The sequence below is a fragment of the Loxodonta africana genome, chromosome 3, assembly GCF_030014295.1.
Source record: "Loxodonta africana isolate mLoxAfr1 chromosome 3, mLoxAfr1.hap2, whole genome shotgun sequence".
Lineage (NCBI taxonomy): Eukaryota > Metazoa > Chordata > Mammalia > Proboscidea > Elephantidae > Loxodonta > Loxodonta africana.
Window position 1 is genome coordinate 67,251,908 of NC_087344.1, and position 70,703 is coordinate 67,322,610.

General features: G+C 45.6%; 1 protein-coding gene across 1 annotated transcript; it reads left to right on the forward strand.

Moving 5' to 3' along the window:
* Window positions 1–30,570: 30,570 nt before the first annotated feature.
* TINAGL1 (tubulointerstitial nephritis antigen like 1) lies at window positions 30,571–41,563 on the forward strand. The gene is made up of 12 exons (XM_003415452.4): window positions 30,571–30,639; window positions 30,983–31,558; window positions 32,479–32,542; window positions 37,169–37,261; window positions 37,685–37,799; window positions 38,885–39,008; window positions 39,094–39,244; window positions 39,372–39,561; window positions 39,662–39,707; window positions 39,970–40,093; window positions 40,898–40,943; window positions 41,038–41,563. The coding sequence occupies exons 2-12, from the start codon at window positions 31,246–31,248 to the stop codon at window positions 41,176–41,178; spliced, it is 1,407 nt and encodes a 468-aa protein (XP_003415500.1). The 5' UTR covers window positions 30,571–30,639; window positions 30,983–31,245; the 3' UTR covers window positions 41,179–41,563.
* The last annotated feature ends 29,140 nt before the right edge of the window (window positions 41,564–70,703 follow it).

Below are 70,703 nucleotides of genomic sequence, written 5' to 3' on the forward strand. Positions count from 1 at the left end.
CAACTCATAGTGGCCCTATAGGACTGAGTAGAACTGCCCCATATGGCTTCCAAGGAGCACCCAGTGGATTTGAACTGCCAAACTTTTGGTTAGCAGCTATAGCTCTTAACCCCTACGCCACCAGGGTTTCCATTAAAAGAGAGAGCATGGCCAGAAGATGACATTTGAGGAGAGATCTGACAGAAAAGGTTAGGGAAAGACCCTCCAGGAAGAGGGAACAGCACCACAAGGGCCCTGTGGTGCTGAAACTTTTGGGTGGTTTCAGGAACAGGAAGGAGGCCAGTGTGTTGATGCCTCAACCCACACCTCTGCACATGGCCATCAACCTCTGCCCTCTGACCTCTGCATAGTCCATTCCTTCAGGGGAACCTTGCCATTGACCTCCCCTTCCATCAGTCCATGGCCTCCTCTCAGTCCCCACCTTACTTGCTGGGCTCCCTGCGTTTCACTCAGCTGACCACGCCCTCCTGGAAATGTTCTCATTGCCAAGGGTAGGAAGAAACTATAATTATTCTCCTGTGAAAATTAAAGCTTAATAATCAACATTGAAGCATTTCTGGTTTGAAGGAACCCATTGACGTTATGTCGAAAGCAACAGCAGGAAATGATGACACATGAAGTCAAAGGTCAAGGTCGAGATTTCCTGGCTCTAAGAGCATGTTGGAGAGAAGGGTCAAGATGTAACCAGCCTTGCCAGCAGCTATTGCCATGTGGTGTGTATTTGGGGGCCTGTCTGCTGCTAAGAGTAAGCCATTCTTGCAAATAAAATAGATATTTTTAAGTTTATGTATGTTGTGTGCTTTACTCAAATCCTGAGTGGCGTTCTAAGAAACAGCAAGTTTTGGAAGCAAAAGAAATCCCTAAATTGGCAATTTCGACAAGTTACACGAACAGAATCCAATTAATTTAGCTGGTGTTTTCCAGTGTTTGCATATTTGCTATAGGCTATAGTTCTTTGTAAAGCAAAATATTTTCGTCGTTTTAAAAAAAGGAAACTTGTATGAAGCAGCATGTACTCTAGAGTCCAACTTGAATATGTGTTTGGACACACTCTTAACAACTTTATTGACATCAATGCAAAGTGAAATAAAATTATCTATGTCTGGAATATTTACCATAAAAATAAAGATCGAGACTACTAGATAGAACAATTAATGTTTTGTTTTAAATTTTTATTTCAAGAATAACTTAAGTATTAAATATGTGTGATACTATTTCTCAATTTTTTAAATCATTTTTATTTGACATTTACTTCTTGGCTGCTAACCAAAGGTTGGCCGTTCGAATCCACCAGCTCCTTGGAAACCCTATGGAGCAGTTCTACTCTGTCCTAAAGGGTTGCTATGGGTCAGAGTCCACTCAACGGCAGTGGGTTTGGTTTTGAGATTTTTAGGCTACCTTCTTTAATGTTGTCTGTTATTAAATGTCTATATAAGGTAGAGGTCATTTTTACACATGATTGAAATGTATTATCATATTATATTGGTTCATAATAACAATAAACCATGCATTTGTTATTGTACAGTTGTTTGGTTGTGGGTTTTTTTTTTTTTTTAACAGAAAACCTCTAAAATTCTAGTATAACCCTCTCACAGAAATACGTTCACTGTTTACTATTATGGTCAATCATGATATTTTCAAAGCATGTAAATACAGACTATTCTCTGAATCCTGACTTCTCATACCTCAATTCCAAAGATTGTCATCTATTGGGAATTTGGAAACACTTTTTGAAGTCTTACTTCCATAAAAAAAAAATAACATCTCTCAAATCTGCATCCGTCCCATTCCCAAGGCCACTGCCCTAATTGTCAGACCTCTGTCATCTCTTTTTTGGACCTCTGAGTCAGCCTGCAGGCTCCTCAAACCCACCTTCCACTCTGCCCAGGGGGATCTTCCTAAATTGTGCAAAAAAAAAATCCTTCCTGGCTCTCTAACACCTTCACCGACATTTCTCAGAATACATCCTCGGACCGCTGCATCAAAAACTTCCGGGGGTTTCTTTCTTTCTTTTCTTTTTTAACAGCTTTATTGATATATAATTCACATACCACACGGGTCACCCATTTAAAGTATACAATTCAATGGTTTTTAGCATATTCAGCATATCTGCAAACATCACCGCAATCAATTTTAGGACATTTTCATCACCTCAGAGAGGATTGCTTTGGCTGTTCTGGGTTCCTTGCACTTTCGTCGGAATTTTAGAATCAGCTTATTGATTTCTACAGAAAAGTCAGCTGGGTTCCTGGTAGGGATTGGCTTGAATGTGTAGACCAGTTTGGGGACTACTGACATCTTAACAATGTTAAAATTTCCCATCCGTGGACACAGGATGTATTTCCATTTATTTAGAGCTTATTTAATTTCTCTCAAAAATATTTTGCCATTTTCAAAGTATGAGTTTTGCATTTCTTTTGTTAAATTTATTCCTAAGTATTTTATTCTTTTTGATGCTATTGGGAAGGGAATTGTTTTCTTAATTTCATTTTCAGATTATGGGGGACGTGGCTCTTAAAGGTGGAAATTTGAGGGGTGAATCAGAATCCCTGGGAGTTGAAGCCTGGGAACCTATGTAATTAACAATTCCTCTGGGAGATTTGTTTTTAAATGGCTAAGTACAACACAAATACAGAAAACTACATAAAACAAATGTACACATTAATGAACTATCATAAGGCAAACACCCCCCATAGCTTCCAACCCGGTCTGAAGGCAAAACTTTGCCACCCACTCCGGAAATCTCGGCATGTCCCCTCTCAATCAAAACCCCTTTCTACCCTCCACCCCCAAGAGCAATCATCACCCGGAATCGTGTGGTTTTGCTTTGTCCGTTTTGGTTTTAAAACTTCTTTCATCTTTGTGTCCTTTAAAAATCTTGCTTAATCTTTGTTGCCTTCTTTTTTTTTCTTCTTGTGAGTCACTGGTTAATCAAATCAGATCATTTGACCTATCGTTTCCAGTAACATTGCGATTGCGTCCCCATGGTATAGTTTAGCGTGTTCTTCTCTCCTCTGAATTTCTGGTTAATTGGTAGTCAGAGCGAGAGGTAGAATCAGATCCAGGTTTGATTTTTTCCCCTTTGGCAAGCCTAGGAGATGTGTACATCAGGGGCAGGCTCATGTTATTTTGTTCTCTCTCTCATCTTGTACATTTCCTGCCCCAGATCTGGAATCCATCCAGATTCCGTAGGTAAATACATAGGAATGGAATTGCTAATCCGTAAGGTAGGCAAATGTTTAACCTTCTAAGAAACTGCTGAACAGTTTTCAGAGGTGCCTGTACTGGCTTAGGCTTGTTTACAACTCATTTACGTCCCAGCAATGTATGACGGTTCCAGTCTCTCTGAATCCTTGCCAATATTTGGAATTGTTAATCTTTTTTTGTTTGCTTTTATTCATTCAGGAAACCCTGGTGGTGTAGTGGTTAAGTGCTGACCAAAAGGTCAGCAGTTTGAATCTACCAGGTGCTCCTTGGAAACTCTGTGGTGCAGTTCTACTCTGTCCTATAGGGTCACTATGAGTTGGAATCGACTCGATGGCAACGGGTTTGGGGTTTTTTTGGGTTTTTATTCATTCTAGTGGTAGGAAATTGTATTTTGTTGTGGTTTTAACTTGAAGGCCATTTGAAGTTTCCTAATATCTAATTTTGGGTTTTCTGGGTTAATATCTAATGATCATGAGCACCTTTTCATGTGCCCATTGGCCATTTGCATACCTTCTTTTGTGAAATGCCTGTCCAAGTCTTGTTTCAACGGTCAATTACCGTGTAACATACCATCACAAAAATTAGTGACTTCAGACAAAACCATTTATTTGCTCCCTATTTTGCAATCTGAACTGGCCTCATCCGGGGAGTTCTTTTGCTCTGCGCAATGTTGGCTACAGCCAAGTGGATGTTCAGCTGAGGCTGAAAATAAAAAAGGGCTTAGCACACGGGTCTGGTGCCTCAGCTGAGATGGCTAGAACAGTTGAAGGGTGACCAAGTGTCTCTCTCCTCATGTCTCTCATCAAGCTGGGCCAGTGAGACCACTTTACTTGGTGACTCAGGGTTCCAAGGGGAGAGCATTCAGAAAAGACCAAACCCAAAGTGCAAGAGCTTATCTGCTGGCATCATGCTAGCTATTTCCACAAGGGCCACAGTGAGTCACATGTTCCAAGCCCAGGAGTCACTTTGGGAGGGGACTATATGAAGTCATGAATAGCTTCACTGGAGCTACCAATGACACAGCCTACCAGAGATCTTTTCCTCATTTCTAACTGGATAGTTTGTCTTCTTTATAGTGTTGTAGTTTTTTATATACTCTGAATACAAGTCCTTTGTTTGATATAAATATCGTGAATATTTTTTCCATGGCTGTGGATTGCTAATTCATTAACTTAAAGGTGTCTCTTGAGGGCACATATTTGTAATTTTTTTCCCCCAGAGAAATTTTTATTTTATTACAAAAGACATTTTATATATCACACAAGTTTATGGAATCATTTCACTTATTTAGATTCTCTTTTCCCCACATAACTAAAAATTCCTCCTGGAAACAGTAAATTTTGTCATTTGCCACAGTTCCCCAGTGGGCAATTAGTTGTAAGGCCAGCTCAGAGTTTCAGTTTTTCCCTTTTCTTTTTAAATTTATTTATTGTGCTTTAAGGTGAAAGTTTACAAATCAAGTCAGTCTCTCATACAAAAAGCCATACACACCCCGCCATGTTCTCCCACTAATGAGACAGCACATTCCTCCTCTCCACCCTGTATTCCCCGTGTCCATTCAACCAGCTCCTATACCCTTCTTCCTTCTTATCTCGCCACCAGACAGGAGTTGCCCACATGGTCTCATGTGTCTACCTGAGCCATGAAGTTCACTCCTTACCAGCATCATTGTCTGTCTTAGAGTCCAGGCCAATCCCTGCCTGTAGAGTTGGTTTCGGGAATGGTTCCAATCTTGGGCTATCAAAGGGTCCAGGGACCATGTCCATCATGTCCCTCTGGTCTTAGTCAGACCATTATGCCTGGTCTTTTTATGAGAATTTAAGATCTGCATCCCACTACTCTCTTGCTTCGTCAGGGATTCTCTGTTGTGTTCCCTGTCCAGGCAATGATTGGTGGTAGCCGGGCACCATCTACTTCTTCAGGTCCCAGGCTGTTGGAGACTCTGGTTTATGTGGCTCTTTCTGTCTCTTGGGCTCATAATTACCTTGTGTCCTTGGTGTTCTTCATTCTTCTTTGCTCCAGGTAGGTTGAGACCAATTGACACATCTTAGATGGCCTCTTGCTAGGGTTTAAGACCCCAGACACCTCTCACCAAAATAGAATTCAGACCATTTTCTCATTACATTTTGTTATGCCAATTGACCTAGATGTCCCCTGAAACCATGGTCCCCAGACCCCCGTCCCTGCTACTCTGGCCTTCAAAGCTTTTGGTCATATTGAGGGAATTTCTTTGCTTTTGGTTTAGTCCAGTTGTACTGACTATCCCTGTGTTATGTGTTGTCCTTCCCTTCGCCTAAAAAAATTTTTGTCTACTATCTAGTTAGTGAATATCCCTCTCCCTCCCTCCCCACCCTTGTAACCATCAAAGAATTTTTTTTTCTGTGTTTAAACTTTATCTAGGGTTCTTATAATAGTGGTCTCATACAATATTTGTCCTTTCGCAATTGACTAATTTCACTCAGCATAATGCCTTCCAGGTTACTCCATGTTATGAAATGTTTCACAGATTCATCTTTGTTCTTAATCGTTGCGTAGTATTCCATGGTGTGAATATGCCATTACTTATTTACCCCTTCATCCACTGATGGGCACCTTGGTTGCTTCCATCTTTTTGCTATTGTAAACAGTGCTGCAAGGAACATGGGTGTGCATATATCTGTTCATGTGAAGGCTGTTATTTCTTTAGGGTATATTCCAAGAAGTGTAATTACTTGGTCATATGGTAGTTCTATTTCTAGCTTTTCAAGGTAGTGCCAAATTGATTTCCAAAGTGGATGTACCATTTTACATTCCCACCAGCAGTGTATAAGTGTTCCAGTCTCTCCACAACCTCTCCAACATTTATTATTTTGTGTTTTTTGGATTAATGCCAGCCTTGTTGGAGTAAGATGGAATCTCATTGTAGTTTTAATTTGCATTTCTCTCATAGCTAATGATAGTGAGCATTTCCTCATGTATCTGTTGGATGCCCTTTATTTCTTTATCTAGCCTACTAGCTCTGGTTAAGACCTCCAGCACAATGTTGAATAAGAACGGTGATAAAGGGGATCCTTGCCTGGTTCCCATTCGCAACGGGAATCCTTTCAGTCTCTCTCCATTTAGGATGATGTTGGCTGTTGGCTTTGTATAAATGCTGTTTATAATGTTTAGGAACTTTCCTCATATTCCTTTTTAGCTGAGAGTTTTTATCATGAATGGGTGTTAGACTTTGTCAAATGCTTTTTCTGTATCAATTGACAAGATCATGTGGTTCTTGTCTTTTGTTTTATTTATGTGATGGATTACATTGATTGTTTTTCTAATGTTGAGCCATCCCTGCATACCTGGTATGAATCCCACTTGGTCATGGTGAATTATTTTTTTGATATGTTGTTGAATTCTATTGGCTAGAATTTTGTTGAGGATTTTTGTGTCTAAGTTCATGAGGGATATAGGTCTGTACTTTTCTTTTTTTGTGGTGTCTTTACCGGTTTTGGTATCAGGGCTATGCTTGCTTCATAGAATGAGTTTGGGAGTATTCCGTCCTTGTCTATGCTCTGAAATACCTTTAGTGATAGTGGTATTAACTCTTCTCTGCAAGTTTGGTAGAATTCTCCAGTGAAGCCGTCAGGAGCAGGACTTTTCTTTGTTGGGAGTTTTTTTAACTACTTTTTCAATCTCTTCTTTTGTTATGAGTTTATTTAGCTGTTCTGTCTCTGTTTATGTTAGTTTAGGTAGGTAATGTGTTTCTAGAAATTTGTCCATTTCCTCTGGTTTTCGAATTTGTTAGAGTACAATTTTTCATAGTATTCTGTTATGATTCTTTTAATTTCAGGTGGGCCTGTCATGATATCGCCCATCTCATTTCTCGTTCAGGTTCTTTGCTTCGTCTCCTATTTTCCTTTTATCAGTCTGGCCAATGTCTATTGATTTTGCTAGTCTTTTCAAAGAGCCAGCTTTTGGTCTTGTTAACCCTTTCAATTGTTTTTCTATTCTCCATTTCATTTAATTCTGCTCTAATTTTTATTATTTGCTTTCTTCTGGTGCCTGAGGGTTTCTTTTATTGCTTTCTATTTGTTCAAGTTGTAGTGATAATTCTTGGATTTTGGCCCTTCTTTCTGTATGTGTGCATTTACTGATATAAATGCAAAGGTTCTGATGGGAAGTGTTTTCGTTCTCATTGGATTCAATAAATTTCTTTATTCCATCCTTAATTTGTTCTATAATCGAACCATTTTTGAGCAAAGTGTTGTTCAATTTCCATGTGTTTGATTTCTTTTCCCTGATTTTTCTGTTATTGACTTCTGGTTTTATGGCTTTATGATCAGAGAAGATGCTTTGTAATATTTCAGTGTTTTGGATTCCGTTAAGTCTTGCTTTATGGCCTAATATGTGGTCTATTCTAGAGAATGATCCATGTGCATTGGAAAAGAAAGTATACTTGATGCTGTTGGGTGGAGTGTTCTGTATATGTCTATGAGGTCAAGTTGGTTGATTGTGGCTTATGTCTTTATTGAGCTTCTTTCTGGATGTTCTGTCCTTCACCGAAAGTGGTGTGTTGAAGTCTCCTACTATTATTGTGGAGCAGTCTGTCTTGCTTTTCAGTGCAGTTAGGGTTTGTTTTATGTATCTTGAAGCCCTGTCGTTGGGTGCATACATATTTAATAGAGTAATATCCTCCTGGTATATTGTCCCTTTAATCATCATATAGTGTCCTTCTTTATCCTTTGTAGTGGATTTAAGTTTGAAGTCTGTTTTGTCAGAAATTAGCATAGCCACTGATATATTTTTTTCCATCCTTTGAGTTTTAGTTTGTTTGTGTCTTTAAGTCTAAGGTGTGTCTCTTGTAGGCAGCATATAAATGGATCATTTTTAAAATCCATTCTGCCACTCTCTGTCTCTTTATTGGTGCATTTAGTCCATTTACATTCAGTATGATATAGATAGGCATGAGTTTAGTGCTGTCATTTTGATGTCTTTTTTTGTGTGTTGTTGACAGTTTCTTTTTGGCCCTTACTTTTTTTTGTGCTGAGTAGTTTTTCTTTGTAAATTGTGTGTTCCTCTCTTTCATTGTTGTTGATTTTGATTTTGCTGAATCTTTATGTTATTCTTGTATTTTATTTTGATGTGTAGGATTGTTAGTCTCCTTTGTGGTTACCTTAATATTTACCCCTATATTTCTAAATTTAAACCTAACTTGTATCTCCCTATATAGTCTTGATTTCCTCTCCATATGGAAGATCTACAACTACTTTATTTAGTCCCTCTTTATTGATTTAATGTTGTCATCTTTTACATTATGACATCGCTGATTTCCTGTTTTGAGTGTTTTTCTTCCTTGATTTATTTTTGTGATTTCCCTGTCTGGGTTGATATTAGGTTGCTCTGTCCTGAGTTCTAGTGTTGGGTTGATATCTGATATTATTGATTTTCTAACCAGAGAATTCTCTTTAGTATTTCTTGTAGTTTTGGTTTGGTTTTTGAAAATTCCCTAAGCACCTGTTTATCTGGAAATGTCCTAGTTTTGCCTTCATATTTGAGAGACAGTTTTGCAGGGTATGTGATTACTGGCTGGCAATTTTTCTCCTTCAGTGCTTTATATATGTCATCCCATTGCCTTCTTGCCTGCATGGTTTCTGTGGGGTAGTCCAACCTTATTCTTATTGATTCTCTTTTGTAAGTAACTTTTCATTTGTACCTGGCCTCTCTTTAAATCTTCTCTTTATCTTTGGTTTTGGCAAGTTTGGTTATAATATGTCTTGGTGACTTTCTTTTGGGATCTACCTTGTATGGGGTTCAATGAGCATCTTGGATAGATATCCTTTCATCTTTCACGATGTCAGTGAAGTTTTCTACCAACAAATCTTCAACAATTCTCTCTGTATTTTCTGTTATCTCCCTGTTCTGGTACTCCAGTCATACATAGGTTATTCTTCTTGATAGAGTCCCACATGATTCTCAGGGTTTCTTCATTTTTTTTAATTCTTTTATCTGGTTTTTCTTTGAATATATTGTAGGCAAGTATTTTATCTTCAATCTTGCTAATTCTGACTTCCAGCTCCTCAATTCTGTTCTGCTGCCTTTCTACTGAGTTGCCTAATTCTGAAATTTTATTGTTAATCTTCTGAATTTCTGATTGCCTTCTATGGATTCTTGCAGCCTATCAAATTTTTCATTATGTTCTTGAATAATCTTCTTAATTTCTTCGACTGCTTTATCTGTGTGCTCCTCGGCTTGTTCTGCGTTTTGCCTGATCTCCTTCCTGATGTCTTGAAGAGTTCTGTGTATTTAATCTTCTGTATTCTACATCTGATAATTCCAGGAATACATTTTCATTTGGAAGAGACCTTGATTCTTTGTTTTGGGAGTTTGTTGCAGCAATCATGGTCTGCTTCTTTATGTGATTTGATATTGACTGTTGTTTCTGAGCCATCTATAAGTTATTGTATTAATTTATTTTATGTTTGCTCACTATATCCTAGCTTCTTTCTTTGCTTTGTCTTGATATACCCAAATAGGCTACTAGAGTGAGCTAACTTGATTATTGGAGCCTTTGAAGTACCAATGTCCTGTTATCAGATGGCTAGAGCTGTTATCAGGTGTATGAGTCTAGGCATCCATTCACTATTCTTGTGTAGCTTCAGCTCAGGTGCCCGGTAGTCAGTCACCTAGTGTGTGGTGCAAGCTCTCACCTACAATCCTAGAAGAGCAGTGGTGATTAGTGCATGCACAGGTTTCTGGTAGCAGCAGGGGATTACACTCTGAGGAAGGTAGGGGGCTGACAGCCTTCCCCCGAATGTCTGTGACGAAGGCACATCCCTGTTCTCTAGAGCGCTCTGGTGAGTGGGCTCTGCAGCCGTACCATATGCATCCAATGCTTTTAACTGTAAGGACTGGTAGGCACCACATCCTTGGAACCCTGTTGCAGGTGGCTAGGTGGCATCTAGTCCTCAAGCCCCTGCTGTGGGTAGGTGAGGGCCTGTTTAACAGGCAGAGTGGTATCAAAAACCTGCCTCTCCGCCACACAGCTGAAACAGTTACAGTCATACCTCAAACAGATTCACCCTTGCAATATAACTGCCAGATCCTATCAGCTCTAACGGGGCCATCTGGATCTATGCAGGGGTGAAGACGAAGTCTGTGGACCACTTGTGCCTGGACTGGAGCCACTTCTGCTCTGAGTTTCCAGATTAGGGACGTCAGCAGAGTATTTTCCCCCGTTTGTTAATATTCCTTCTCTAAGGCCTAGAAATTTGTAGTTTTGATTAAGTCCAATTTATAAATTTTTTTTTTCATGGTTAGTGCTTTTTGGGTTCTAAGAAACTTACCAGCCTCAAGGTTTTGAAGATATTCTCTTATAATTTCTTCTAGAATCTTTATAGTTCTACCTTTCTCTTTTGGGTTTATCATCCATTTCAAATTAATTTTTGTTTATTGAGAAAGATAGTGATTGAGGTTATTTTTTTTCCATATGGGTGTCCATTAGTTCCAGCACCATGTATCAATAAGACTTTTCTTTCCTTTCACCATTGAATTAACTTGAAACTTTGGCCGAAAATCCGCTGAATCTGTATTTACTATTGTAAACAGTATCATTTTATTTCATTTTCCAGTTGATTCTGGCTAGTATTCAGAGCCCTGGTGGTATAGTGGTTAAGACCTCAGCTGCTAACCAAAAGGTCAGCAGTTCAAATCCACCAGCCACTCCTTGGAAACCCTGTGGGTCACTATGAGTCAGAACTGACTCGATGGCACTTAACGACAAGTATTCGGATATATAATTTATTTGCACATATTAACTTTAGGCGCCCTGGTGGTGCAATGGTTAAGCACTTGGCTGCTAACCAAAAGGTTAGCAATTCGAACCCACCAGCTGCTCCTCGGGAGAAAGATGTGGCAGTCTGCTTCCATAAAGATTTACAGCCTTGAAAACCCTATGGGGCAGTTCTACTCTGTCCTACAGGGTTGCCATGAGTCGGAATTAACTCGATGGCAATGGGCTTTGGTTTTATATTAACTTTGCTTCCCATGACATTGCTAAACTCACTTTTTAATAGGTTTTTTAAAGATCCCATAGGGTTTACTATATACACAATCACGTATGGAACAATGATGATTTTGCTACTTTTCTTTCCAATCTCTATGCCTTTTTTTTTTTTTCCTCTTGCTTTATTGAACTGGCCAGAATCTCCAGTATAATAATGTCAAATAGAAGTGGTAAGAACAAAATATTTGCTTTGTTCCTAACCTTAGGAGAAATGGTCAATGCTTTACCATTAAACTATGTTAATTATAGATTTTTTTTTTTTTTATCAGAAGTTCCCTTCTATTCCTAGTTTGCTGAGGTGTTTTGTTTTTTGATAAACAGGGCTATTAACTTTTTTTTTTAATGTTTCTCTGCATTTATTGAGATTGTGTGATTTTTATTTTTTTGTCCATTAAGGTAATATCTTAGTCAACTAGTTCTGCTATAACAGGAATACTACAAGTGGATGGCTTTAACAAACAAGTTTATTCTTTCACAGTATAGCAGGCTAGAAGTCCAAATTCAGGATGCCAGCTCCAGGGGAAGGTTTTCTTTCTCTTTTGGCTCTGGAGGAAGGTCCTGTCATAAATCTTTCACTGGTCGAGGAGCTTCTCTGTGCAGGAACCCTGGGTCCAAGGGACATACTCTGCTCCCAGCACCGCATTTTTGGTGGTATGAGGTCCCCAAGTTTCTCTGCTTGCTTCTCTTTTATATTTCAAAAGAGATTGGCTTAAAATACAACCTAGTCTTGTAGATTAAGTCCTGCATCATTAATATAACTGCCACTAATCCCATCTGTGATGGTTAAGATTGTGTGTCAACTTGGCTGGGCCATGTTTCTTAGTGTTTTGGCAGTTGTATAATGTTGTGATCACTTCCCTGTTGAAATTTGTTATGTGATCACCCCCATGATGGAATCTGCTGAGTGGTACTGGCAGGGGTGGGACCTGTGGCAGCTCACCACCCCTCAGCCTTCATCTCTCCGCCTTCAGCCACCTACTTCATTTTCTGCTTGCCTTGCAAAGGTTGTTGGCTTGTTCTGGTTCCAGCAGCTGTCTCTGTCTGACCTCTGGTTCTTGGGACTTGAGCTAGCAAGTCCATCTTGGTATTCGCCAGTCTTCCTGGCCTGTAAACAAGAGTCCTGCTCCCCAACCTACCTATTTTGGGTTTGCCAGCCCTTACAGCTACATGACTCAGGAGATACCTTGCAGTCTTGCCTGCTGATCTTGGGGATTCCTCGACCACCATAGCCTGTGAGCAGGAGTCCTGCTCTGACCTGTTCATCTTAGGTTCACCAGCTTCTGCGGCTCCGTGTATTGGGAAAGGCCTCTATCCTAATCCAAGGACTTGGGGCGTTCCAACTCCTACAATTGCGTGAGTTGTTTCCTTGGTATAAATCTCTCTGTATATATTTATATGCTTTACTGGTTTTGCTTCTCTAGAGAACCCAGCCTAGGACACCATCTTATCAACATCACAGAGACAGGATTTATAACACATAGGGAAATCATACCAGATGACAAAATGGTGGACCATCATACAATCATGGCCCAGCCAACTTGACAGATATTTTGGGGGGACACAATTCAATCTATAACAGGTAGTGAATTACAGTGATTGATTTTTTGAGTGTTAAATCAACCTTGTATTCTTGGGATAATCCCAACTGGGTTGTGATGTTTTATCCTTTTTATAAATTGCTAGGTTCAATTTGCTAATATTTTGTTAAGGATTTCTGTAACTGTGTTCATGAAGGATATTGGTCTGTGATTTTTCTTGTAATGTCTTTATTTGAATTTGGTATTAGGTTTATACTGGCTTTATTAAATGAGTTGGGAAGTAGTGCCTCTGCATTTTCTTAAAGAATTTGTGTAACACTGGTATTTTTTTTTTTTCCTTAAATTTTAGAATTTTTCAATAAAGCCATCTGGACTTAGAGTAATCTTTGTTGGAATGATTTTTTAATTTCAAATTCAATTTCTTTGATTGGTATAGGGCTATTTAGATTTTCTGTTTATTTCTGTGTTAGTTTTGGTAAATTGTATATTTCAAGAGAATTTGTCCATTTTATCTAGGTTGTCAAATCTACTGGCATGAAGTAGTTCATAATATTCCCTTATTGCCTTCTTATGTTTGGGATCTGGAGTGATATCCTCTCTTGCATTCTGGCGTGGGTAACTTCTTTTCTTTTCTCTCTCTCTCTTTTTAGCTTGTTCATTCTTGCTAGAGGTTAATTTATCTGTTTTATTAATCTTTTCAAAGAAACAACTTTTGATTTTTTATTGTTCTCTATTGTTTCTCTGCTTTCTATTTTTTATTATTTCCTTTCTTTGAGTTTAATTTGCTCTTCTTTTCCTAGAATTTTCCTTGATTTTTTACCTTTCTTCTTTCTAAGCATTTAAACCTATAAAATTACCTGTAAGCACTGCTTTATTTGCATCCAATAAATTTTGACACATTGTTTGTGTTATCATTTAATTCAGTATGTTTTTTAATTGCTCTTCTGACTTTTTCTTTGACTCGTGGATTACTAGGTAGTCTGCACAAGCCTCAAAGTGCAATACTGAAGGATTCTACAGGGAAAATATTAAACAGTGCAGGAAGCATCAAAATAAGATGGAAGGAATACACAGAGTCAATATACCAAAAAGAGCTGGTTGATGTTCAACCACTTCAGAAGGTAGCTCATGACCAGGAACTGTGGTACAGAAGGAACAGGTCCAAGCTGCACTGAAGGCATTGGCAAAAAACAATATTCTGGGAATTGACGGAATACCAATTCAGATGTTTCAACAAATGGATGCAGCACTGGAAGTACTTACTCATCTATGCCAAGAAATTTGGAAGACAGCTACCTGTGATGTAGCTGGAAGAGATCCATACTTATGCTTGTTCCCAAGAAAGGTGATCCAACTGAATGTGGAAATTATTGAACAGTATCAATTTCATAGACTAGTAAAATTTTGCTGAAGATCATTCAAAAGCAGCTGCAGCAGTATATTGACAGGGAACTGCCATATTCGGAAGAGGACGAGGAATGAGGGATATCATTGTTGATGTCAGAAGGATCCTGGCTGAAAGCAGGGAATATCAGAAAGATGTTTACCTGTGTTTTATTGACTATGTGTGGATCATAACAAATTATGGATAACATTGCAAAGAATGGGAATTCCAGAACACTTAATTATGCTCATGAGGAACCTGTACATAGATCAAGAAGCAGTCATCGGAACAGAACAAGGGGATACTGCGTGGTTTAAAGTCAGGAAAGATGTGGGTCATGGTTGTATCCTTTCACCATATTTATTCAATCTGTACACTGAGTAAAATAATCTGAGAAGCTGGACTATATGGAAGAGAATGGGCCATCAGGATTGGAGGAAGACTTATTAATAACCTGCAGTATGCAGATGACACAAGCTTGCTTGCTGAAAGTGAAAAGGGCTTGAAGCACTTACTGATGAAGATCAAAGACCACAGCCTTCAGTATGGTTTACACCTCAACATAAAGAAAACAAAAATCCTCACAACTACACCAATCAGCAACATCATGATAAATGGAGAAAAGATAGAAGTTGTCAAGGATTTCATTTTACTTGGATCCACAATCAAAACACATGGAAGCAGCAGTCAAGAAATCGAAAGATGCATTGCATTGAGCAAATCTGCTGCAAGGGACCTCTTTAAAATGTTAAAAGGCAAAGATATCACCTTGAATACTAAGGTGCACCTGACCCAAGCCAGGGTGTTTTCAATCATCTCATATGTATGTGAAAGCTGGTTGATGAGTAAGGAAGACCAAAGAAGAACTGACGCCTTTGAATTGCGGTGTTGAAGAAGAATATTGAATATATCATGGACTGCCAAAAAAAAAAAAAAAGAACAAATCTGTCTTGGAGGAAGGACAACCAGAATGCTCCTTAGAAGCAAGGATGGCGAGACAGTGTCTCACATACTTTGGACATGTTATTAGGAGGGATCAGTCCCTGGAGAACGATATCATGCTTGGTAAGGTAGAGGGTCATTGAAAAAGAGGAAGACCCTCAACAAGGTGGATTGACACAGGGGCTGCAACAATGGGCGCAAGCATAACAATGATTGTGAGGATGGCACAGGACTGGGTAGTGTTTGGTTCTGTGTACATAGGGTCGTTATTAGTTGAAACCAACTGTATGCCACCTAACAACAACAGTGCCGTTTAATTTCCAAACATTTGGTGATTTTCTAGTATCTCCCTTTTATTGCTGTCTAGTTTAATTGAACTGTGAGCAGAAACATAAACACATTGCCGTTGAGTTGATTCCAACTCACAGCTAACCCATGGGATGGAGTAGAACTGCCCCATAGGGTTTCCAAGGAGCGGCTGGCAGATTCAAACTACCAACATTTTGGGTTAGCAACCAAACTCTTAACCACTGCGCCACCAGGGGTCCGAGCAGAAACATAGCCTGTATGATTTCAATGCTTTGAAATTTGTGGAGACTTGCTTTATGGCCTAGAGGTTGGTGGATTTTGGTAAATCATCCCTATGAACTTGAAAATCATGTGTATTCTGCATATACATTCAGTATGTGTCAGTTGAGTCAAGATGGCTAATCATTTTGTTCAAATCCTCTATATCCTTACTGATTTTTGGCTTGATTCATCTTGTGAGAATAGTGTGTTAAAATCTCCAGCTATGGTTGTGCACTTGTCTATTTCTCCTTTTAGTCTCAACAACTTTTGCCTTATATATTTTTAAGGCGTGTTTTTTTTTTTTTTTGGTGCAGACAAATTTAGGATTTTTGTATCTTCATATTGAATTGGGCTTTTTATCATAGTTGTAAATCTTTATCTCCGGTAATCCTTTTTTCCTTAAGCCAGCTTTCTCTGATGTTAGTATAGTGACACCAGCTTCTTTTGGATTAGTGTTTGAACAGTATATCTTTTTTTTTTCATCCTCGTATTTTCATCTTCCTGTGCGTTTATATTCAAAGGGTGTTTCTTATAGATTAAATGTAATTGCCATCCTTGCTTCTAAGGAGTATTCCAGCTGTATTTCTTCTAAGACTGATTTGTTCATTCTTCTGGAACTCCATGGTGTATATTCGATGTTCTTTGCCAACACCACAATTTAAATTCGTCAATTCTTCTTCTGTCTTCTTTTTTCATTGTCCAGCTTTCACACGCATATGAGGTGATCGAAAAGCCTATGGCTTGGGCCAGGCACACCTTAGTCATCGAAGTGACATTTTTGTTTTTGAACACTTTCCAGAGGTCTTTTGCAGTAGATTTATCCAATGCAATACTTCATTTGATTTCTTGACTGCTGTTTCCATGGGCATTAATTGTTGATCCAAGCAGAATAAAATTCTCTACAACTTCAGTATTTTCTCTGTTTATCATGATGTTGCTTATTGGTCCAGATGTGAAGATTTTCGTTTTCTTTACACTCAAGTGTAATTCATATTGAAGGCTGTAGTCTTTGACCTTCGTCAGTAAGTGTTTCAAGTTGTCTTCATTTTCGCCAAGCAAGGTGGTATTATCTGCATAGCACAGGTGGTTAATGAGTTCTCCTCCAATCCTGCTCCCAGGCTCGTAAATTGATGTATCTTCCTGATGAACGGATCCATTTATTATTGTACAATGACCCTCTCCATCCCTAAGAGTATTTCTTGCCTTAAAGTCTACTTTGATATTAATATTAATTTTTTTGGTTAGTAGGTCTCATCCAGAGGGACTTACATGTCTCTTAACTAATTTGGAAATTAAACTCTCTGTTTTTGTCGTTTCTCTGTTTATCCTAGAGGCTACAGTCTGCCCACTTAACTTGTTCAAGTCTAGGGTTAATCAGCACATTTACTCTTCTCCAGGACAACATAGGACTTTACAAAGGTTTAATCCCATTGACCCACCTCCTAACTTATTTACCATTTTTGTCATGTATTTTAATTTTACATTGTTTTCTGTTTTAAACACAAGATATCATCGTTTTACACAATCAAGTTTCTTTTAGGTTTACACCCATATTTGTCATTTTCATTACTCATTTTCTCAGCATTTTTCATTGTACTCAGTGATCTGAGTAACCTAGTCTGATATTACCAGAAAACAGAAGTCTGACAGATTCCAGACTTCACTTTAAGGGGATGGAAACTGTGGCTCAGAGAGTTGAAGCCACTTGCTCAGTAAGAAATAGAGCCAGGCTACACACTGAGGACAGTTTTATACCAAGTCTAGTGCATTCTTCTCTGCCCCCAGCAGTGCCCTCTTTAGATTTGGTTTCTCCATGTGTCATAAAGAAGTCAGACCAGATGGTCTCTGAGGGTCCATTGGAACCAGACATTCTCATATCAGAATTTCATGGCTTTTGATTATCTGAGACCCACTCAGCCTCCCCACCACCTTCCTTCCGTTCAACGACTTGCTCTGTTTAACCCTGATGTCCGAGCTAGTCACGGAGAACTACCGGATCAGCCACGAGGGGGCAGTGATGTGCAGAGAGCATCCAAGTTCTGAGCTGACTGCACTGCCAAGGGCTTATTTCTTTATGGGAGTCTTTGCTTCTCACTGTCAGAGTAAAGGGTAAATGATTTAGCTTAGGATTCAAGTCCCTGTGTCCCTTCTGCTTCATTTCATTTCATTCATCAAACTCTGTCTGATGCCTCCTCTGGCACGGAGGACGGGCCAAGGAGATAAGCAACACTCTGACCCTAAGTTTGAGGACCTCATAGTCCACTAAATCCTTCTCTCCAGGCTAGGCTTTAGGCTGATTCCCATCTCCCTATCTTTGCCACCTGCTGTTCCCTACACAGGAGCCCGGGTGGTACACTCGGCTGCTAACCGAAAGGTCGGTGGTTCAAACCCACCAGCCAGCCACTCCAGGGGAGAAAGATGTGGCAGTCTGTGTTAGTAAAGATTTACAGCATTGGAAACCTTATGGGGCAGTTTTACTTGGTCCTGTAGGGTCGTTATGAGTCAGAATGCACTTGATGGCAATGGGTTTGGTTTGGGTTTTTGGTTCCCTACACTAAAGTGCCTCCTCTTCCGCTGCTACTGCCAGTACATTTCCCCTCATCCTTGAGGCTCAGCTCAACGCCAGCTCTGCCCTGGAGCCTCCGGAATACTCCCATCAGAGCACCCCCCTCACTTCCCTGGGCTCCCACCTTGGTCTGCATCTATCACTGCTTGAGTTTTGGTCTGGCCATTTGCTTGTCTCAGCCTTCAGACTGGAAGCTCCTCAGGTAGGGCTGGGTCCTTCCTCCTCCACTTGGGCACTCTGTGCCAGCCCAGGATACAATGAGTGCTGGAGGGAAGTGGAAAGAAGATTTACGGACTGGGATTTCTGGCAGGGCTGGAGGGGGACAGAGCCCAGCATCTAGAGGGCACCATCTTGGCAGTTCCTGTCTCTGCCCCAAATCCCAAGCCTTTTGAGGCCCAGCTTTGCACTCGCTTCTGAGGAGATATCAAAAGAAGCTTCCGGTTCCAAGAACAAGTGGATAAAAAAGTGAAACCTTAAAAGCACCAGAAGAAAACACCAGAGAAATCTCTGACCAACTTTTGACTTTGAAAGGCCTTACTATAACTCAAAACCAGAAGCCACAAAAAAAAATATATATATATATATATATAGCTTTTGAAGAAATGCTTACCTCATTCCTAAGATGATAACTGTGAATTTAAAACACACCAAGATTCCATCTTTCACCTATCAGCTTGGCAAAAATCCAAAAATCTGGCAACACTGGAGAAGCAGGTGGGACTGGGATGAGGGCCCCTGACTCCCAACCAGGCCCTTGACTTGCAGGCCTTTCCCTGCCCAAGTACATTTTGTGACCATGCAGCCACGTGGTGACACAGGGGGGACTTGCTCCTCTGGAACTCTCCTTATCTTTTGGTCACTGAAGCAGAAGCAGAGAATGTCTTTCCCAGGCTCTGATAGTTAGTGTGGAAGAGCTGCCCCCCACTCAGCCTTGAGCTGAGGGGATCATCTCCCCTGTGAGCCCGAGTCCCACCCAATTGTCTCCTCAGGCCCCTCACTAGCATCTGCCGCCACCGGCAGGAGGCGTTTGTTCTTGTTAGGTGCTGTAGAGTCAGCTCCAACTCAGGGCGACCTTACGTATAACAGGATGAAATATCGCCTGGTCCTGTGCCATCTTCATGATTATTGGCATATTGGAATCCATTGTTTCTGCTATTGTGTCAACCCATCTCATTGACAGTTTCCCTTGTTTTCGCAGATCCTCTACTTTACCAATCACAATGTTCTTTTCTAGCAATTGGTCTTTCCTGATGACCTGTCTTAAGTAATCAAGCCATAAAACCCAAAAACCAAACAAACTCATTGCCCTTGAATCAGTTCTGACTCATAGTGACCTTATAAACCCAACCACCTACTGCCGTCGAGTAGATTCCAACTCATAGCGACCCTATATAGGACAATGTATTTACAGAAGCAGACTGCCACATCTTTCTCCCATGGAGCTGCTGGTGGGTTCAAACGCCAACCTTTCTATTAGCAGCCAAGGGCTTAACCACTGTGCCACGAGGGCTCCTTTTAAGCAAGCCATAGAGTAACACTAATGGATTGCTGGTGTTCCCTGGAGAGGGTACTCCCAGGCTGGTGGGAGAGGGGAGCTGGCCGAAGAGGGTAGGGGGCTCCGGGTCTTGGGGGTGGAGTCATTGAGGGGCTGAGGACATCCTTCAGTCCAGGTGCTGGAGTGAGTCTGCCCTCAGGAGCCACCAACTTCCAGCCTGTTAAGGCTTACCTGCACCAGCTCCCCACCTCCCAAGGCTTATGTCTCCCTCCCCTCACCCTGCTGCTTGTAGGGGGCAGGGGGCGGCGGGGTGGGGGAGTGGAGGGTGGGGGTGGGGGGGGTGCTTGAGTGCTGACAACCTTCCAGGTCCTCAGAGGCTCTCTGATTTATGGGACTTTGGAGCACTTCTTGCCCCTGGGTTTCATGAGATTCCTCAGAGTCCTGAAACGACGTATCACATCTCTTGTTTACTTGTGTGTGGCGGGTTTCTGATATTTGAGCCTTGACCTAATATATGTAATCAGGGTGTTTTCTTTCAGCAAATGTTAATTGCAGCCCATTGTGTTTCCGACAGGGAAATATGTCTATGTCTATCTTAGGCTTGGACTTAGGTCGTCCTCTGCCTGTACATTATTGCTCACTCTTGGGAGATGCTGGGGCTGATGGTTACCATTCAGGCTGATGTACACAGAGAATAGAGACCCTTCAGATGTGCAAGTACGTACACAGTCCAGACTGTCTATGCTAAGCCTGTTTGGACTGATTTAGTTGGGTTCTAGTCCAGGTTTGAAGCCTGGTGGCGCAGTGGTTAAGAGCTTGGTTGTTAACCATAGAAGTCTGCAGTTTGAATCCACCAGCCGGTCCTTGGAAACCCTGTAGGGCTCTTCTACTCTGCCTTACAGGGCTGCTATGAGTCGAAATTGACTGGACGACAACGGGTGTTTTTTTTTTAGTCCAGGTTGACCTAAGAGGTTACAGCCACTTTACATTAGCTTCAGCTAGTTTTAACTGACTTGGCCCACTTTATATCAGTTTGAGTCTTCTTGGTTGGAATAGAGGTTGACGATTCTGAGTTCATTTAGTCTGTTTTGATTTAGATTAGTTTAATAATAGTAGACACTTACCTCGCGCTTGTGATATGTCATCGTTGTTGGTACCAAAAGCTTTCCTTATATTAATTCATATCGTCCTCAACACAACCCTGCTGGTAGGGACTATTATTAATGTCTTAGTTTTACACATGGAGAAGCTGAGGCATGGAGAGCTTAAGAAACTTGCCCCGGGTTGTACTGACACTGAGTGCTGGAGCCAAGATTTGAACTTACTCCATCTGACTACTGAGTTCATGCTCTTGATCTCAGCACTATGTGTCTTAGTTACCTTGTTGTTGTTAGGTGCCGTCTAGTCAGTTCCAACTCATAGCAACCCTATGCACAACAGAATGAAACACTGCCCGGTCCTTCACCATCCTCACAACCACTGTTATGTTTGAGCCCATTGTTGCAGCCACTTTGTCAACCCATCTCGTTGAGGGTCTTCCTCTTTTTTCACTGACCCTCTACTTTACTAAGCATGATGTCCTTCTCCAGGGACTGATCCCTCCTCATAATGTAGTCTCGCCATCTTGTTACCTAGTGCTGCTATAACAGAAATACCACAAGTGGGTGGCTTTAACAAACAGAAATTTATTTTCTCACAGTTTAGGAGCCTAGATGTTTGAAATCAGGGTACCAGCTCTAGAGGAAGGCTTTCTTTCTCTGTCTGCTCTGGAGGAAGGTCCTCAGCTCTTTTGGCTTCTGCTCTTGAGTGATCTTCATGTGGCTTGGCATTTCTTTTCCTCCATCTCTGCTCTGCTTGCTTGTTTAATCTCTTTTATATCTCAAAAGGTACACTCTAGACTAATCCTGCCTTATTAACATGACAAAGACAACTCATTTTCAATTGGGAGTATAACCACAGGCATAAAGGCTAGGATTTACAAGACATATTGGTGGGGGGCATAATTCAATCCATAACACCATGCTCTAGCACTGCAGACTGAGCTTGCTGGAACCACTTCAGGACGACTTGCTCCTTCCTGAGCCACTTCTGCTCTTGCTGGCATGGGCTGCTTTGCGCTGGCTTGATCTGTACACAGCTTTCAACTTGCCCATTCTGACTGACAGTTCCCAGGCTTCAAGGAGCCTTGAAAGGGAAGACCACTGTAGTTGTTTCTTATGGCTGCCGTAAAAAAAAAAAAAAAAAACCGAATTTAGTGCCTTAAACCAGAAACTAATTCTCTCGTGGTCTAGAGGCCAGAAGAATGAAATCAGGTGCTAGAGGGCCACGCTCCCTCCAAGTGGGAGGCTCCCTGGAGGCTCCAGTGGAGAATCCATTCTTTGCTTTTTCCAGCTTCTGGTGACTCCAGGTGTTCCTTGACCTGTGGTCACGCCACCCTAATTTCTGCCTCCACGGTCACAATGCCCCCTCTTCTGTCTGTGTTCTCTATATGTCTCTTAGAAGGTCACTTGTTATTGGATTTAGGGCCCACTTGGATAATCCAAGTGATCTGAACATCTCAAGATCCTTCACTTAATTATGTCTGCAAAGACCCTTTTCTCAAATAAGGTCACATTCACAGGTTCCAGGAATTAGGACTTAGTACTATCTTTTGGGGGGCTGCCATTCAGCTCATTACAACTACTAAGGGGTTACACCCCAGTATTCCCGCCCCCCTCCCCGCTGCCCCAAAGACTCAGCTCTTAGAAATGAGTTTCCCTGTAGGATTGTATATTAGTTTCCCGCCATAATAAAGTACTACAAAGTGGGTGGCTTAAAACAACAGAACTTTATTGTCTCACAGTTCTGGAGGCAACGAGTCTGAAGTCAGGGTGTCACAGGGCCATGCTGTCTCTGAAGGCTCTAGAGGAAGATCCTTCCTTGTTTCCCCCAGCTTCCGGCAGCCCCAGGCGTTCCTTGGCTCGCCACTGCAGCATAGCTCCCTCTCTGCTTCCGTCTTCACACAGCTGTTTTCTCCCTGTGTCTGTCTCTGCCCAACTTCTAATATGGGAGCGCCTTTAGGCTCTTTCTTTATGTTGAGGTGTAATCTATACCAAAGACCGTGGTCTTTGATCTTCATCAGTAAGTGCTTCAAGTCCTCTTTGCTTTCAGCAAGCAAGGTTGTGTCATCTGCCTAACGAAGGTTGTTAATGAGTCTTCCTCCTATCCTGATGCCCTGTGATTCTTCAAATGGTCCAGCTTCTCAGAAACAGAGAAAAGATTGAAGTTGTCAAGGATTTCATTTTACTTGGATCCACAATCAACACCCATGGAGGCAGTAGTCAAGAAATCAAAAGACACATTGCATTGGGCAAATCTGGTGCAAAAGACCCCTTTAAAGTGTTGAAAGCAAAGCTATCACCTTGAAGACTAAGTTGTGCCTGACCCAAGCCATGGTGTTTTCAATCACCTCATATGCATGCAAAATCTGGACAATGAATAAGGAAGACCGAAGAAGAATTGAAGCATTTGCATTGTGGTGTTGGCGGAGAATATTGACTATACCATGGACCGCCAGAAGAATGAATAGATCTGTCTTGGAAGAAGTACAGCTAGCATGCTCCTTAGAAGCAAGAATGGTGAGACTGCGTCTTACATACTTTGGACATGTTGTCAGGAGGGATCAGTCCCTGGGGAAGAATATCGAGCTTGGTAAAGTAGAGGGTTAGCAAAAAAGAGGAAGACCTTCAACAAGATGGATTGACACAGCGGCTACAACAATGGGTCAAGCATAACCATTGTGAGGATGGTGCCGGACCGGGCAGTGTTTAGTACTGTTGTACATAGGGTAGCTATGAGCCAGAACTGATTCGACGGCACCTAACAACAACAATTAGACTCTTTTATACGGACACTTATCAGAGTGGATTAGGACTTCCCCTACTCCAGTATGACCTCATATTAACTGATAACACCTTCAAAGACCCTGTTCCCAAACAAGGTCATATTCACAGGTATAGGGGGTCAGATTTCAACACATCTTTTGGGGGGACACAATTCAATCCATGATAGATTGGTATTCACTCAAGTCTTGCGGTTTCATCACTTTCTGTTAAGAGATCAAAAGGTAAACAAGTAAAATGTGCTTGCAGTCACGGGAGAGGCCTTTGGACTTTTCAAGACTCATTTGTTAATATTTCCGGTTGGGAAGATGAGGAATTCCTGGAAAAGCCAAGCGTGGCATGGAAATGTCTCTGTAAACAGGCACTTCTGATCGAAAGGATGGTACCAGCTATCCAAGATGTTTACTGGTGGTAACACCAACCTGACTATTCCTGGGGGAGTGTACTTTAGTGAAAGTGAGGCCAAATTGAAGAGGCAGATTAAGAGATAAGGGGAGACCTTTAACCCTAAATCTCCCAGTACTCCTGGCTCAGAGTTTCAAAGAACCTAGCAATTTAGATGGAGATACAGGTGGAGAAATGGTGCCATTACTCAACAAACAGACTTTGCAAGGAAACAGCACTGAGGGATTCTTTGTGCTCAACTGACTCCAAACACCAGTGATACAGAAATAGGACAGAAAAGGGAAAGGTGTGTTTCTCTTTTTTGCATTTTCCCAGTTCCACCGACAACTAACAACCACAAACACTACCAGGTGTGAGAGTCAACTTTCTCCTTAGAGAACTTGGGCTTCTGCGGAGGCAGTGTGTTGGGGCACTCAGCACTTGGGCTTGAGGTCTTGCTCTGCCCCTAACAGCTATGTGACCTTGGGCAAGCCAGAAAGTCTTCCTAAGACTTGGTTTTCTCATCTGTAAAATGGAAATGATAGTGTTACCAGGCACACAATGCACTCCCTGCCTTGTTTGGCATATGCTGTGTGAAGATCAACAGTCTATCAAACAGCCTGGCAGGCCAGGGCCATGACACATTCATAGTCATCTCACCCTCAAATGGTCACTCTACACTGTTCAGAAATCCCACTCTGCGTCTCTAGTGGGCTTGAACATGATAACTACTTCCCATTTAGCCCTCTGCCCTTTTCCTGCCTCACTCTGGCAGGACCTTGCTCACTCTCCACTGGAAAAATAGAAACCAGAGGGAAGCTCTCTTGTCTTCGCATAACTAATTCTATTAACCCATCTCTTTTCTCTGCCCCTCAGATAACTGTCCTTGCTCCTATCAAAGGCCAGCTCCACCTTCCTGTGCTCTGGATCCCCTCCCCTCTTACCTTATCAAGGACTTTGATCCTTGGTAATCCCCTCTGTCTGCATTATCAATTGCTCCTCCTCTATGGGTCATTCCCATCAGCATAGTGACACAGCTTTGTATCTTCCATATTTGGACGAAACTCTTCTTTGACCCCATATTCCCTTCCAGCCAATGCCCCATTTCTCTGTTCCCCTTTCCACTAAAACTCTCCATAAAATTGCATAAGTTGTTCTCTCCAATCCATTGACTCCCATTCTCTCCCTAGGCAACCCATTCCCACGCAGCTTCCATCCCCTCTCTTCCACTAAGACTATGCTCATCAAAGTTGCCCCCAACATCCTTGTTGCCGAATCTAGTGGCTACTTCTCTGTCCTCAGCTTACTCAATCTGTGGACAGCATTCTACATGGGCAATCTCTCCTTCTTGAAGACACTCTCTTCTATTGGCATCTTCTTCTTCTTTTTTAATTGTGGTGAAAATATGCACCACAAAACATATACCAATTCAACAATTTCTACACGTACAATTCAGTGACATTGATTATATTCTTCATGTTGTACAACCATTATTGCTATTTTTTTCAAAATCATTACATGAGCATTAATGTAAACTCAGTGCCCCATAAACAAAACTTTCCCTTTTTCCCTCCCTCCTACCTCTGATAACCACTAATAAGCTTTGGTTTCTCTATATTTGCTTATTTCATATAAGTGAGGTCATAAAGTATTTGTCCTTCCAAAACTGACTTATTTCTCTCAGCACGATGGTTTCAAGGCTCATCCATGTTATGGCATGCATCAGGACCTCATTTCTCTTTATGGCTGAGTAATACTCCATTAAGAGCCCAGGTGGCATAATGATTAAGCACTTGGCTGCTAATCTAAAGGTTGGCAGTTTGAACCCACCCAGCTGCTCCAAAGGAGAAAGGCCTAGTGATCTGCTTCCATAAAGATTACAGCCAAGAAAACTCTATCCGGCAGTTCTGCTCTGTCACATGGTGTCGTTATAAGCTGGAATTGACTCAATAACAATCAAACAGTATTTCATTGTGTGTATATACACATATTTTGGCTGCTTCTACCATTTGGCTATTATAAAAAGTGCTACAGTGAATATTGGTGTACAGGTTTCTGTTTGGTTCCTGCTTCTATTGGCTTCTTGACACCACTCTCACTGGCTGCCCTCCTACTTCCTTGTCCACTCTTACTCAGTCTCCGTTACTACTCCCTCCTCTCCACTGAACTTCTAATACAGGAGCACTCCAAGGCTCAGTCTTCAGCTCTCTTCTTGGGTCTGAGCCAGAAACTAGCATAGGTCACTTCCACCATACTCTACTGGTCAAAGCAGGCCCAGAGCCTGTCCAGGTTCAAGGGGAGGGAGCAGTCTCCACCTCTCAATGGGAGGAGAAGCAAAAAATTTGTGGCCTTCTTGAACCCACCGAGCTAGAAATTCAGAAGCCTTCCTTGATGCCTCCTGTCTCTCACCCATCACATCCGATCCTTCAGCAGGTAGCATCAATTCCACCTCCAGAATATGTCTCCATAAGGCCACTTCTCTTGCTCTCTGTTGCCATCAGCCTAGTACAAGCCTTAGCATCTTGGGCCTGAGTTACACCGCCGCCTCCCAGCTGGCATCTCTGCATCCACTTTTTGTTTTTAGGTGTTGTCAAGTTGGTTCCAACTCATAACGACCCTTTGTGCAACAGAACGAAACACTGCCTGGTCCTGTGTCATCCTCACAGTTGCGTTTGAGCCCATGTGTCCACTTTTACCCTGCATTCATCAGCTCTCCGCAGAGCAGCCCATGGGGGCTTTTGAACATGGAAATCAGATTGCATCACTGCATGTTTAAATCTCTTCAGTGGCTTAGAAGACAATTCAAGCTCCTGACGTGATATAGTTGCAGCCCACCTCCCAACCTCTTCTACTCCTCTGCCCACTAGCTCACTCTAGTCCACCACTCTGGGCTCTCTTCTTTTCCTCAAGCAGACCAAGTTGGGTCTGGCCTCAGGGCTTTGCTCTTGCTGGTCCGGCTTCCTGGAACACCTTTCCCCGGCCTCTGGGAATGGCTGTCTCCTGCTTGTCCTTCAGGTCTCAGCTCAGACCTCATCTCTTCTCTGAGACCTCCCTGACCACCTCGTTAGTCCAGACTGCTATGCCACGTGCTATCTTCGTAACACTCCACATTTTGCAATGACTTATCGATGGGTTTATTTGCTTATTTATTTGTGTCTCTTCCCATTAGACTGCAAACTTCACAACAGCAGGACCTGTGTCTGTTTGCTGGGGACCCGTATGGCCCCCTGTGGTAAACTGGACATGTCCAGAGCTTGAAGCAGTGATACCCAGGACGGAGTCTGGGATCTAGGCTAAGCTTGATGCTGTAGCATGTTGGGAAGTGACGGTATAATCCAGGCTAGGAATGCTGAGGCTTGAACTAGGCTGGTGGCAACAGAGAACAAGAGAAGTAGCCCTATGGAGACAGCCCTGAACACTTGGCACCTAGCATAGAGCTGGCACATCGTAAATGTTCAACAAATATTTGTCGAATGAATGAAAAAATCAAAGAGTACAGCATGCCACGGCAGGGTGCAAGGCACTACCACGTGGCCCCAAAAAGTATCTACCCCAAGCTCCAGCAAGCCATGGCCGTGCAGCACTCTATCATGAAGTCCTGAACGCAGTGCTTTTTGCCCCACAATTCAACAGCCCCCAGGAAAGCCAATATATCAGAACACGGCCCAACATGCTACACCATGAAGCCTGGCCTGGATCCCAGATTCAGTCCTGGGTGTCACTGCCCCAACCTCTTACCACAGGGGACCACACAGGACCCCAGCCTTAGCTGGAATGTTTTTTGAGACCCAAGCATCTGAGCCCTTGGGCTCCAAGTGGTGGGTCCTTGGCTGGGGACCTGGGCTGAGTAGAGTCTGCATGTCCATGTCTCAGCCTCAGGGAGGCACAATACGTCTTTGTCTTCCCAGAAGGCGCTGCTCAGCCTGCATAGGAGAATGGCCTATTCTGAGGACCTAGAGCAGCTGTGAGGTTTGGGGGAAGCTCTGGTGGGGTGGGGGGAGGCCTGGCTCACTGCTTTGCTGTGTGACCTTAGGCATGTCACTGCCCCTCTCTGCAGAAAGAAGATAGCACAAGAGGGCCTCTACAGAACATCTGGTACAACTGGGAAACCAAGGCCCAGAGAAAGGCAGTGGCCGCTCAGGGTTACAAGGCAGGGGGGAGTCACTGCACAGACCAGGCCACTTGCCTCCCAGGAAGGTTGGAGGAGCCAGAGAGGGTAAGTCCAGCTGGGTGTCTCCTCACCTGTTCTCTGCCCCAGGCCCTTGGACAAGGCCCCACTCTGGACAAGAATAAGATAAAGAATGAGTCACCAGGAAGGAGGGGGTCATGGAAGAGGAAAGTGGGGTATCCAGCCCCCTTCCCCTGGCCCTGCCCTTTTCCTCTCCTTCTTGGCCAAGGAATCCAATGAGTCACAAGATTCCACTGGGGCAGGCTCAGTGCCAAGTTCAGTGACGATGGAGGGACTCCTGAGCCATGCTCTTGGCTCTGTTGTCTTCCCCTGTTCTGTGTCCCTGCCTCCGATGCACAGACAGACAGACAAGGATAGGCAGACAGCCAAAACACCCAAAGAGATACCCATCCACACATATACATAGATACCTAGCAAGACAGACAGGCAACACAGACAAACACATAAGGACAGTCACACAGATGTACGTACAGACATACAAGCCAACAGGTACACAAACATAGGCAAAACAGTATACTGACCGATGCACAGATACACGGACACACAAACGCACAGGCACAGAGCAGGCAGAAAGATAAAAAGATAGACAAGCAGACACAGACAATCAGACACACACACAAGCAGAAACACTCCATAAGCACAGATGCTCAAACACACACAGAAACACATGCACGCATAACACAGACTCACACTGCTAGACTACAGGTGGTGATTTTGGGCAAAGGACCGGCCGGGTGCTGCCGAGCCATCAGGCCCAGAACCACATGGAAACTGGACCACACAGATGGGCACCCTTGGCATGAGCCCTTCTGAAGATAGCCTCCATCTCCCACCTGAGGATATGAAAAAAAAAAAAATATGACATTCACCAATACTGAGGAGTCTATCTTGCAGCAAGATGAATGGCAGTTAGATATGAAAAGGGACTTCCCAACCAGGAAGGTGTTGAGACCTGTAGTGGGTGACTAAGGGTGACTGGGGGAAGGGAGTGGAGTGGTGGGGGTAGGGAGGCTGTGCTCCTCTTCTGAGCCTCAGCTTCCCATCCAGGTTTTATCCTCCCAGGTCCCTGCAGAGAGCAGACGGGCTAGATCCCTGGGAGTTGTTAGTGCCAACGCAGGGGCCCTAGGACATTAACTCTCTCCCACCCACCAGGGCAGGACCCCTTCGATGACTCATGTCCAGAGCCCCATGGCAGGGCGTAACCCAGCCACAGATTCCCATTGTCCTGGCCCCCTTCCCTCCCCAGGGCTGGCCAGCTGAGGATGCCCCCTAGGCTGGGAGAGGGGTGCAGGAGGTCAGTGAGAGGGCAAAGGGGCTCCGGCTGCTTTCCCTTCAGTGGCAGCATGCAAGGCTTAGGCTGGGGGACACGGGAGTGTCTGTCTGTCCAGGTGTAGTCTCCCTCTCATCCTCCCTGCTGTTAGAGTCCTCTGGCCCAGGCCCAGACTCTCCTCGGAGAGGGGATTGCGCAATGGGGAGGTAAAAGGTGACGGCAGGCCTGGTGGGACAGAAGTCCCATTGTTTGGGGCCCAGGCTGGCCTGGGCAAAGGAAGGGTTTATGCCCTGCCCGGGGTGGCGGAGGGGGGTGCTCTGTAGAGGGTGCCAGCTGGCAGGCTTTTGCCATTGGGCCTTTGGAAGAGGACAGGTGCCAAGCAGGATGCCCTCGGGGTTGGTAGAGGGGTAGTGCTTGGTGGGGTGCCCATGTAGACTGGGGAGGGCAGACCCAGAGAGGGGTCACAGGGCCCAGAGAAACTGGGCCAGGCCAGGAAGCAGCCCCCACATCACATACCCCTACCTCCAGGGGATGAGCTGTCAGGGCATCTGCAGGGTCCTAAATCATCCTTCTCCAGATTCCAAACATTCCTGGGAACTGAGGTGGCTTGGGGCGGCCCCAAGCCTGGGGGGCACCGTGGGTGTGTGACTGTTTTTATTTTTGAGGGTCGGGGGGGACTTAAAGATTTTTGTCACCTTTACCTTCTCCATCATTTTCCAGCCTGGACTTTACAAACTTAGGTCCAAAACTCAGAGCGCCACCATCCTCTATCTCCACATCTCTGCGCGAGACCCTCAGTCCCACAGTGAAGGCCATTGGTAAGTCCCTCCTGGTGTCTGACCACAATCTTTTCTGCTTCAGTTGGAGTTCCCCCTCCTAAGGGAAAGACTCCCAGGAGACCTAGCATGGACAATCATGTGCACGTCATTCCTGCCTCCACCCCCACCCCCAAGTCCCAGCTTCTGAGTTAAGGGCTACTCCAGGTGCAAAGAGCCGGCCCCTCCCTCCGGCAGGCTGGGACGACGGGCGAGCAGGCGTGGCGGGCAGGCGGGCGGGGCCTTACAAAAGGCGATCCCGCCCCACGCTCCGCTCCTCACTTGACTTTGAGTGTCCCGCGATCGTCAGTCGCGGAGTCCGGAGGAGGCGGCGCGTGGGGCAGCCAGAGCCCAGCCCACACTCCTTACCAGGTAGGGACGCTCCCCTGTTCGGAGGGGAAGAGGTGTAGACGGATGGGGACATAGAGGGGAAGAGGGAGCAGGCAGAGGAACCAAAGCAGAGGGCAGAGGGACAACCCGGAGGCAGAGAGACACAGAACCGGACAGAGAGAGGACAGGAAAGACAGAGGGAGAGACAGGAGGCGCAAAGTCAAGGGCCCAACTTAGGGCTACAGGCTGACGTAGGGACAGGGGGCTCAGGGCAGGAGAGAAACCTCTGGGTCAGGGTCGATGGATGGGTTGGTGCCAGGTGGGGAGTACCAAGAATGCCACACCCCATCTTGTCCTTAAAGGTCCCTTTTTTTTTTTTTTTTAGGCAGGCCAGGGAGGGCCTGCATTTCTGGCCCTGTCCCACCTCCCCCACCTTCCACCCTCCGCCCTCCAAGGACAAATCAACTGTGAGTCCTCTGCCTGTGTCTTACCTGGGGACTCAAGAATTGGAGTCTCTGATCCTGCTGAACCCCCTTGGACTCACAGCCCCCAGGAAGCTGGGAGATTGGGCCCTGGGGTGTCAGGGGGTCTCTGCTGCCCACCACCCCTGATCCCTGACCTCTGCCCCTCCCGGGCCCAGGAGGCACCATGTGGCAATGTCCACTGGGGCTGCTGCTATGGTTGTTGCTGCCGGCCAGCCAGGTGGTCCTGGGCACCCAGCCAGGTCGTGGGCGCCGGGAGCTAGCACCAGGTCTGCACCTGCGGGGCATCCGGGATGCGGGCGGCCGGTACTGCCAGGAGCAGGACCTGTGCTGCCGCGGCCGCTCTGACGACTGCGCCCTTCCCTACTTGGGCTCCACCTGTTACTGTGACCTCTTCTGCAACCGCACCGTCTCCGACTGCTGCCCTGACTTCTGGGACTTCTGCCTCGGCGTGCCACCCCCTTTCCCCCCCATCCAAGGTGGGCACCAAGATGGCCAGGTGGGTGGGCCATTTTGTCAACCCCTGACTCAGTCAAGTTCAGGAGCAAGGCTGACGCACTGACATTTCTAGGGGCGGCTTAGAATCGGGGAATGAAACCCTACCCCGCTCCCTGTGCCTCCCGTCCAACTTGAATCTCTCCAGCAAGACTGGGAGAGAGAAGATCCTTGGTCAGTGGGATTCTAAGTTGGCCCAGGGGAAGGGCAGCCTCCTGCCCTTTCTCCTAGTCTTGTCTCTATTCCGGACATAGAAGGTGCTGGCCCCGCCTGCTGACTCACCATCAGGCTGATAAAGCACACAAGGTTAGTCAGGGTCATCTGAGCCAGTCCTCTGCCTTTGTTCAGTGTTCTCTGCCCCTGAGACGGCTGGTTACTACCTGGGAGGTGGGTCAAATCCGTTCATCCTTCCAGCCCTCTCTGCCATTTACATGCACTTGCCTCTGTCCAATAGGAGAATCACTTGAATTCCTTCCCATAATTCCTGGGACTACGGGCTGGGACACTACATACCACGGTTATTATCCCAAAGTGCTGTGTTATCTCAGGGGAGTCACTTACCTTTTCTGGGCCTCCACTTCCCCATGCCTCACACACTCCCATCTCCAAGTTCATTTAAATGGCAAAGGATCCCAGGAATATTGTGGCTGGTATTCAAGTGAAGCAAAAGGAATCGTAGAGTCACTGACGAACTTCTCATGTAGCAGTTGGTGTGTGCCCCTGCAAGAGGTGGCTCCAGCTATAGTGTGGCTTTAGTTTCGGTGATGGCTGGCTGAGATCGACAGGAGGTGTGTGTGACTGAGATGACCTTGGGAGGTGGCCGATGAGGTGCAGGGAGGAGTCAGGGTACCTGACCCTCTGAGAACCTGGCCACCCACTTCTCTTCTCTTCTTCCCCCCACCAGGATGTATGCATGGGGGCCGCATCTATCCAATCTTGGGAACCTATTGGGACAACTGTAACCGTTGGTGAGTGTTTGGGGCATGGAGGGGGCTTGGCTGATGGGCCCTGTGGCCCACAGACTTGGTTCTTCTATCTCTGCCACTCACTTGCTGCGGGCAAGTCATTTCACTTCTCTGAGCCTCAGTTTCCTCATCTGTAACATGAGAATTCCAACACTGACAATGTCAGCTTGTGTAACAGCAGTCCCCAGGAGTGGTCAGCCACGGATGCCTGGCTCTAGGTGCTGTCCTTGAGCTGGGAGTCATTCCCTACCCCTCCCAACCATTCCTGCTGTCACAGGAGAGCCCGAGAGGGGGCGCCAGGAAGGAAACCTCTGGCTGCAGCATCCGCTGCCCTGGGCCGGATGAGGGTCAGGGATGGCTGAGCTGGCAGCCTTCCAGCCTGCAAGCAGGGCCTTCCCAGGAATGTCACCTCCTCCCTCCCCCTCCCCCTCAGGCCAGGCCAGGCCCAGCAGGAGGAGGAAGGGTCCATTGGTGTCCCCTCACCCCCGACCCCTGACTCAACTAGAGGCCTGAGATGAGAAGGGGAGAAAAGGTCCATAGGGAGTCTTGAATGCCATCATGGAAATACTGGAGACCCTCACCCCCCACCCCCATTCCCCAGAGGCCCTGGGGAGAAGGAAATTTTTTGGAATGGAATGTGCATAAGCTGTTTCCATTGCCTCACTGGGGTGAGGGCTGCCTGGGTCACAGTGAGAGAAGGGACTTGTGCGTTTCAGCGTGTCTGGGTGAGAGAATGTGTGTGTGTGTGTGTGTGTTTATACAGTGTGAGTGCATGTGAACTGTGTGCACGTGTTCAGAAAGGCAGAGGTGCCTGCATGACCCCGCTGGCCCTCATAGCATGCCTCTGGACACCGAGGGGTTAACCCGCCTCCCACTTCTGTCCCTGGGCCTGGCCTCAGAGGCCCCCTCTGGAATGCTTGGACCTGCTGCCACCAGCCCTGTCTAGACCTGCTTGGGCAGCCCTGGGGCGAAGGAGGAGACGGTAGCAAAGGACCGATCAGCCCACTGCCCCACCAGGATAGCTCGATGTGGCTGCGCCCCTTCGTGTTTATGCAGGACCTTCCAAGGTGTGCGGACCCCCAGAGATGCTTGAGAAGGGCTGCTGCCCCAGTGGGTAGCAGGGGAAGAGAGGGCAAGGAGAGACCTCTCTCCCCCACAGACTGACGCTCCTCCAGCCCTCCCTGAAAGTGCCCCCGCCTGCGCCTGGGCTGGAGAGCCCAGCCATACTGGGTCTTAGTTCCCCTTGAGGCTCCTTAAAAGGCAACAGTGGAGGCGGGAGCCTCGGGCAGACTTGGAAGGAGGCAACTTAGCATCTTGTAATAGCAGAGTTATGAGCTCGTGAAAGCATCATAGAATTCCTAAAATTCAACTGATCAGTCAACAGCTATTTCTTGAAGACCTAGTGGGTTCTGAGCCCAGGGGCTACATCCAGAACAGGACAGACACAGTCTTTGATCTACTGGAGCTTTTAGTCTAACGGGAAGCACATGGAAGAACAACTACACTCAAAAAATAATTACAACCTGTAGTTGCCATGAGTTGGAATTGACTCAACAGCAATGGGTATTACAGGCAAGAAAACCCTATGGGTAGGAATCAACTCGAAGGCAACAGGTACGGTTATAAGGAAAAAGAGAGACTAATTGGGGAATCTTAGTTTAGAGTGAGGAGGAGTGAGGGAAGCCCTCTCCAAGGAGGGGACATATGTGCTAACCTCAGGGAGAGGAACAGAAAAGAGCAGCCTAGGCAGAGGGAACAGTGAATGGGGCAGCCGGGAGGTGGGGCTGAACTCCACGTGGCAGGAGTAGTGAGAGGGCAGAGAGGTCCCCGAGGGGGTCCTGAGCCACATCCCAGGGGCTGTATAAGCTGTGCAGAGGATTTTGTCTTTTGTCCCAAGTGTCCTGGCAAGCCACTGAGATGTAATTACGATCTGATTTACATGTTCTGACTTCAGGGTAGGGAGGGAATGGGCCCTAGGGTATGAGGGAGGGGATCAGTGAGAGGCAGAAGGCCCAGTTAGGAGGCCATTGCTGTGGTCCAGGGGAGAGGTGATGGAGGCAGCAGTGGAGAGGTGAGAGGTAGATGGAGCCAAGAGCCTTCCATGAGTGCCATCCTCAGGATGTGCTGATGGATTGGATATATTGCGGGTGGAGGGACACCATGGACCTCTCAGAATTTTGGTGGATTAAGGTGCTGTTTTCTCAGTTGAGGAATGTTGGGGAAGGAGCAACTTTGGGGGAAGGAAGGCAGCTTTGGCCATTTTAAGTTTGAGATGCCTTTCACATACCCAGAGGAGCTCTCAGGAGGTCAGTTGGATATAAGTCTGAAACTCAAGAGAGGCGAGGGTCCGGGGGTTCCTGTAATGAGGACAATGATAGTACATAGCCCTCATGCACTTGAGATGGGCTAGGCCCTGTGCTGTGTGCTGTACAAGCCTCACCTCATTTCATCCCTGGAAGGTGGTACTGTTCCCCTTGCCTTCGAGTTGATTCCAATTCATAGAGACCCTGTAGGACAGAGTAGAATTGCCCCCTAAAGTTTCCAAGACTGTAATCTTTATGGAAGTAGACTGCCACATCTTTCTCCCTCGGAGTAACTGGTGGGTTCGAACCGCCAACCTTTCCGTTAGCAACCAAGTGCTTTAACCACTGTACCACCAGGGCTCCTTGTGGTACTCTTGTCCAGTCCCACAGCCCAGTGCCGTCGAGTTAATTCCGACTCATAGTGACCCCACAGGCCAGAGTAGAACTGCCCCATAGAGTTTCTGGTGGTACTCTTACTATCCTCATTTTACAGACAAGGACATCGAGGCAGAGAGAGTTTAAATAACCTGCCTGAGGTCACACGACTTGTCAGCTAGGATTGGAACCCAGGATTTGAATTCCAGTACCTGTGCTCATAATCACTTCACTATGTTGCCTCAATCATGCATTCATTCAACAAATATTTGTTGGGTGCCGATTACGTGCTAAGAAACCCTGGTGGCATAGTGGTTAAGTGCTATGGCTGCTAACCAAAGATCAGCAGTTCGAATCCACCAGGCGCTCCTTAGAAGCTCAAGGGGGCAGTTCTACTCTATCCTGTAGGGCTGCTATGAGTTGGAATCAACTTGACGGCAATGGGTTTATGTGCTAGGAAACCCTGGTCGTGTAGTGGTTAAAAGCTATGGCTGTTAACCAAAAGGTCAGCAGTTCGAATCCACTTGGCTCTCCTTGGAAGCCATATGGGGCAGTTTTACTCTGTCGTATAGGGTCTCTATGAGTCGGAATTGACTCGATGGTGATGGGTTTGCTGGTTTGGATTATGTGCTAATAATACCAAAAACCAAACCAAACCCATTGCTGTTGAGTCAATTGGGACTCATAGCAACTCTACAGGACAGAGTAGAACTGCCTGATAGGGTTTCCAAGTAGTAGCTGGTGGATTTGAACTGCCGAGCTTTTGGTTAACAGCCAAGGTCTTAGCCACTGTGCCACCCGGGCTCTGTGCTCAGTAAACTATAGGGATGGGAGGTTTAGGTTCTGTTTTCCTAGGCACTGAATATACCAAAAAACAGCTGCCCTCAAGGAACTTAGAGTCTATGGGGAAAGAGGTATAAACCATACAAATAACTAAATAAACAGTATGTCAGATAGTGACACACGCTAAGGGAAGGGAGATAGGAAGTATGGGGTAGGTTGAAGTTTAAGATAGAGTGGTCAGGGCAGGCTTCTCTGAGAAGGTGACGTTTGAATAAAGACTTGGAAGAAGTGAGAGTGAGCCACGGGGATACAGGAGGAAGAGCAGCTCAAAGGCCCCAGAGCAGGAGGACTGCTGGTGTATCAGAGGAACAGCGAGAGGCCCTGTAGCCACTGGAACCCAGGCCTAGGAGGAAGAGGGGGATTCAAGAGAGGACAGATTATGCAGGCACAGCAATGGGTTTGGTTTTTTCTGGTGTTGTCCATCATGGTAAGGACTTTGGCTCTTACTCTGCAATGTGAAGCCAATGGAAGCTTTGGGCAGACAAATGATTTGATATGACTTAGGTTTAACAGGGTCACTCTGTGTTAAAAATACACAAAAGGGGGTGGGGGCCAGGGCAGAAGCATAGAAGAATGAGGAGTTATTTGGGTGAAAGGTGGTTGGATCATGGCTGCAGGAAGGGGTTGAGATGTGGCTTGGATTCTGGATGTGTTCTTAAAGCAGAGTCAATGGGATTTGCCGGTGATTGGATCAGCGCATAAGCGAAAGAGAGGAGTCGGGGGTGACTCCCAGGTTTTTGGCCTGAGTTCCAGGAAAGATGGGGTTGCCATTTTCTGAGGCCATGGGAGAAGCAGGCTTGGGAGTGGGGGAGAGGAGGAATTTGGTTTGGGATGTGTTAAGTGTGACCTCTTGTCAGACACCCAATGGCGATGTTGAGTGGCAGTAAGATCCTCTGGAGTTCAGGGAGAGGTCCAGGCTACAGATAGAAACTCAAGAATTGCCAGCATGCAGTTGACATTTAAAGCCACAAGGCTGGATGAGATCGTCTAGGAATTCTCCCATAGACCCTGGTCCAGAATCCCAGGCCCATGTTGACCTCTGAGGACTCTTCCCTTCAGAAGGTCCCCGATTTCCACTCACCCCTTCCTTCCCTCCTTATCTTACCAGCACGTGCCAGGAGAAAGGACAGTGGGAGTGTGACCAGGAGCCATGCCTAGTGGACCAAGACATGATCAATGCCATCAACCAGGGCAACTATGGGTGAGAAAGCCTTGGAAATGCCCACAGGGGGCACACATGCACGTGCGCGCGTGCGCACACACACACACACACTTTCTCTGTCTTTGCCCGAGATGCATGCCCTGGCATACACCCAAATTCGGATTTTATTTGCCCTGGGTGGGCCAAACAGTTAAGCACTCAGCTACGAACCTAAAAGTTGGTGATTTGAACCCACCTAGTGGTGCCATGGAACAAAGGCCTAGCGATCTGCCTCTGAAAGGTCACGATCGTGAAAACCTTATGGGGCAGTCCTACTCTGACACACACGAGTTGGTGTTGACTTGCCAGTAACTGGTTTGGCTACACTTAGCCAGCATGCGTCTCCCCCATCCACATGCATGTACCCCCAAGACCCCCCAGCCCGGCCAGGTCTGTGACCCTCTTCCATCCTCTCTCGTTCAGGTGGCGGGCTGGGAACCACAGTGCCTTCTGGGGCATGACCCTGGATGAGGGCATTCGCTACCGCCTGGGCACTATCCGCCCATCTTCCTCTGTCATGAACATGAACGAAATTCACGTGAGTCCACTCTTGCCCACAAGCCTGCCATCTCCACGTGGCCTAGGACCCCAGGTACCCTGGCACCCTGTGCCCTGGACCTGTCTCCCACCAATAGGCTGTGTGCTCCTGAGCAAGACACACCAGTTCTCTGGGTATTCATTCCTGCCTGTAGTAAGATGTGCTGCACTGGAAGAACTAATGCTCAGATTCTGAGTCTCGTGGCTCCAACATCAGTCACTCCCTGGCTTCCCCAGCCTGGGAAAAATGCTGTTGGTCCCAGAACGACTAGGTCAGAGCCCAAAAGGACCAGAGGTCATCTTGGTATTTTGGGAAGGGAAGGACAGACACTCCTCCAGCTCTAGCCAGAGCAGCAATTCTCGGAAACAAATGCTGACTTAGCGGAACCCCTGGGGAGGAGGGGGCTTCTAGAACATTCTGGAGGGAGAAATGGAACAGACTATGAGCAGCCAAAAGGTGGGGAAGGGGACTTCAGCAGGATGAGCCTGGGACACATGCTGGAGGATCTTCTATCTGTCAGGGTTGGGTAGGGAGGAGGTGGGCATGGTGGGAGTGGGCCTTCCTGTAGAGGGACCTCAGTCCAAGGCTGGGGTGACCGGATCATGCCCTTAGTCCCCTGGGCCTCTGGCTATTTTCTGCCTGCTGCTGTTTGCCTTGGCAGACTGCCTGGTCACGGGACCCTACTGCTTCTTTCCTCCCCTGCCCTTTGGGGCCTCGGCCTGAAGCCCAAGGTCCTGGTGGGAAGAAGGGCGTGGCAGATCAGAAGGGGCAGAGGAGGGAAGAGGCAGGGGTTGGCAATGGAAAGGCTGGTGACTCTTCCTGGCTACTTCCCTGTTCCTGGCCTCAGTTGCCACATCTGTAATATGACACTAGTCACCCTCCACCTGGCTCATGATGACACTAGATGATGCTTGGTTCTTCTACTCAAGTCAAAGTTGAAAGTAGCTGCAACCCCTCAGCAGCAGGAGGATTCAAGATCAAACTGAAGAAGTCCCTGGGCTCTTGGTGGCCCTCCACCACCAAGGGCCCCTAAGGGTCAGGCCAGGGCAGAAGCAGGAGGCACATGAGTGACCTTTGCTTTGCAGACAGTACTGGGCCCAGGGGAGGTGCTGCCCATGGCCTTTGAGGCTTCCAAAAAGTGGCCCAACCTGATCCATGAGCCACTCGACCAGGGGGACTGTGCAGGCTCCTGGGCCTTCTCCACAGCAGGTATGCCCAGGGGCAGAAGCTGGTGAGGTGGGAAGGGAAGGCCAAGGCCTGAGCCCCCTGACCGCACCTCTGCCTCCTCCACCAGCTGTGGCATCTGATCGCGTCTCAATCCATTCTCTGGGGCACATGACACCCATCCTGTCGCCCCAGAACCTGCTGTCTTGTGACACCCACAACCAGCAGGGCTGCCGCGGTGGGCGTCTCGATGGTGCCTGGTGGTTCCTGCGACGTCGAGGGTGAGCAGCCAGGGGTGTGGGCAGGGCAGAAGGCCTGAGGCTGGGACCCTTGGGACCCTGCAGACAGGGCCTGGGCCATGCTGTACTGTGCTCACTCTGCCCTTGCTCCCTCCTGCTGCCCCTCCAGGGTTGTATCTGACCACTGCTACCCATTCTCAGGCCATGAGCGGGACAAGGCGGGCCCCGTGCCACCATGCATGATGCACAGCCGGGCCATGGGTCGGGGCAAGCGCCAGGCCACTTCTCGCTGCCCCAACAGCCATGTCCATGGCAATGACATCTACCAGGTCACTCCTGCCTACCGCCTAGGCACCAATGTAAGTCTGCACTTGAGTGAGGGGTCAGAGGCAGGAGAGTGATGGGGGTCAGCCATTGGCCCATGAAGAATCCTCTCCCCCCGCTTCCCCGACCCTCTAGGAGAAGGAGATCATGAAGGAGCTGATGGAGAATGGCCCTGTCCAAGGTAAATACCCCAGCCCTGTCTCCTGGTTCTGGAAGCTTGTGTCTGCTTGAGACTGGGCACAGCACACACAGGGGGTCTGTACAGTGCTGAGCAAGCAAGTCCAGTGGGAGAGGGCCATGTCCCCTCCCTGTGGGCAGCACCTGGATGGGGCAGTTAGAATCTTAGTACCCAGAGACCTGGGTTGGGCATGCATCCCTAGGCCTGGTCATTGGTGTCTGTGCTGATGGGTGGGGTGGGCTCCAACTTTGACCTCTGCCCACAGCACTCATGGAGGTGCACGAGGACTTCTTCCTGTACCAGGGCGGCATCTACAGCCACACACCAGTGAGCCAGGAGCGGCCAGAGCAATACCGCAGGCATGGGACCCACTCCGTCAAGATAACAGGGTGAGAGCCTTGGTGGGCAGAGGAGGCCTGAGGCAGCAGGGGTTGCACTGGCCTTGAATCCTTATAAGTTCTCAGCAAAGCCAGGCCTGTTCTCCCATTCCAGAAGAGGAAACTGAGACTCAGAAGGAAGAGGGGACTTGCCCTGGGCCACATAGAGTTGGGGTCTTCAAGGTTTTCTAGGAACTATCTCTTCTTTACACGCCGGGATAAAAACAAGCCCAATAAAATATAGACAAGGGTTCAAGGGAAGCTCAGCCTTCTCCCCACCTCAGCACTTGTCTCAACTCTGCCTGACTTCGAGTGACCTGGGCAGCTCCCTTGCCCAGCCCTCAGTTTCCCCATCTGACATAATGGGAGATGTTAGACTAATTGATTTCAATGGTCCAATCAATGAAATGTTCTTTGCAGTGGGGATTTGGAGCCTCTAAGTTACCCTCGCTCTCTGAGTCTCCTCCTTTTGGTCCCTGGCACCCACTCCTCCTTGGCTCCCCAAGTGAGAACAGAGGGCAGAGAGGGGGAAGGACAGTCCCAAAGAACTGGCTCCCGGGGTCTAAGTTACTGGAGGACCCAGGCCCAAGTTCTCCCTCTTCTGCCTAGCCCCTCCACTGCCTTCCCCCAACATTGGGCTTAGGTGTGCCCACTTACAGATGTGGAGATGGAGGGTGGGGCAGAGAGGGAGGGAGAATTGCCCAGGTCATAAGGGTCTTACCCAAATTACCAAAGGCAGCAGGGGCCCGGGTGGGGAAGGTGCAGGACTCTGAGAGCGTCAATCAGCTCCTTCCCCCTTCACGGCTGCCCCTACAGGTGGGGAGAGGAAACACTGCCTGATGGAAGGACGCTCAAATACTGGGTGAGTCCGCGCGCCCAGAGGCCGCTGTTTTCTTTCTCTTGTCTCCTCTTCCCCTGGCCCTCCTGCCATTCTCACGTCCTGTCCTCATCCCCAGACGGCGGCGAACTCCTGGGGCCCAGCCTGGGGCGAGAGGGGCCACTTCCGCATCGTGCGCGGCGCCAACGAGTGCGACATCGAGAGCTTCGTGCTGGGCGTCTGGGGCCGCGTGGGCATGGAGGACATGGGCCATCACTGAGGCCGCGGGCACCACGCCGGGCCCGGCCTCGGGTCCCAGCGGAGGGGCAGCCAGCGAAAGAGCTTCCCGTGGAGCCGCGGCCCCCACCCGGCGCTACGGAGCTGCCAGCGCAGGCGGGCGCCACGGGCCTAATCCCGGCGCGCTCTTTCCGCTGACGCAGCGCGCAGACCTCCCAGCGGAGGACGCAGCAGGACCTGGCCTGGGGACGACGGTGGAGGCTTACAGATCCCAGCCCCACGCGCCTCCACTTAAGACCACTTAAGCCGGACACCCTGTCGTCTCCAGCCCCACTATCCCACCTACCCCACCCGGTTACTCTTATTCTTCAAAGATATTTATTTTTCTGTTCACTGTTTTAAAATAAAACCAAAGTATTGATAACTACAGTACCTTGGAGCCTCTGGGAATGGAAAGCCAGGCCAAAGTTGGGAAGGCTGGCATATGGTTAGACAGCAGAAAGGACTGCCTGAGGCGATGCTGGTTGGCAGGGTGGGTGGACTAGAAGTCCTAGCTGCTCCATTCAGCCCTAATTGTCAGGGCCCTGGGCACTGACCTACTGGGAGGCGGGGCATGGATGGCACGGCCTTTGGCCCCCAGAGAAGAGTGGGCCTGTGGGAACCACCTTTCAGACGCTGAGTTAGCACTGCCTGGGGAGGGGAGCACCCCCACCAACCAGTAGAACTGGCGCCAGTGCCCAGCAGGCAAGGGGGGCACAGCCCCACAGAAGCCGCAGCCTCTGTCTCTGCACATCAGCCTCTCCAAGCCACCCAGCCGAAGGCCCTCTCCTTCCTCTGCCCCAGGCCAAGCTGGGCCTGCCTTCCCCACCCCTCCCACCACCCCAGGCTCCCCATGCCAGCAAAATAAGCCTAGGCCTCAGCTTGGCTTTCAAGGTCGTTAGGACCTGCCCAACCAGCCTTCTCACCTGCTTCTTCACCCTGTGCCCAGGCAACTCCAGAGTCCTCACTGCTCCCGCATGTCAGCTCCTCACAAAGACCACTAGGCATTTGCACATGCTGTTCCCTCTGGTCAAATGGCCTTCCATTCCACCCACCCTTTGTCCCACTCCAGTTTCACAGCCAACTCCAGTATTCCTTCAGACAGTACCTACGGAGCAGTCCTGGTGCACCAGGTCTGTGCAAGGGGGCAAGACCACCCCAACCCCACCCAGGATGGATTAGACACCCCTCTCTGAGCTTACCTGCACCCTGCCATTTCACCCGGTGTTTCGCCTATCTGTTGTCCGCCTACCTCTCCCAGTACACTGGAAGTTCCTGAGGGCAGGGACTGGGGCTGGTTCATTAGGCGGACCTGGGACCCATGTTGGTCCCTGGCATAGGGTAGCATTACAGTTTGTGGAATGACTGGGCAAATGTGACCATTCCCTTCCCTCTACTTCCCTCCTGCCCCGCCCCATTTCTCTAGGCACAGTTGCCCTTCCCTTCCTGAAACCCAGAGGCTGTGCCTGGGGACAGGGATCCTGGACCTAAGAATGGCCCACGCTCCCACCCCCAGCTGATGGAGAAGGCAGGGGTAGCTGGAGGCCTTGAGGGGAGGCAGTGAAGAGGTCATCCTCTCAGGGACACTCCCCAGGCAGGAGCCCCTCTGGGCCTACAGTTCCCCTGGGCATCACCTGAAAGGAACGTGGGCCCGGCCTGATAAGCCGTCGCCTTTGTTTCATTTCCTGTTTGCCAGAACGTCCCGAGCCCGGCTCCCCCCTGGCCAGGCTGGCCCGCCCATCCCCAAGAAGCCAAGGCCCGGCCAGGGCCCTGGGGATGACCTGGGGACTACGACAGGCCCGTGGCGGCTGCCCACTCACCCCCCCTCACGGCTCCTGCCCTGCTGGAAAAATCCCTGTCCTGGCTGCTTGACCGGGAGAGGCTGGAATTTTCTACAAGGACCTTTGGCGGAAGCTATGCAGGAAGGAGGGGAAAAGGGCGCGGCCAGGCCTCTGGAAGCTCCAGCTCAGTGTGGGCTTGGCCCGGCCCTTCCCCTGGCCCTGTAGTCTAGCAAGTGAGGGCGGGGGTTGAGGAGGGCTTAGCAGGTGTCTCAGTAACCTCCATCAGCACCCACTCATTCTCTAATGTTAATAATAAACGTGTTGTTATAAAAAGAGTGAGAACCTCAAGCGTCTCCTCCCCCAGCCAGATTACGGTCATGGAGTCCGCTTATAAAGAAATCCTGGCATTCCACCCCCTGCTGTGTGTCCTGGGGCAAGGCCTTCCTCTCTCTGGTCCAAGGGCCAGGGCCATTAGATGAACCTGGGTATGAACCCCTGCTGTATTTGTTTCACATTGGCTACATGTAATCTCAGAGCCCTGGTGGTTAAGTTAAGAGTTTGGCTGCTAACCAAAAGGTCAACGGTTTGAATCCATCAGCCGCTCCTTGGAAACCATATGAGACAGTTCTACTCTGTCCTGTAGGGTCACTGTGAGTCGGAATTGACTCCATGAAAATGGGTTTTATGTGTGATCTTGGACAGGTTACCTGAGCACTCAGAACCTCTGTTTTCTGTCTTTAACTGGGGGCAATAGTACTCACCTACCTGGTGGGGAGTCCCTGGGTGGAGCAAACGGTTAATGCCCTCAGCTGCTAACAGAAAGGTTGCAAGTGCAAATCCACCCAGAGGCCCCTCAGAAGAAAAACCTGACAATCTTCCAGAAAATCTGCTGTTGAAAACTCTATGGAACACAGTCCTGCTCTGACACAGATGAGGTCGCCTTGAGTGGGAATCAACTCGACAGCAGCTGGTACTGGTACCGGTACTGGTATCAGGTGGGGTAGTTGGGAGGGTTAAATGAGACAAGGCGTACAAAGCATTTAGCTCAGTGCTTAGAGATTACTAAGGACTCAATAAATGCTAACAGCCATGATCATTTTAAGGGGATTGGCCTTGATAATATAAAGGCTTTCCATAATGAGCTAAACATTTATTGAGTGCTTAAGCACAGGTTTCTGCTGGCACTTTGTTCTAAGTGCTTTACATATTTTGTCTCATATAATTCTCCAAAATGAACAAAAAAATTCCTTATTTTGCAGGTAAGAGAACAGAAGCATAGAGAGGTTGATGGTACTGATTAAGATTGGTAGTGATCGTCCAACATCCCTCTCCCAGCACTTCCCTTGTCTGGCAAACTCTTATTCATCCTTCAAAGCCCGGTGCCCCTCAAATGTTCTTCCTCTGGCCCTCCAGGGACCCCAGCATACATCCCTGATATAAGGAGGTGCCTGTTGACAACTTCTCCCCGGACAAAGGGGTGGAGTGGGAATTCTTTTTTTCTCAGCCCCATCACCTCCTATCCACCAAATGTTCGGCTTAGGCATTCATTCTGGTCTCCTTTGGGCTCTGCGGGGTCCCAAGGCACCTGATTCCAGTTTCCCAGGAGCTTCTGGGTCACATTACTTCAAGAGTACTGATGCCTCACATCTTCCTGGTGTCCTGCCAACTCCCCATCCCTGCTGGGTGCCCATTAAGGGAAAGAAATCCATGCCTCCTGAGCCTGTAGTGGGCCAGGTTTTTGGCTGAGTGCTTCACACTTTTAGCTCATTTGATCCTATGCGCATCATGTAAAGAAGGGTAGCTTTAGAAACCCAATGCCAGCTAGCCAGAATCTGAAGGAAGGGTGAACCTCCAAACTATGGGAAGGGTAAGTGGATTCAAGCACGGCTGGAACCAGGGACCCAAATACTGCCAGGACTCATCCTTTCTCTCCCCGTCTCTCTCGCTACATCTCTCTTTTATGCCTTTCTCTCTACAAACTAAAACTCTGCCATAAGGAAGGACATGTGGCCAGTGACAACTCCTGAGCCTCCCAGCCATAGCCATTTTCCCAGTTCTAATTCAAAATAATTTAAAAAAACCAGAGAAGTCTCCTGACTGGCCTGGCTCTAGTCAGGTGTCCACCTGTGGGCCAATCATAGATGGCTTATGGACAAAATCATGGAAGCCTGGAGACAGCCCTTACTGAAATACAGTGGTTGGAGACAAAGAAGATCTCCAAAGAAGGAGGGTCTGCTGTTCCAGGGGAAAGAAGGAATTCTGGACAGATCACAGAATTATGTCCACAACAGTTAGGGACTATTATTACCTCAATTTTACAGATAAGGAGATAGAGACTCAGGGAGGGGATGTGATTGTCCTTCTAGATACATACCATGCCAGATTCTACTGAATTCCTAGATCCTAGATCAAGCCCAAGAGATACCTTTTGCAGGTCAAGGAGTGTATTTCCTCCCCCACCTTCTCCCTGTTGACTCATTTCTGGGCTCTTGGAGATACCTTTGCTAGAGTTCCACCCACCTCGTGAAAATTCTATGGCTCTGACACTAACACCTGGGGGCAATCTCCTCCCACAGTAAGACAAGGCTGAGTGTGTGCAGGCCTTCTGGGGAGTGCCCTGCTTTTATGTGAGAAGCGACAGCATGGTCCCCACCATGGGATAGGATGAGATGCTCAACAGAACGGATGTGACAAGTGATAGATCAGAGACAGGGGTGACAGGTGCGCCATATGCACTATAGGTAAGAACTGTTAGTACCCCCCATTTTAGGAGGAAACTGAGGCTGGGATATAGAGGGTAAAGTTACTTGTTCAAGTACACATAGCTAGGGAGTGGTGGGGACCTCATGTGTCAGGCTTCAAGGCCTCAGCTTTCCGCAAGCTGTGTCCAGGTGCACACAGCACCTCTTCATCTTGTACACGAGCAGGTTCTTTGGTTCCCCAACTCTGTGCACAGGCAGCCAGGACTTAGAGTTTGGGCCTACAGAAGTGGGTGATCAGGGTGCACTTGGGGGAGAGGGGAGTGACTTGGTCTGGGGCTGCAGCAAAGTGTCAGGTTCTGCAGAGTGGTCACCAAATCTCTGCTCATCCTGTAAAGTCAAGTTCAAAAGCTTCCTCCTGACTCCCCTAGACAGTCATTGTCCACCCTCTGAGCCCCTACCTCCACCCCACTTCCTCCATCACAGCATAGCATTGCAATAGCCCATACCCTTCCTGACTGTGCCTCACCCTCTCCGTGCTTTTGATATTGTCAAAAACAGCACTGGGCATGGAAGAGACACAAGAGCTGTTTGTTAGGAGAATGGAGGAATGAATGATTGGATGGATGGATAGATGGACGGATGGATGGTTGGACGAATGGATAGATGGACCGAGGACGCACGCACATATGCAGGGCCCTGAAGCAATGTCAACTTAGCAGCAGTGCCCCCTGGTGGCTGGATCCACACCTCACTCTGCCACAGCAGAGAGAAGTGGTAAAGAAAAAGGACCCGTGCAGACTCTTGAAAACCGAGACCTACTACGTGCTGGATTTTTACATACATTCTCTGATTGATTGAGTCCTCATAGCTGCTCTGCAAGGCCTGAAGACTGACCCAAGGGCACAAAGGAAGAAAGGGCAGAGCTGGGAAAATTCTCAGTCTATCTGACTCCAGAGATCAACTCTCTGCTGTGGCTCCACTCCATACCCCTCACCCAGATGTTGAGTTCTAGCCTGGCCAGAAGAGGGCCATAGTTTGGCTCAGAGGTCCTCCTCACCTCGTGGCACTGCCTTCTCGCTCATCCACTCAGACTCCCCTGTCTCCCCCCAGCACACACACCTCCCTCAGAAAGCCCCTAACTCAGAGCCAGGAAGACCCAGGTTCAAATTCCAGCTCCACTGGACTCCCCAAAACTCACTTTCCACTCTGAGCCTTAGTATCCCAGTCCATAAAATGGGAACAGTGACCCTTAGCTGCCCTAGATTGAGGATTTCCCTAAGAACAAGGCCATGAGGGAAATGGGTACCTAATGGACCACAGCAGGGATGCGCAAAGCCACCTTCAAGGGCAAGGCTGACTCTGGGTCCTGCAGAAGCTGATAAGCACCACAGTGAAAGGACTGACCTATCTAAAGTAGTAAATCACCCACAATCAAAGGTGAGTCCTTTTGATCCCAAGCTGCTGAGCCTTGTCTGGGGAGAGGCCGCCCTGGCCATCTGACCAGTGGCCAAGCTGAGCCTTGTGTTGAGACAAGCACAGGGCATGTTACAATGGACTTTGAATAGTTCCTTTCCCCATGACAGATTGCACTCTGGAGACCTGGATGAGGTGGGATCTCTTAGCCTGGAGCTAAGTCTCACTGCCTTTGAGACTAGGCGGGTACATCAGTAAGTCAGGGCTATCAGAGAATAGGGAGTCAGGGGGCCATGTCCAGCACGTATTAGAGTGTACGCACTTGCCTAAAGGCACTCAGAATCAAAGACTTAAAAATATGATGCCAGCCCACATCGGTCAGGATCCCAACAGGAAGCAGATGACACACTCTAATTAGGAGAATGTGGGCAGTTTATTTTCAAAAGGACTAATTACAAAGTAGGTTGTAGGAGAATCACAAGAGGGAATGCAGGAATCTGGGGCCTGCAGCACAGCTTTCACCTGGCTTGCAGGGACCAGGAGGGGAGAGGTGACCAGAACCCTCAAGGACAGTGTCAGGTGAAGCAGAGGTGGCTTCACAGTGAACAAGCTGGGGAATAAATGCCCCAACTTCATGTTCTTCCTCCCCACTCAGCTCCAGCTGGTCTCCCCATTTACCAAACCCCTCGAAAAACTAGAGGTCAGTGCCCAGCTACCACCACCAACTGCTCTGACGGGAATCACAATAGAGGGTCCCAGGAAGAGCTAGAGAAAACTGCAGAAAAAAGTTCTAACTCAAAAAAAAAAAAAAAAAAAAAAAGATCAGACTTGCAGGTCTGACAGAGACTCGAGAAACCCCTAGAGTACAGCCCCTGAACACCCTTATATCTTAGTAATGAAATCACTCCTGAGGTTCACCCTTCAGCCAAAGATTAGACAGGCCCATAAAACAAGACAAAACTGAATGCACACACCAGCCCAGGGGCAAGGACGAGAAGGCAGGAGGGGACCGGAAAGCTGGTAATGGGGAAGCCAAGGTCAAGAAGCTGAGAGCGTTGACATGTGGTGGGGTTGGCAACCAATGTCACAAAACAATATGTATATCAATTGTTGAACGAGAAGCCAGTTTCATCTATAAGCCTTCATTCTAAAGTACAATTAAAAAAAAAAAAAAGCTAGAGGTCAGGGAACCGTGGCTGTGGATTTTTACACGAACAAGAAATAAACTACTATCTTATTTAACCTACTGTTTTTTAGGGTCTTTTGCAACAGCAGCTTAACCCAGAACCTAACCAACCTACCCTCATAAAAGGAAACATCTACCAAGAAGACATAATAATCTTGAACTTATATGTATCTGGAAACACATATTTATTTCGGTAAAAACATGTAAGGCAAATCTGGCTGAATTGCAAGGAAACATTCACAAGCCATAAGCAAAATGGAGAATTTTAATTAAACTTTCTTCAAATTAGTGGATCAGAGAGCAAAAAAAAAAAAAGAGTAAGGATCCAGAAATTCAAACAACATAATTAAGGACACTGATCTACTAGATAAGCATAAACCTCCCCCTTTCACAGACACAGACTGGCCCTTGTTTTCAAGCTCATGTGGAGCATTTTTTAAAATACAACATAGATGGCTGTAAAGAAAGTCTAAAATTTTTTTTCATTCAACCACGTTCTTTAATTCCATTATAATAAAATGATAAATCAAAAGCTGGCTAAGAAAATCCAATCTGTTTGGTAACTTAAAAACTCATTTATAAATAATTCACAGGGTAAGGGAACAATCATAATGGAAATACAAGATATTTAGAACTAAATGACAATAAACTAATGCGGAGCTTAGAGGAAAAATTATAGGCTTAAAGGCATTTATTAAAAACAGGACAATTGGCAACAAATGAATTAATCATCCAACTCAAGACTCTAAGAAGAGACAAACAGAGAACCCAAAGAGTATGAGTAGAAGAAGGAAATAAAGATAAAGCAGAAAGTAATGACACGGAAAACCACAAAATGCTGAGCTTATTCTTTTAAAAGACAATATAATAAACAAATCTTTAGCCCAAAATGCACAATAATGGTAACAAAAAGAAGGATATAACTAGACATGCAATCAAAATTTTTAAAAATCGCTAGAAAATGCTCTGCAGACCTCTGGTTCTGGCATGATATCAGACTAAGATAGTGTGAAAAACCCAGGAAATAAACTCAGAAGGAAGCAGTAGGTTGCAAGAAGAAATGGCAAGCAAAAAAAAAGAAAAAAAAACTATTAAACACATGGGAAATTCAAACAAGCATGAACTGTGTAAAGATTTTTGTAAAGACACATTTGGCGGATAAACAAATGAGACTAAAAACATTGGCAAGTAATAAAATGACAGGCAGGAAGCAGTAATCAGAGTTTAAAAGCCTTCCAAGGTCCTTGGTTGTTCTGGGGGAAGATACTTATGAACTTTAAACTTTGTTAACTGAAGCACGCATGTTCATGATTTAAGGATGGGTAATATAAGAATGGGAAACCCTGGTGGCATAGTGGTTAAGTGCTATAGCTGCTAACCAAAAGGTCAGCAGTTTGAATTCACCAGGTGCTCCTTGGAAATTCTATGGGGGCAGTTCTACTCTGTCCTATAGGGTCGCTATGAGTTGGAATCGACTCGACGGCAGCGGGTTTGGGTTTTTTTGTTTAGTAAAGGAATATACCACGAATCTGTCAGTTTGTTGTACTGTGGGGGCTTATGTGTTGCTGCAATGCTGGAAGCTATGCCACCGGTATTTCAAATACCAGCAGGGTCACCCAGAGTGGACAGTTTTAGTGGAGCTTTTTTTTTTTTGCAGACTAAGACAGACTAGGAAGAAGGACCTAGTAGTCTACTTCTGAAAAATATAAGCCAATGAAAACCTTAAGAATAGCAGCAGAGCATTGTCTGATATAGTGCCATAAGATAAGCCCGTCAGGTTGGAAGGCGCTCAAAATATGGCTGGTGAAGAGCTGCCTCCTCAAAGTAGTCATTGTTATTAGGTGCCATCAAGTCAGTTCCAACTCATAGTGACCCTATGAACAACAGAATGATACACTGCCCAGTCCTGTGCCACCCTCACAATTGTTGTTATGCTTAGAGTCGACCTTAATGATGTGGGTGGAGTCAAGCTTTCGGGACTTTTATTTGCTGATGTGGCATGACTCAAAACGAGAAGGAACAGTTGCAAACATCCATTAATAATCAGAACGTGGAATGTACAAAGTTTAAATCTAGGAAAACTGGGAGTCATCAGAAGTGAAATGGAATGCATACAGATCAATATCCTAGGTATTAGTGAGCTGAAATGGACTGGTATTGGCCATTTTGAATCAGACAATCATATGGTCTACTATGTTGAGAATGACAGCTTGAAGAGGGATGGCATTGCATTCATCATTAAAAAGAACATTTCAAGATCCTTCCTGAAGTACAATGTTGTCAGTGATAGGATAATATCCCTACTTCTACAAGGAAGGCCAGAAACCCTCGTGGTGTAGTGGTTAAGTGCTACAGCTGCTAACCAAAAGGTTGGCAGTTTGAATCCACCAGGTGTTCCCTGGAAACTCTATGGGGCGGTTCTACTCTGTCGTATAGGGTTGATATGAGTCTGAATTGACTCAATGGCAACAGGTGTTGGTTTACAAGGAAGACCAGTTAATATGACTATTATTCAAATTTATGCTCTAACTACTAATGCCAAAGATGAGGAAGTTGAAGATTTTTACAAACTTCTGCAGTCTGAAATTGATCAAACATGCAATCGAGATACATTGATAATTATTGGTGATTGGAATTCGAAACTTGGAAACAAAGAAGGATCGATAGTTAGAAAATATGGCCTTGGTGATAGAAATGATGCCAGAGATCTCATTACAGAATTTTGCAAGACCAACAACTTCTTCATTGCAAATACCTTTTTTCAACTACATAAATGGTGAATTTATACACATGGTCTACACACCAGTTTGAAAACACAGGAATCAAATCCACTGCATCTGTGGAAAGAGACGGTGAAAACGCTCAATATCATCAGTCAGAACAAGGCAAGGGGCCAACTCCAGAAAAGACTGTCAATTGCTAATATGCAAGTTCAAGTTGAAGCTGAAGAAAATTAGAACACATCCACGAGAGCCAAAGTATGACCTTGAGTATATCCCACCTGAATTTAAAGACCATTCCAAGAATAGATATGACGCATTGAACACCAGGCACGTTGTGGGAAGGCATCAAGGACATCATACATGAAGAAAGCAAGAGGTCATTAAAAAGACAGGAAAGAAAGAAAAGACCAAAATGGATGTCAGAAGAGACTCTGAACCTTGCTCTTGTACATAGAGTAACTAAAACAAACAGAAGAAATGATGAAGTAAAACAACTGAACAGAAGATTTCAAAGGGCGGCTCGAGAAGACAAAGTATTATAATGAAATGTGAAAAGACCTGGAGTTAGAAAAGCAAAAGCGAAGAACATGCTCAGCATGTCTCAAGCTGAAAGAAATGAAGAAAAAATTCAAGCCTCAAATTGCAATATTGAAAGATTCTATGGGCAAAATATTGAATGACACATGAAGCATCAAAAGAAAATGGGAGGAATACACACAGCCACTGTACTAAGAAGAACTGATCAACCTTCAACCATTTCAGGAGATAGCATGTGATCAAGAACTGATAGTATTGTAGGAGGAAATCTAAGCTGCACTGAAGGTATTGACGATAAACAAACAAGGCTCTGGTAATTGAAAGAATACCAGTTGAGATGTTTCCACAAATGAGTGCAGCTCTAGAGGTTCTCACTCATCTCTGCCAAGAAATTTGGAAGATACCTACCTGATCAACTGACTAGAAGAGTTCCATATTTGTGTCCGTTTCAAAGAAAGGTGATCCAACAGAATGCAGAAATTATCAAACAATTCATTAATATCACACACAAGTAAAATTTTGCTGAAGATAATTAAAAAACGGTTGCAGCAGTACATCAAAGGGAACTGCCAGAAATTCAAGCCAGATTCAAAAGAGGATGTGGAGCAAGGGATATCATTGCTGATGTCCAATGGACCTTTGCTGAAAGCAGAGAATACCAGAAAAAATGTTTACCTGTGTTTTATTGACTATGCAAAGGCATTAAACTGTGTGGATCATAATGAATTATGGGTAACATTTCGAAGAACAGGAATTCCAGAACACTTAATTGTGCTCATGGGGAACCTGTACATAGACTAAGAGGTAGTCTTTTGAACATAACAAGGTGATACTGCATTGTTTAAAACAAGGAAAGGTGTGTGTCAGGGTTGTATTATTTCACCATACCTATTCAATCTGTATGCTGAGCAAATAATCCAAGAAGCTAGACTATATAAGCAGAAGTTGGCATCAGGACTGGAGGAAGATTCTTTAACAACCTGTGATATGCAGATGACACAACCTTGATTGCAGAAAGTGAAGAGGACTTGAAGCACTCACCTATGAAGATCAAAGACCACAGCCTTCAGTATGAATTACACCTCAACCTAAAGAAAATGAAAGTCCTCACAGCAGTACCAATAAGCAACGTCATGATAAACGGAGAAAAGATTGAGAAGTTGTCAAGGATTTCATTTTACCTGAATACACAATCAAAGACCATAGATGCAGCAGTCAAGAAATCAAATGACGCATCGTATTGGGCGAATGTGCTGTAAAATACCTCTTTAAAGTGTTAAAAAGCAAAGATGTCCTTTGAGGTCCAAGGTGCACCTGACCCAAGCCATGATATTCTCAGTCTCCTCATATACATTGGAAAACTAGACAATGAATGAGGAAGACCAAAGAAGAATTGATGCCTTTGAATTATCGTATTGGCGAACAATATTGAATATGCCATGTATTTCCAGAAGAATGAACCAATCTCTCTTGGAAGAAGTACTGCCAGAGTGCTTCTTGGAAGTGAGGGTGGTGCAGCTTTGTCTCACTTACTTTAGACGTGTTATCAGGAAGGACCTGTCCCTGGAGGAGGACATCATGCTTCATAAGGCAGAGGATCAGCAAAATAGAGGGAGACCCTCAACAAGATGGACTGACACAGTGGCTGTAACAATAGGCTCAAATGTAGCGATTGTGAGGATGGTGCAGGACCAGGCAGTGTTTTGTTCTGTTTTACGTAGAGTCACTATGAGTCTGAACTGACTTGAGGTCGCCACAACAACCACAATAAAAGAATAGCAATAGAATGTATTCCAAACCAGTAGAGGAGAAGCAGGGAATGAAGAAAATCCAATCAATCCACCACCAGGCAAGAAATGACAAAAGAAGCCAAGAATAAGCTCAGTGTTTTTGCCAGTTTCCAAGACGCACCCTCTCCCCGCCATCTCTGCCTCCTAGAATTCATACCCTTGTGTAGTCCTCTCCCATAATGCAGGGGCTGGACTAGTGATTCATTTCTGACCAATAGACTATGGCAGAAGTGATGATTGACAAGTGATGGGTTGTCACTTCCCAGCAGGGTCACCTTTATGGGCATGCAACCTGTACAGTTGCATTGAGCCATGCTCAGAGGGCTCCGTGGTTAATTTAATGCTCTCCTATCATCAACTTGAAATTCTTAATAAATTATTAACGAAGGGCCCCACAGGTTATGTAGCTACTCCTGCTCTTGAGATTAGGTTATAAACAGGGTTATCAGATAAAATATAGTATGCTTAGTCATTTCGAATTTATTATAAGCAATGAATAATTTTTAATATGTATTCCATGCAAATATTGAAATATTATCTGAAATTTAAATTTAGCATCCTGTATTTTTATTTGTTCGGTCTGGCAACTCTATTATAAAAACCCTGTAGCTTCCATTTTTGTTGCTCTCTTGAACTCTGTCACTCGCTCGGGGGAAGCCATGTTGTGAGCTGGCCTATGGGGGGGCCAACATGGCAAGGAACTGAAGCCTCCTGCCCACCACCAAGTGAATGAGCTTAAAGGGAATTTCTCCAGGCTGTTCAGATGCCTGCAGCTCTGGCTGGCAGCTTGACTGCGGCCTCCTGAGGGAGCCTGAACCAGAAGCATCTAGCTATGCCACTACCAGGGTCCTGGCCCTAAGAAAACTGCACGAGGTGATAAATGTTTGTTGTTTTAAGCTGTTCGGTTTGGGGGTAATTTGTTACACAGCAATAGCTGACTAATTGTTGTTGTTAGCTGTGGACAATTTGGTCCCCAACTCATGGGGACCCCATACACAGTAGAACAAAACACTGCCCAGTCCTGTGCCATCCGCATTATCAACTGAGGCTTGGATTCATTATGATCCACAGGATTCTCATTGGCTGATTTTTAGAGGTAGATTGCCAGTTCTTTCTTCCTAGTCATACTTAGTCAAGAAGCTATATTGAAACCTATTCAGCACTGTAACAGCACACAAGCCTCCAATGACAGATGGGTGGTGGCTATGCATGAGGGGTGGAATCAAACCCAGGTCTCTTGCATGGAAGGCGGGAATTCTACCACAGAACCACCAATGCTGGAGAACACAAAATAAGATAATAGGAATAAATTCAATAATGTCAGCAATCACAAAAATATAAATGCACTGATTTTATCAGGTAACAGATTATCAGGTTGAATGAAAATACACAACCCAGCTATAAGGTGTTCATGAGAGATACACTTAAAACATAAAAATATGGAAACACTGAAAGCAAATGTATGAAAAAAAAAAAAATTCCCAAGATATGGCAGACACTGCCTGCTGCCTAACCAAGAGCCAGCCCCAAATCTTTGCCCCCTACTACAGAATCCTGATTTTTTCAGGAAGCAGGCAAAACTCTTTTGGTCCCAGGAGGCGTGTCTCTAGCCCAGCCCTGGTTTATTCCTCTTCAAGTAAAAGTACCACCCCCGAGGGATGAATCGCGATTGGTCTAAGCCAATCAGGGAATCTGTTTCTCTTGGTCAGTGATTAGGAGAAAGGTGCTCACCTGACCCAATTCTGGAATCTGAGACGTGAGAGGAACTCTGTTGGAAAGTAGTTTCCCCTTCTGGCCCTTCCTCCTTCTCCTGCCTGGTACGTGGACACAATGCCTGCAAGTGCAGCAGCCTTTTTGCAATCTTAGCATGACAAACATAAGGCAAGTGGCAACGAGCTCGCACTGATGACAAGGAAAAACAAAACCAGCCTGGGTACCTAATGGCATCACAGAGCAGTTAACAACAATGCCAACAATGACCTGACTCTGGCTATTTTGTTATTTAAAGGAAAAAAAAATATTGCCATCAAGCCAATTCTGACTCACGGTGACCCCATGTGTTACAGGGTTTTCTTGGCTGTAATCTTTACAGAAACAGAACACCAGGCCTTTCTTCTGTGGCATCACTGGGTGGGTTCCAACCACCAACCTTTAGGTTAATAGTCAAGCACAAATTGTTTGCAACACCCAGGTATCTAAAGGAAAAATGCCCCAATTTGTTTTAGCGGCTGAAGTTGGGTTTTGTTACTTGCATCTAATTTCATTCTTATCAGATGCATCAGGCAAATACTTAGCAAAAGAAAGCTGGCGTAGCTTATAAAGCTCGAACAACATGGACTTGAAGTTAAAAGGCATCGTTAGGGATAAGAGGATCATTACAGGATAATTACCTAAGGAATGCTATCAGGAGAATATAATTCTGAACTCAGGTTACATAAAGCAGAATTAGCAACATTTTTTCTGTAAAGGGCCAGGTAATAAATATTTTAGAGTTTTCAAGCCACACAATCTCTGTCCCAGTTACTCAGCTTGGCCACTGTAGCATGAAAGCAGCCTTTAACAAAACATAAATAAATGAGTGTGGCTGTGTTCCAACAAAACTTTGCCTACGAAAACAAGGAGTGAGCCAAATGTGGCCCACAAACCATAGTTTGATGATCCCTGATATCATGGATTGACCTGTATCCCCCCAAAATATCTGTCAACTTAGCTGGGCCATGAGTCCCAGTATTCTGATTGTCCGCAATTTTGTGTGATTTTCCTATATGTTGTAAATCCTATCAATATGATGTAATAAAACGGATTAGTGGCAATTGTATTGATAAGGTCTACAAGATTAGGTAGTGTCTTAAACCAATTTCCTTTAAGATATAAAAGACAGAAGCAAGCAGGGAGACATGAGGACCTCATACCACCAAGAAAGCAGCGCTGGGAGCACAATGTGTCCTTTGGACCTGAGGTTCCTGCCCTGAGATGATCCCAGACCAAGGGAAGACTGATGACAAGGACCTTCCTCCAGAGCCAACAGAGAGAGAAAGCCTTCCCCTGGGGCCAGCACCCTGAGTTCAGACCTCTAGCTTACTGGACTGTGAGAGAATAAACCCTTTGTTAAAGCCATCCACTTGTATTTCTGTTACAGCAGCACTAGATGACTAACGCACCTGATATAAAGCAAAGCTTGAGAAAATTTCAGAACGAGAGGGACAGATCCACAATCCTCTTAAGAATTTTACCTTGCCTCTTTCAGCGATTACTAGATCAAGCAGCCACAAGATAAGTAAATGTGTAGAATATCTGAATAACATAGTTAAGAAGCTTGATCCAACCATCAAAAAATGGACATTCTTTTCCAGGAATTAGGGAACATTTACAAAAATTGACCGCACACAAAGCCAGTCTCCACATACAGGCCACCTTCTCTGACTACAATATAATAAAATTAGAAAACTAGAACTAAAAGATAACCAAGCCCCTTATGTTTGAAAACTAAGGATCATACTTCCAAATATTTAATGGGACAATGAAAATATAGGGAATTGGATAGCAATAAAAGCGCTACATTTTAAAATTTGAATACAGCTAAATCAAGCCTTAAGAGGAAATGCATACCCTTAAATACGTGTATTAGATACAAATAAAGGTAAAAATAAAGATCTAATTGCAAATTAATGAATTGAGCATCCAACTTAGGATATCAGAAAAGGACAGTATAATAACCCTTCTCCCTCCAAAAAATTTAGCAGGAAGTAACAAAGATAAAAGTCAATGAAACAGAAAAACAAATAATAGAGATGATCAGTAAAACAAAAAAACTAATAAAATTGATACCTTTCTAGCAAGACTGATCAAAAAGAGAGAGAGAAGGCCCAAAAAAACAATATTAGGGGAAAAAAAGATTTACTATAGATAGAACTTTTTTAAATCATAAGAACCTTTTGCAAATAAATTTTTAAATGTAGATATAGTAGATAAGTGTCTATAAAATGTACCTTACCAAAACTGACTTTAAAAACAGAAATGAAGAATAAATAATAACCATTAAGTAAATCGTTGTTCAGAGTGTTATGTTTTTCATCTTATAAATCTCTTCTGGATTTATCATTTTTGTACCCTTTTCATTCTTAATATTTATTTGTGCCTTCTCCTTTTTTCTTTTTTTAAATCAGCTTTAAAGGTTTGACTAACCTTTTCAAAGAAGCAACTTTTGGCTTCATTAACCCTCTCAATTGTATCTTTGTTTCTTATTTTATTAATTTTTGCTCTTATCTTCATCATCTCCTTTGTTCTTATTTTATTGGATTTATTCTATTGTTCCTTTTATTTCCTAGGCTAGATGAAGATATAAAATATTTTCAGCGCCCCAGTCAATAACCACGCCCACTTCACAAAGGGAACCCCTATTCCCATTTGTATCACCAGAGGTCAGTTTTGCCTGCTTTCGAATTTCCTACAAATGGAATTAGAGAGTACTTACTTTTTCTGGCTCCTTTCACTCAGCATTATGTCTATGCGGTTCAACTATTTTGTTGCGTGTTACAGTAGTTGAGTGTGTGTGTGTGTGTGTGTGACAGAGAGAGAGAGATGCAGCCTCCCACTGTCTGAATATAAAAACAAACAAGCAAACAAACCCATTGCCGTTGAGTCGATTCCGACTCATAGCAACCCTATGGGACAGAGTAGAACTGCCCCACTGGTTAGCCACTAAGCTCTTATTGTCTGAATATACTACAATTTATTTAGTCATTCAACTGTAGATGAATATGTGGATTATTTCCAGAAATGTGCTTTTAAATTTCCAAACAAATGAAAACTGCTTATTTATTTGTTATTGATTCCTAACTGAATTGTATTTTGGTCATAGAATTCGATGTGTATGACTGTGATTCTTGAAATTAGTTAAGATCGTATTTGTGGCTTGGTATGTAATCAATGCGTGTGCTTGAGAAGAATAAATGTTAAGTATTGGATTCTGTTTATGTTGATAAATCAAGCTTGTTAATTGTGTTGTTCAAATCTTCCATGCCTTCATTAATTTTTTTCTGATTAGTCAATCAGTAATTAAGAGGGGGTGGGGAGGTGGTCAGAACTTAGACAAATAGGCTGAAGTATCCTCAGGTTCTCTAGGGAAGCAAAATCAGTAAAGCGTTGCAGTTGTTCTTAGGTGTAGTGGAGTCGATTGTGACTCATAGCAACCCTGTGTACAACAGAACAAAACACTGCCCGGTCCTGCGCCATCCTCACAATCCTTGTCATGCTTGAGTCCATTGTTGCAGCTACTGTGTCAATTCATCCCATTGAGGATTTTCCTCTTTTTCACTGACCCTCTGCTTTACGAAGTGTGATGTCCTTCAGGGACTGATCCCTCCTGACAACCTGTCCAAAGTACATGAGACGTGTTCTCGCCATCCTTGCTTCCAAGGAGCATTCTGATTGTACTTCTTCCAAGACAGATTTGTTCATGATGTCCTTCTCTAGGGACTGGTCCCTCCTGATAACATGTCCAAAATACGTAAGACAGAGTTTCATCATCCTTGGTTCTAAGGAGCATTCTGGCTGTACTTCTTCCAAGACAGATTTGTTCATTCTTCTGGCAGTTCATGGTCTATTCAATATCCTTTCCCACACCACAATTCAAAGACATCAATTCTTCTCCAGTTTTCCTTATTCATCATTCAGCTTTCACGTGCATATGAGACGAATGAAAGCACCATGGCTTGGGTCAGGCACACCTTAGTCCTCAAAGTGACATCTTTGTTTTTCAACACTTTAAAGAGGTCTTTTTGCAGCACATTTGCCCAATGCAATATGTTGTTTGGTTTCTTGACTGCTGCTTCCATGGGTGTTGATTGAGTATCAAGTAAAATGAAATCCTTGACAACTTCAATCTTTTCTCTGTTTATCATGATGTTGCTTATTGGTTCCATTGTGAGGACTTTTGTTTTCTTTATGTTGAGGTGTAAGTCATACTGAAGGCTGTGGTCTTTGATATTCATCAGTAAGTGCTTCAAGTCCTCTTTCAGCAGTCAAGACTGTGTTATCTGCATATCGCAGGTTGTTAATGAGTCTTCCTCCAATTCTGATGCCCCGTTGTTCTTCATATAGTCCAGCTTCTTGGATTATTTGCTGAGCTTACAGAGTGAATGAGTGTGGTGAAATGACACAACCCTGACACACACCTTTCTTGACTTTAAACCACGCAGTATTCCCTTGTTCTCTTCAAATGACTGCCTCCTGTCTAATGTACAGTTTCCTCATGAGCACAATTAAGTGTTCTGGAATTCCCATTCTTTGCAGTGTTATCCATCATTTGTTATGACCCACACAGTTGAATGCCTTTGCGTAGTCAATAAAACACAAGTAAACATCTTTCTGGTATTCTCTTTATAGAGAGATTTATGTAAAGAAAATGGCTCACAAGGTTGTAGAGGCTGGAACATTCCCAATCCGTGGGTCAGGCTGGAGGCTTCTCCTGACTCGTGTAGCCACAGGGGCTGGTGAACCAAGAGTGACAATTCAGACAGCAGGGCTCTGGCTCACAGGCTTCGAAGACAGATGGCTCCAAAGATTGGCAGGCAAGACAGCAGGTAAGCAGCTGCTAGCTCAAGTCCCAAGAACCACAGGTCAGACAAACAGGAGCCAGATGCAGGCTACTCACAGCAGATCCCATCATGGTGATGATCACATTATATCAGATCTCATCTTGGAAGTGATCACATTATCATATGACTGCCAAACTATATCATAACTGCCAAACCACTGAGAATCATGGCTCAGCCAAGTTGACACACAACCTTAATGATCACGCATGATTATGAGGTCCCTCATTGTGTGGGATGGACCTAGGGTGAGAAGAGAAGGGGGGTGGCCCTGAGCCTCTGGGTTACTCTTGCCTTGCCTCATGAATATTAGGGGAAGGCCTGTCACTCATGTAGCTCCTGTACGTTCATTTTAACTATCTATTTTATAGCTCTCCCATGATTTATTTATGCATTATCCTATTGTTTCCTACTTTTCACTACACACAGTATCATAATGAACATTCTTCTATTTGTCTGTAGGCCAGTGGTTAAGCACTCGGCTGCTAACTGCTGGGTGGTTTGAACCCATTAGCCACTCTGTGGGAGAAAGATGTGGCAGTCTGCTTCGGTAAAGATTTACAGCCTGAGAAACCCTATGGGACAGTTCTGCTCTGTCCTATAGGGTCACTATGAGTCAGAGTGGACTCGACAACAATGGGCACATGTGCAAGAGTTAGTGTGTATATCTTGAAGTGCATTGCTAGGTCAGAGGCTGTACACATGTTGGACCTCACTAGATTTTGCTAAATAACTCTTCAAAAGGGTTAAAATTTAAACTTTTTTTTAGCATTAACAAGAGTTCCCATTGTTCCACATATTAACCAGCACTTAATATGGTCAGTCTGAAAATGTTGCCATCTTTGAATTATCAATTTGAGGTGTGAAATTATATCTCATTGTTGTTTTGATTTACATTCCAGTATTTGCACATAAGGTTAAACATAATTTCATGTTTATTTGTATAGTTTGCCTAGTAACACCTTTTACTTATTTTTCTATTGGGCTGTTTATAATTTTTTAATTGATCTGTATGCATTACATATTTCTTTTCCCAGTCTTGTGGCTTGGCTTTTGTTTTGTTTTTCATATTTTTGCCACACAATACTTTGGAATTTTAATGTAGTCAAATCTATCACAAATCTTCATGCTTCTTGTGGCTTAAGAAAACTTTACACCTTGAGGTCTAGGAAATATTTGCATTTAAGAGTTTTAAGTTTTATTTTTCAAATTTATGTTTTTATCCCCCTTGAATTGACTTTTATGAATGGAATGGTATAAGGGTACAATTCTCTTTTTGTCCAGATGGAAAACCAATTTTTCTACCATCATTAATTGGAGCGGACCCTGGTTTAAATGCCATGTCTGACATCTGTTGAGCTTCCAGTCTTCAAGGTTCTATTTCTGAAATCTTGATTCTTCCCCCATTTATTTATTTGTATATCACTCTGCCAACACCTCCCTGTCTGAATAACTTTATAGTAAGTCTTTATATCTGGAGGGTGATTTTCCTTACTTTTTCTTCAAAATTGTCTTGACTACTCTTAGCTATTTGTTCTTTAATACAACTTTAAGATAAACATGTTTTTCAAAATATTTTTTAAACCTTTAGGTATTTTTATGGAAATTAAAATAAATTCATAGATTAATTCAGGAGAATTGGCGCCTTTACAATTGAGTTTTTCTGTTCACAAGCAATGTATAACCCCACTCTCGGTACCAAATGTCTTAGGCTGGGTTCTCTACAGAAGTAAAACATAACATATATAGAGAGAGATTTATCTCAAGGAAACAGCTGAAGTGATTGTAGAGGCTGGAACGTCCCAAGTCCGTGGATCAGAATAGAGGCCTCTCCCAATTTACGGAGCTGCAGAAGCTGGCAGACGCAAGATCAGCAGGTTGGGAAGCAGGACTCTTGCTCCCAGGCTGTGAAGATTGATGAATCCCAAGATGAACAGGTAAGCTGCTAGCTGAAGTCCCAAGAACTGGAAGTCTGACAAGACAGCAGCTGGATCCAGAGCAAGCCAAAAACCTTGGCAAGGTAAGCAGGAAGGAAGTAGGCAGTGGAGGTTGGAGAGGTGAGGGCTCAGGGGGCAGAAGCCACCACAGGCCCCACCCTCACCAGTACCACTCAGCAGATTCCATCATGGGGGTGATTACATATCAAAGTTCAACAGGGAAGTGATCACAGCATTAAAAAACTGCCAAAAACACTGAGAATCATGGCCCAGCCAAGTTGACACACAATCTAAATCATCACAGTCCACCCCTTGTCAACTTGGCACCTGTACACATCTCCCCAAACCATACATAATCTATGAATAAAGACTACTACAAAGTCATACTTACACTTAACGTGATACGACTAACACACCTACAACCAAAAACGCACTAGCCCCATTTACGTCTTATATTTTATAAGGGAAGAAAACAAAAATATCTGATGCACAGGTACAAAGTGGAAATACTCATAACAATTACAGTCCTCATTTCTGCAACTGGTCACATGGCCATAACTAGGATTTAAAACTACTTTCTTCCACCACACATTCCGTATTCTCTTTTCCCTCAGCATGCACCTCAGCTGGTCATCATTCTTTGCCTGGTGTGGTGACCCAAACCTTCATTCCTGAAGGGTCTGGGCCATTAGTAGTCATGTCGTAATTGGGTTGCTATAGTTTTCCTTTGACTTTAATCATAGGGCATGGTAGTACTAAGAGATGGCCTGAGGGAAGAAGACACACTCTTCTTTACCTCAACTATGTAATATCAATCCGATTTCCTCTTTGTAATCAGGATCAGTCATACCAGTAAGGTAACTCCCTTCTTTCCCTGTTGATCCAGAGGCATAAGGAGCCCAAAGTGGCCAGGTGGCATTCTTAGCTTTCAGTTCAATGGAATCAGTGATGTGTCTCCAGGTGGGAGCATTGTTCCCTTTGGAACTAAGACCCCTAGACCTGCAGAGCATAAGGTCATGGGGACAGGAAGCAAAATCTTGCTATGGGTCACTAGAGGTAATAGTGAGTGGTGTCACTCCCTTTTCCACCCCTTGATTCCTTGACCTATGAATCCTGGCTATAGAAAAAACAGCACCATATATTGAACATTGGTTTAGAGCACATACAGCCTCCTGGAGAACAGTGCCCCAACCCTGCAAGGTATTCACACCTAGCTGGCACCATAATTGTGTCCTTAGGAGGCCATCCCATTGTTCTATCAAGCCAGCTGCTTCAGGATGATGGGAAACATGGTAAGAGCAGTGAAGTCCTTAAGCATGGGCCCACCGCCGCACTTCATTTGCTGTGAAGTGAGTCCCTTGATCAGAGGCAATGCTGTGTGGGGTACCATGACAGTGGATAAAGGCATTCTATAAGTCCACGGATCCACGGATAGTAGTTTTGGCAGAAGCATGGTGTGCAGGGAAGGCAAATCCATATCCAGAGTAAGTGTCTATTCCAGTAAGGACAAAAAGCAGCCCTTGCATGATGGAAGTGGTCCAGTGTAATCAACTTGTCAGCAGGTTGCTGGTTGATCACCTTGAGGGATGGTGCCATACTGGGGACTCAGTGTTGGTCTCTACTGCTGGCAGATTGGGTACTCAGCAGTGGGTGTAGCCAAGTCAGCCTTGGTGAGTGGAAGTCCAAATTGCTGGGCCCATGCATAACCTCTGTCCCTGCCACCACGACCACTTTGTCCATGAGTCCAGTGAGCAATGACGGGAGTAGCTGAGGAAAGAGGATGAGTGGTTTCCACAGAACACATCTTCCTATCCACTTGAACTCTCCATTTATTTGGGTTCTTTTGAATTAAAATGACCCAAAAATCTTCCTTTTACCTATTGTTCTTGTCTGGGTTGGGTATCAAGGTTACACAAGCCACGTAAAATGCACCGGGTAGTTTCCTCTCTTTTTCTATGTTTTGAAGCTCTTTATGTAAGATATGGACTGTCTCTCCCTGATTATGTTTGTATGATTATGTTTTATTAAGTAAGTACCTGATCCCAATATACCTGATTGTAATAGCCACAAATGGGTTCCCCAGAACCCATTTCCTTCTGATGACCAAGATTTGCTAATATGTCAATCTCACAATGTTTGTCTCCTTGGTCCTTTGGAGGAATTCTCTCTTCAAGGAAGTTCCCCAGACCCTGTAAACACACTGGCTACTCCACCAGCATGTTCAGACAGGCCAGGACACCAAGGGTAGACCGAAGAGGCATGATTGAGGCTGAAAGCCTGCTCCATGTGAAATGGTGTTCAAACCATCTATTTTACCAGGCAGTGATGGCAGGGACTGAGGTTCAGTTAGCAGGCCCCTTAACTTTCATCTAAGCTAAAGGGTCCCACTTTACATCATCAGTAATAAAAGTGATATTTTTGTATTCCATAATTACTAATTACTCTTTTTATTTCTGAACATGATCAGAATCTGGGTGAGGAGGACCCTCTTGGAGGCCCAAACAAGCAGATGCAAAGAAAAGGTTCAGGCAATTGATTGGTGAGTAATCGATTAGAGAACTTAGGGGAATGTTCTCCAAAGAATGGCACGCACACCACTTCCGTGGATGATATGCGGTAGTAGATAAATAAGCCTCTGTGTTATTTTAATAGTTATATGTTTATTTCAGTGGAGATTAGAAAATACAACTATAAAATTATAAACTATTAACAGATATAACTATAACATTGTCATAGATAGAATTTTGTCCCCCCAAAAATGTGTGTATCAACCTGGTTAGGTCATGATTCCCGGTACTCTGTGGTTGTCCTCCATTTTGTGATTGTAATTTTAAGAGGATTTGGGTGGAATTGTAACACCACCCTTCCTCAGGTCACCTCCCTGATCCAAGGTAAAGGGAGTTTCCCTGGGGTGTGGCCTCCACCACCTTTTACCTCGCAAGAGATAAAAGGAAAGGGAAGCAAGCAGAGAGCTGGGGACCTCATACCACCAAGAAAGCACGAGGAGCACAGAGCGTCCTTTGGACCCGAGGTCACTGCGCCTGAGAAGTTCCACGACCAGGGGAACATTGAGGACAAGGACTTTTCTCCAGGGCCAACACAGAGAGAAAGCCTTCCTCTGGAGCTGGAGCCTTGAATTTAGACTTTTAGCCTACTTTACTGTGAGGAAATAAATTTCTCTTTGTTAAAGCCATCCACTTGTGGTATTTCTGTTATGGCAGCGCTAGATGACTAAGACAAACATCAAACCTACAACTCTGCAGCTATAGTATAGGACCCTCATGATGATCCCATGTCTGCAGAGTAGAACTAGAACTGCACTCCACACGGTTTTCAAGCTGTGGCATTCCAGAAGTCACTTGGCAGGCCCTTCTTCAGAAGCACCTCTGGGTGTGTTCGAACAGCCAACCTTTCAGTTAGTAGTTGAGAGCTTAACCAATTGCACCACCCAGGGACCCCATAATATAGGACTAGGGTAGTCAATTTAAAGAGAAATAAAACCATTAAGTAAATAATAATGTACCTAGTAAACAGATATGGCAAAAATTAAGATGATGGTATGAGAATAACCAAAGTTTGGCCAATACTCAAGTAAAGGGCTCTTTAGTGAATAACAAGCCAGTGTCAGCCCTTCTCACCAAATTCCTCCCCCCATCACACACATTAGGAACGTACAGTGAGGGGGACAGATTAAAAACCAAGAGAGAAGGATTTTCTAGAAAAATCAAGTGATATTTCTCAAAAGGACTAGTGTTCCTACTGGAAGAGTTGGTGTCTAGAGTAAGTAAATCTCTGCTTTTTTTTTGGCCCAGGGTGGGGGCCAGGGGCGTGTCTGCCTATCTGCCCTCCTTCCACACACTCTAAGTGAAGTCTGCTGGTTGGTCCTCCCCACTCAATAAGCATAAAGACAAATTAAAGACATTTCAGACAGCTTTCCTTCCACGCACCCCTTTAAAAACTGTTATTTGAAGATATACTCCTTATTCGCCAGCAAAACAGAGATGGATTCCAAGAAAGAGAAAGATAACAAATTCACCAAACAGTGGAATTAGCCCGGGAGTGTAATGAATAGAAATACCAGAGGGCCATGAAGCCATCAGTCAAAATTAGAACAGGAAGTCAGAGGGATATGAGAAGAAGCCTTTAAGAAGAAAATGGGCTTCATTCAACAAATAATGTAATTAAGAAGCTGGAAGATTTTAATGACCTGATTAAAAAGGCATATGTTTCTTCTCTCAAGAAGAAAAGAGAAAAGCAATTAGAAACTCCAGGAGAACAAAAAGTTGCGTAAGAAAGTCATGGTCCAAATACGACGTGCGTTAAAATGTACACATGACTTTGGGTATCTTAGGCGTGCAGGAGAACACATTTGAACTTGAAGTCTGGAGTATTTCCCTTCAAACAGCATTTAAACCACGCGGTTATAATTTCTTTCCGACGGGTCCCAGGATGCTACTTAGCTCTGCAGAGAATAATGTTTACAGAAGCATAATATTTTAAAAAACACTTCATTGATTTTCAATTTTTGGAATTCAGAGATAGACAACACATTAAGCCAAAAGCATTTTAATTATGGATACAGAACTAAATGCAAATATAGTGGTTTGGAGAGAGGAGTTAAGAGGAGGGAAGGGAAAAGCGATAAAGGATATCTCGTTTACACAGTGGGAAGTCAGGAGACACTGCATAAAATCGATGGGACAAGAAAGAAGAGCTAGAAAAGTGAGTATCTAACCAAACCCTGGTTGCTAAATTTCTCATCTTTCATAGTAGAAAATCGTGCCAGATGCTGTAAATTCTTCAATATCCACCTCCCCTTCGTCCTTTGGCCACTGATCCCATACCTTTTAGCTGGGTCTGTTGAATTTCTGGATGCCTTCAAACAGAGGCACTAACTTCTCTTTGGTTCTGGACCATCTGTTCAAGGATGTTTGGATAGCAACCATCCTTGGAAGGTGGAGCTCGTGTCTCACTCTGGGGCAGAGGTAGGTTTACTTCCTGCCCAGTATAATAAATACAATGTTTCCCTTTGCAGCAAAGGTCAAGTATTTAGTTTCCCTAATCTCCCAGAGAAAATTTATATTTCCCAGGTTCCCTTGCAGCTAGGTGTGACCAGGTGACCAAATTGAAGCCCACCAGCTGGATGTAAGCAGAAAAGATGTGTCTTTAAATGAAAACGTATGCTTTCCACTCCCTACTACCCTTCTGGGGAGCCCTGGTGGTGCAGTGGTTAAAGCACTTAGCTGCTAACCAAAATGTCGGTGGTTAGAACCCACTAGCCACTCCACAGGAGAAAGGTGGAGCAGTCTGCTTCCGTAAAGATTAACAGCCTTGGAAACCCAATGGGGCAGTTCTACTCTGTCCTATAGGGTCACTATGAGTCAGAATCAGCTCAACAGCACACAGCAACTACCCTTCTGCGTAGCCTGGGTGATGCAAGCAGTTTGTGATTGGTTACTAACTACCAGCTGCTCCACAGAAGAACTGGTGAACTGGTCCAGCGAAAGATGACAGCCAAGAAAGTCCTATGGAGCAGTTTACTGTGTAGTACATGGGGTCACCATGAGTCAGAATCGACTCGACAGCAATGAGTTTGTTTTATTTTTTTGGTACTACCCTTCCATATGGAAACCCTAGTGGTGTGGTAGTTAAGTGCTATGGCTGCTAACCAAAAAGTTAGCAGTTCGAATCCACCAGGTGCTCCTTGGAAACTATGGGGCAGTTCTATTCTGTCCTATACGGTCTCTATGAGTCAGAATCGACTCGAAGACTGCAAAGCATTTGGTTTTTGGGTTTTTTTTTGTTTTTACCCTGGTGGGTATATAAGGTCACCATGAGCCAGAGCCGAGTTGATAGCTGCTCACACCAACACCACACTTCAACACTAGCTGGGAGATTGATGTGACCAGCCATCTCAGACCCAGAACTTTTCCCATAAGGAATAGTTAGCATGTATGTACAAGCTAGCTATCTGTCAGGGACCTTCCTAAGCACTCTGCATATGTTAATTCATTTAAGCTAATGAGGCTGTATATTGGTTTCCTATTGTTGCTGTAGCAAATTACAGTGAATTTAGTGGCTTACAACAACACAAATTTATTGTCACAATTCAGAAGTCCAAAAGAAATCTTACAGGGCTAAATCAAAGTGTCAGCAGGGTCACGTTCCTTCCGGAGACGTTAGGGGACAATTCGTTCTTTGTCATTTCCAGCTTCTAGAAGCTGCCCACATTCCTTGGCTCATGGCCCCTTCCAGCACTGGCATCACCTCAGACGCTACATCCATCCTCACATATTCTCTTTCTGACCCTCCTGCCTCCCTCCTACAAGGACCCTTGTGATTACATCAGGCCTACCCAGATAACACAGGGTAGCCTCCCCACCTCAAGAGCCTTAATTTAATCACACGCGCAAAACCCCTTTATCCACGAAACGTAACATATTCACAGGTTCCGGGGATTCAGATGTGGACAACTTTGCAGGGTGGGGGGTCATTATTCAGCCTACCACAGAGGTGAAATGACCAGTCCAAGACCACACGGTAGTGAGCAGCAGAGCTGGAATTCTAACTCAGGTCTTTCTGGTCCCAGAGCCCATGCTCTTAGCCTCCATTCCACACTAGACCTATGGCACTGAGGGTTTAGTTTGTTTTTCTTTTGGTTCATGCGTACTGTCATTGTTGGGCCCCAGTCCCATTCCATCCCCCGGCATGCCTCTACAGGCTCACACGGTAATGTGTCTGACTCCCATCCCAATCCTCAGCCTAACCGGGAGGGCTCCATCTCTGTACCCCATCAGTGTTTGTTGAGTGAATATGTGAGTGAGTGAACAGATGATAGACTGCTGTCATCAGCTTCTCACACTCATCCCCCTTGCTCCTGCCCCTGGCCTGAATGCGGTCCTAGCTTTTGAAGTCACCTAGAAGCCTGACTCTGTGCCCAAGGACCCCTGCTCTCCCAGTGCACACTCGTCCCTTTCAAGTCACCCAAACCCTGAGGAGGGGCTGGCCCTGTCTGAGCAGAGGAGGTGCCAGGGCTGAGGGCAGGGCACATTGCCAGGAGCTCCCAGAGGCCAGTGCTACGGAGCCCAAGGACCAAACGACCACAGCTGCCTCAGTGGCCCCTCCTAGACTCAAAATCCCCCTTTCTGGGTACAAGGCCTGGTCCCTGGACACCCTCTCCTGTCCCGCCCCACCCCTCTGCTTGTTTTCTGGTCTCTGTTTTTCTAAAATGTACTTCTGCCCTGCCCACCCACAGGCCCAGGTCTGCAGCAGCAATAGCTACTTTAAAACCCAATTACATTTCCATTACTCTAGTCCTAGCCAGACAGAGGTTACTATAAGTCACATCAGAATTGGGAGGTAGGGGGAGGTGGCATCTGGGGCCAGGGCCCGGGCTGACACTTGAAGATGGATGTGACAGGGACCTGTGGCTCTGAGTCTCAGGATTAGATCAACAAGGCTGGGCCTGGCTGGTTCCAGGAAACAGGTCGTGTGGCACCAGATGACAGACAGCAAAGGTTTTGGGATGGCCCTCCCTGGACAGAGGAGATGCCAGAGTTGAGGGCCCAGCCTGGGGGTGGAGGACATGAGGTCCCTCGGCAGGGCACTTTTGCAGGAACTTCCTGAGGTCAGTTCTGTGGGGCCCAAAGACCAAGCCACCACAGCTGCCTCAGTGGGTCTTCCAGAGCATCATTGCCTCCCCTCACCCCGGGGGCACCCAGGATGTCCACTGGGCATACACCTGGGGCCTCTCTCTTGTGCCCACCCAGTTCTCACATGCTCATGGTGGAGAGGAGAAGTCTAGGCCACATAACTGGCCTCTCCTGCCCTCAGGCCATGCCTACGGGAGCCTGACTCAGGATCAGAGGGGCCTGGGGGCCCGGAGGCTCCTGCCTGGCTAGGGTCTGATAAAGGAGGAAGAGAGGTCTGCCTTGGGGTGGAAGGAGTCACTCATCCCTTGTCCTGAGGAGCAGCTATCTCTGGGGTACCAAGGGGATAAAGAAGGGGTTTAGCAATTGGGAATCTCTCTTAAGAGGAGACAGGACTGGCTCTGAGAGTTGGATGTTGTGGGTGTGGGGGAATTCCCAGCCATGATGCCTTACACAGATACACACCCCCAGTATGTAATGATTCAGGGGAACCAGAGGAGCCTCTTGCCCCACTCCAACCCAGGGCATCCCGAAGGCACTGAATTAGGGAGTTCTGGGCTCTGGGCTGGGCTCTACGCCAGGCCCTGGGCTTGCTGGGTTCGGCTGGTGCCTTCTGCCCACGCAGACTCAGGGTCTGTACGTTTCATATCACCTCCTTGTTTGCTGTAGCTGACGTCTGCGTGTCCCTGCACAGTCTGCCTCCCAACCCCTGTGTGCTGCAGCCCCCTCCTCTGTGCCCCTCCCCCAGAGCAAACAGTGGCAGCTCTAGGATGGGGAGGGAGATGATGAGTCATCGCCATGGGGGCACACACACACTCACGGAGCCATGGACACAAAGGCATGCCCACACTCACATTCTCACACTCGCTGGGAAACACACTGGGAGGCAAGTGCTAGTTGCACGTGTAGACAATCACACACACACACGCCTCATAGACAAACGCCAACATACAGAGACACAGTAGGACACATACAGACGCATCCCACCCATGGTCACCCCCAGTCATCAACCCAGAGCAAGTCACCTATCCTTGGGCATAGTCCAAACACACAGAATCACACATTGGATTCCCCAGACACACACAGCCCTTACTGGAATACAGAGAAACACACCCACATATGCACAGGTGATATGTGTCCACACATACACACGCTGGCCAGCCACTCCTCCCTTGAGTCACCTCATCCATTCCCCTACCTCTTCCAGCCTGGGGC

Coding starts and splice junctions, on each gene's coding strand:
- TINAGL1 (XM_003415452.4), top strand. CDS start 31,246: ATGTGGCAATGTCCACTGGGGCTGCTGCTATGGTTGTTGCTGCCGGCC. Junction 37,262..37,684: donor ATCAACCAGGGCAACTATGG/GTGAGAAAGCCT, acceptor TCTCTCGTTCAG/GTGGCGGGCTGGGAACCACA. Junction 39,562..39,661: donor CCTACCGCCTAGGCACCAAT/GTAAGTCTGCAC, acceptor CCGACCCTCTAG/GAGAAGGAGATCATGAAGGA.